This window comes from Diabrotica virgifera, chromosome 5, assembly GCF_917563875.1.
Source record: "Diabrotica virgifera virgifera chromosome 5, PGI_DIABVI_V3a".
In the NCBI taxonomy this organism is placed as follows: Eukaryota; Metazoa; Arthropoda; class Insecta; order Coleoptera; family Chrysomelidae; genus Diabrotica; species Diabrotica virgifera.
In genome coordinates, this window is record NC_065447.1 from 254903226 (window position 1) to 254960907 (window position 57682).

At 34.2% G+C, this 57682-nt stretch overlaps 1 protein-coding gene across 1 annotated transcript; it reads right to left on the reverse strand.

Moving 5' to 3' along the window:
* Window positions 1-3375: 3375 nt before the first annotated feature.
* On the reverse strand, window positions 3376-54375 carry LOC114328236 (major facilitator superfamily domain-containing protein 6). Its single transcript, XM_050651138.1, has 9 exons — window positions 53918-54375; window positions 35770-35857; window positions 33048-33337; window positions 20296-20641; window positions 19298-19476; window positions 11952-12088; window positions 11777-11889; window positions 7829-8074; window positions 3376-3765 (listed from the first exon to the last, which is right to left on the reverse strand). Exons 2-9 carry the CDS (start codon window positions 35828-35830, stop codon window positions 3548-3550), a joined length of 1590 nt encoding a protein of 529 aa, XP_050507095.1. The 5' UTR covers window positions 35831-35857; window positions 53918-54375; the 3' UTR covers window positions 3376-3547.
* Window positions 54376-57682: the final 3307 nt, after the last annotated feature.

Here is a 57682-nt window from a genome sequence, read left to right on the forward strand (position 1 = left end):
GTTTTTAGAAAAATATATTTAAAAACACTAATATATTCTTTCCACATTTCTTTCTTTTCTGGACTGAAACATACATAAATTAAAACATTTTGAAGTATAACTTCAAAAATATAATATAAAAACTATTTAAAAAGGCAGTATAACTATTAACTATCCTTTGTTGTTTCTCTTTCTACAAATTTTAAAACGCAACAACCATACATAACCAAACCGTCAACCGTCCAAACCACAGCTGCGCTACAGCTGCCATATTGGATAATTTTTGACATGTCATTTGAACATCCAATCAGAACAAAGTTATAATGCGCATGCGCCGGGATCGTAGGTTTTAACATATAAAAATTCACCCTCATATCGCGCGTAAAGAAGTATAACTTCAAAAACAATTCTTATATATTTATACTCGAAGAGAAATTTAAGTGTTTCTGTCCGAAGTTTAAAATTAAATTCGAATGTTTATAACAAACTACCGTTCAAATATGCGTGTTTTATTGACTATAATAAAGCATTCGACAAAGTACGACATGAACAATTAATGCATGTCCTGGAATCAAAGAAGTTGGACTACAATGACCGAATCTATACTATAAACAACGAGCAAAAGTACGTGTTAACGACCAGCTGTCAGAGTAAATTGAAATCAGACGTGGAGTGAGACAGGGATGCGTGTTGTCGCCAATTCTTTTTAATGCCCACTCGGAAGAGATCTTGAAAAAAGCTCTTGAGGGTGAAACAGCTGGAATAAAGGTAAATGGAGTTCCCATTAACAACATTAGATATGCGGATGACACTGTCATCTTAGCTGAAAATATTGGGGATCTTCAGAGGCTGGTGACCAGAATAGCAGAGTTTGGACAATAATACTGGCTAACAATGAATGTCAAGAAGACAAAGTTTATGAGAATATCGAAAACTCAAAGAAATAACGAAAATCTCTTCATAAACGGATCCAATATCGAACGAGTCGACCGATATGCATACCTTGGAGCAATGATCAACTCCACACGAGATTACTTACAGGAAATCAAAATCAGAATAGAAAAGGCTAATATAGGCCTTAATAGGCTAATATAGGCTAATATAGGCTTATAAAAGGCAGAATAGCCCGCACGACATTTTTAAAAATGAGGTCATTCTTCTGTAATGATACCTTGCAACTTCAACTTCGAAAGCGCATGATTAAATGCTACATTTGGTCAGCCTCTTGTATGGTGTCGAAGCATGGACATTAAAAATATCCATCATTAACCGTTTGGAGGCCTTTGAAATGTGGCTGCACAGACGTATTCTGAAAATACCATGGACGGCTATGCTGACAAATGTGGCAGTCCTTAAGAGAGCAAATGCTACCCGCGAGCTGCTTGATAACATCAAATATAGAAAGATGGCCTATTTTGGACACGTAGTAAGGGGAGACCGGTATAATATTCTTCAACTTATTATGATGGGTAAAATCGAAGGACGCAGAGGAATTGGTAGAAAGCAGGCCTCTTGGTTGAAGAATATCCGGGAGTGGACAGGAATAAAGAAAGCAGAACATCTATTTAGAATAGCTCGAGACAGAGACAGTTTCGCCATGTTAATCGCCAACGTCAAGGGGACTTGATAGGGCACGTTAAGAAGAAGAAGAAAAGGCTAGAGCAAATTTTAACAAAATGAGAATAGTGCTCTGCACAAGAGATTTGAAGTTGGAGGTAAGAGTTAGGTTGGCTAGGTGCTACATTTTCTCGTCTTTGTTTTATGGAATGGAAGCTTGGACCTTAAATGCTGCATCAATGAAAAAACTAGAATCATTCGAGCTGTGGGTGTACAGAAGAATTCTGAAAATATCGTGGACAGAACACGTCACAAACAAAGAGGTTCTGAGAAAGATGAATAAAAAAAAATGTGTGTGTACTTTGTACGCACGTAAGAATATATTCTTCTATTATATAATAGGTAATTTAAACGAAGTAAATATACTTAAAAGGTTATTTGTACTTATTTTATTTAAAAATCAAACTTTCTTATCTACCACTTTCAAAAAAGAAGAATATCTTCAAAAATTATATAATAATATACTTACAATCATAAAATCTATAATAAAAAATAAAAAAATAATAACCTGCTTGGGGCTTGAACCCACTTCACGTCTACCGCGCCGTACGAAAGTTGACGCCATTTCAAACGGCACTAAACTCTCGTATACGTCATGTGGGAATATACACAAACTAAACGTTTACACCATAAATTTATATGAATTTAATAAAATTATTAGTTTGATTTTTGTCGAAATAAAATACAACAAAATATAGAGTAAGAAAACGATATATGAGATGAAGATTTGTAGAAAGTTTGTTCGTAATCAGATTATGTAAATTAAAGCATTGCCTACTAATAGTTAACTACATTATTTTGTTTACATTTTCCAAATAGATAGGTATTGAAACTATTAGGTATTTCCAACTGAAACATTTAGAATTACGTACCTGCGGCTTTTCTAAACTATTTAAAAAGTCACTATAATTATAAATTTGATTCTATTTCTGTCCACACATCAATAAAAACTAATATTATACAATATTTTTGTTTACCGATAACCTCCATATTGAACAATTATTGACAGATCATTTCAAAATTTCAACACCCAATCAGAGCCCGTATAACAACTAATACCATACTGTCGGTGTGCGCATGCGCGCGGATCAATCGAATTTTACCCTCAATCGATTCGCCGCTAAAGAAGAATATCTTCAAAAATGGAAATTCTAAATACCATCAAAACAAGAAAATTGGAATATCTCGGACATATTACACGTGGAGAGAGATACAGCTTGCTCCAATTGATTATGCAGAGAAAGATTCAAGGAAAGAGAAGCATAGGGAGGAGCAGAATATCGTGGCTGCGCAACCTGAGAGAGTGGTACGGATGTACATCAAATGAACTTTTTAGAGCAGCCGTCTCTAAAATACGAATAGCTATGATGATTGCCGACCTCCGCCGCGGAGATGGCACTTAAAAAAGAAGAAGACCGTTCAAATATTTGTAAAGCGCATTTTAAAACCTTATACAGGGTAAAATAAAAATGCTACTTACTTACTTTTCTTCAAATGAATTTAAAGCCATACCCATGGCAGCATGGATTGAGTTTGTCGCATCATGTTGTCTAAATCGTTTTTGTTATCCATCATTTGGGCTATATTTTTCACAAAATGTTCTTATTTGTCAGATATACTGTCTAATAAAATATTAGAACGCTTCTCTCAATACTGCTTCACTATAGACATTGAAGAGTAGAGGTACACAACCCTGGCGGATCCTGCTTTGAATTTTGATGTCTCGGTTGCTTCTTTAAGCTATAGTATTATTATGATTTAAAAGTATTTAAAAAACAATAAAAACAAATATATTTATTAATATTCAAACAACCATATCTTTACAACTGCATATTCTTCATTTATACAAAGGTATAACTTAATTTATTTTATATTATTTATTTTACCCTATTATTTACAATTTAATGCCTATTCTATTATTACATATATACAATTTTAAAAACTAATTTATTCAGTCACTTTCTTTCTCTAACTTTATTTTAATTGCATCTTCTGGTGATTTGTACTCCACTGAAGAATCCGCAGACTCTCCATCTTTAAGAATGGTTTTGTGCAGAACCAAATGTAAAATACTGCAGATGACAGCGATGAAACTAAAAATTTGTATAGTTGGTTTTCCTCCAAAGTATTTGTATAGAGTTCCTCCCAAAAGACTACCAATAGCATAACCTGCAAACAGAATTATTAGAATTTTGGAATAACCACTTCTTTCAGAAGAGTTTAGACTGTCTCAGACAGCTTATGTGAAAATTAAGCGTTAAGTTAAGTTAGTAATCATTTCTCTCTCTCTCTCTCTCCCTCTAAATCTAATTCCATCCCCCGTGTGGAGTATTGGGAGCTTATGCGTTTCTTCTCCAAAAGTATAAGATTGCTGACTGGCCAAGTTTCTGCTTCATTGAGCGCATCTTCTTTATTTGTTTCTTCTTCTTCAGCCTTTAGTAATCCAACTTTGGACATAAGTCTCCCCCAATTCAATCCAGTGTTGTCTATTTTGCGCTACCTGTTTCCAGTTGTGTCCTACAAACTTCTTTATGTCATCGGCCCATCTAATTTGTGGCCTTCCTCTACTTCTTCTTCCTAACCACGGTCTCCATTGTTGTATTTCGTGATTCCATCTTTTATCCTTCAGTCGGGCATTGTGTCCTGCGAAGTTCTATTTTAATTTGGCAGCATGTTCTCCTGCGTCTTTTACTTTGGTTTTGCTTCTAATCCATGTATTTGTTTTTTTGTCTATGAGCCTCACCCCGAGCATTGATCTTTTTATCGATCTCTGTGCTTTTACTATTTTATCCATATTGGCCTTGGTGAGTGCCAACGTCTGTGAACCATACGTACGTATAGGAAGGATACACTGATCGTAGACTCTGGTTCTCAAATATTGTTCTATTTTAGTGTTTTTCAAGATCCAACTCAGTTTTCCAAATCCTGCCCACGCTAACCTTATTCTTCTAGTAATTTCGGCAGTTTGATTTTCTTTGTTAACTTTCATTAACTGTCCCAGGTAGATCTATTTGCTTACTGTTTCTAAATCTATGTCATTCAACGTTATTTTTGTAATGCTCGGTGTATTCGTCATTACTTTTGTCTTTTCCAAGTTCATCTTAAGACCTACTTTTTCCGAAGCTTGAAATAGTTGCGTCATCATGGTCTGTAATTCTTCGAAACTTGTAGCGAATATTACAATGTCGTCAGCATATCTCAAATGACTCAGTTTTCTTCCATTAACATTTATTCCTTTATCTACCCAGTTAATGTCTTTGAACACGTCTTCAAGTCCCAGTGTGAACAGCTTTGGTGAAATAACGTCTCCCTGGCGAACTCCTCTGTTGATTGGTATAGCTTTGGTTTTCTCATCTATTTGTATTTTCATTGTAGCTTTCTTATAAATATTATGTATGAGCATTCTGTATCGAGAATCTATCCTGCAGTTGTTCATGGCTCTCTCTATTGCCCAAAGTTCTATGGAGTCGAATGTCTTTTCATAATCAACGAAGCCAATGTATAAGTTCAAGTGATATTCATTGGCTTTCTCTATTAGCGTTCTGACTGTAAGAAGATTATCCGCTATACTGTAACCCTTTCGGAATCCTGCCTGCTCTACCGGTTGATAGCTATCAAGCTTCGACGATAGCCTATTAGTTATTACTCTCATAAACAGTTTGTACGTTTGGGACAACAGGGAAATTGGCCTATAGTTCTTCAGATCTCCCCTGTTTTCTTTTTTGAAGAGAATTATTGTCAAGCTTTCTTTCCAATCATCTGGGACTTCTCCTTTGTGAAGGCATTCGTTGAAAAGATTTTTCAAATCTTCGAGGATAATTTCACTCCCATCTAACATTTCGGCAAGTATTCCATCTGGGCCCGGAGCCATATTGTTCTTTAGTTGTGCATAGCTTGTTTTATTTCGAAGGATTCTATATTAGGGAGTACTGTTGACATTTATTATCTTTTTCTTAAGATTTTCCTTTGCTGTGTTATCTGGGTCTTTGTTTGAGGAATATAAATCACAATAAAATGTTTGTGTAACTTTTAGGATTTTGTTCTTTTCTCTTGTTTTTTATTTGTTATTCTCTGGATAAACTGTGTACTAATTCCTTTCACTGTCTTCTATTTGGTGTTCTGTTTTTGACTTCGATCTTAGTCAAATTATTTCATGTTTTCTCGTTGTAGTCCTTTTTCAGCTGTTATCTGGCCTTTTTCATTTTTCTTCTGCTTGGTATTCAACTGCTTATCTTATCGCTATGTCGTTGTCATCTTTCCTGAAAGATTACTACACATACATTCCTACCTATTTCCATGTTTTTCTTGGGTGTGTAGATATGTTAGTTTGCTTTGTTATTTTATATAGTTCTGTATTAGTTATTCTTTTAGACGAGTATATTTTCAGGATTTTTCTTGAAGATTTGTTTACAAAAGTTTGTATCTAGTTGTTTAGTTGCAGTTTCGTCCTTGTTTTCATGTTTCTGCTCCGTAAAGTAGTAGGTATACTTTTGATACTTACAGCTATTAAAGATTTTGTTTCTGATATTTCGTTTATTTGCCAAATTTTGTTTAAAGCGTTGAATGCATGTTGAGCCTTTATTATTCTCGTCTGTATATCCTTTTACACCCCCGTTCATTTCCATGATTGATCCCAAATAATAATAATAATGGAGTTTATTTGTAGCAAATAAATTGTACATATAAAATAAACTCAGTTCCTCACTGAAGTTGTATGTACAACTTGTGCGTGAGGGTTAAATTTTGATTATAAAACAACACTAAATAATTTTAAAATTTACAAAAAGGAATCAAAAATAGTCTTTTTGCTCATCTGTCTCCAAATTTGGGCTCCTCTTCTCACTGATTCAGTTACTGTTAAATTTTGTTTATCGGACCTACGAAAATCTCATAGAATTTTAAAAAAAGGATTGCGAATCATTTGTGGTGGGACTCCTCTGGCGGGACTTCGCTTTCTAAAGAATTACCATGACTTTTGATTGTGTTTTATCCATTTTTACAATCAATTTTACGATTTAACTACTTAAAAGTGACGTTTCAAATAAATCATTTTTGACATATTATATAGGTAAATCTGTCTACTCTACTTCCTTATAGTTTATCATTATTTTATTATTTGGGTGATTATTATTTACTAAGAGTTTGGTTTGAGCCCATTGCTTTTTAAATTAGTCATGGACAAAATCATAGAAAACATTAAAGGTACTGGAAAAGGGTATAGGATGGCGGAAAAACAAATAAAAATCCTCTGTTATGCTGACGACGCAATCTTAATCTCCGATAACGAGGATAACCTACAGAGAATGGCACAAACTTTCAATACAGTGGCGAAGAACTACAACATGAAAATATCAACAGCCAAAACAAAATCCCTGGTAGTATCAAGGGAACCCATAAGATGCAAATTAGTAATTAACAATGAACTAATTGAACAAGTCTCGAGATTCCAATATCTGGGAATCGAAATATGTAGTTATGGAGATGTTAAAGAGAGCGTCCGAAAGCAAGCAAATAAAGCCAATTACGTGTCAGGATGTCTGAGGTATGTCATCTGGAGAAACAAAGATATGAGGCTGGAAGGGAAAGTACGCATATACAAATCATGTGTAAGACCGATCATGACGTACGCGATAGAAACAAGATGTGACACATCAGAAACCAAATGGATACTGAGAACATCAGAACACCGAGGTCAATAACTGGGAAAACACTGAGAGACAGAATACCGAACGACAGAATAAGAGATCTCTGTAACATACAAGATATAGTACGGTGGGGAAGACAGAGATGACGAGAGTGGAATCAGCATGTGACGAGAATGGACAGCAAGAGAATAGCCCGTATAGCCAGGGATTCTAAGCCAACAGGCAAGAGACCAATAGGAAGGCCCTTTAAAAGGTGGCGAGATAGCTGGCAGTCAACATCACAGCTATGAATACAAGCTCAAAATCGGTAAGAAACAGGCCAAGAGGCCTATTATAAGAATAAGAAGAAGAAGAAGAAGACGGCGTACTGTGCCAACTTGTCAGTTTTTGTTTTCATGTGTTACTTCACCTGAATGTTCCAGTTTGGCTTCGTATCCTCTGTATTTTTAGTGGTATTCCATATACTAATCTTTTCCATACATGGGTATGGAAATGATTTTCCATACCTATGCCCTATTTACATGGTCGAAGGCCTTTCCAAAGTCGATAAAATCTAAGTAATTATAATGAAAAATAATTCCTCTTACCAAATCCATCGTCCATTCCAGCAGCTATTCCTTGCATGGTAGCAGAGGCTCCAGGTGGTGCTAATTCGTTGGCATACGCCACTATTGTTGTATAAGTAAGAGCATACGTTGGTCCTTGAAAAATGAACTCTATCGGAACCACCCACCATGGACTAGGAGCTACAGATAGTAATCCCAAGCGTAGAGCATAGTTAATGAAGCACATGCTGAAGCAGTGGACGTGTCCAAAACGTTCTAAGATGACACCTGAAAATTTTTTTTATCAATATTACCTTATCTCAAAACAGATTATACAATACATCCCTATCATAAATAAGATTGAAGGTAAAGAAAAATATGTACATACATTCCACAAGAAAAATACCCCTAGAAATCAACTAAGCTGATTACAATGTAAAAACAATCAAACAGTTCTTCTTCTTCTTCTTCCTCTTTATAAGCAATTCTGCTTGTTCATTGGCGGATTGATACCTCTATGGAAGGTTGTCACTCCATCTCTTGCGCGGTCGGCCGATACTTCTTCTACCGATTGGTGATTTATCTCGTGCTATTTTGACCACACGTGTCTCCCCCATTCTGGTTATGTGGTTGTTCCATTCTTTTTTTCTATTTAGTGTCCATTCGTTTATACATTATACGTTACATTGTCTTCTAAAATCTTCGCTCCTCTTTCGATCTCTCAGTATATTTCCTGTAATTCTTCTCAGTACTCTCATCTCTGCCGTTTCCAGTAGTCTTTGTATTATGGCTATATCGGGTCTTGTTTCTGATGCATATGTCATTATTGGTCTTACAGTGGCTTTATAAATTCTTGACTTCATCTCAATGTTAATATGTCGGTTTCGCCATATAGTGTTATTAAGGCATCCTGCCAATCTATTTGCTTTTTGTACTTGACTTCTCACTTCTTTGTCTAGGTCTCCGTAACTTGACAATGTAATTCCAAGGTATTTTACTTCCATTATTTGTTCAATACTGACACCATCAATTTCTATTTTGCATCTGATTGGTTCTTTACTGATTACTATTGTTTTGGTTTTCTGAGATGAAATTGTCATATTGAATTCGTTTGCTCTTATGTTAAATCTATGGACTAATCATTGCAGTCTATCTTCATCTTGGGCTATCAATATTGCGTCGTCTGCGTAGCAGAGTATTTTTACTTCTTTTTTCCCATTCTATATCCTATTTCCCTGTCTTATTCCGCTGCCTATATCTATAGGTTCTGTAAGTTGTCCATCTATTCTGACTTCCATTTTGTTGTTTTGGTAGATATTCTCAATAGTTTTTATGATATCTAGAAGGACTTCTCTATTATACAGAAGATGGATTACATCTTTGAGTCTTACTCTGTCAAATGCTTTCTTTAAGTCAATCAGACATAGAAATGCTGGTCTATTATACTCTAGTGATTTCTCAGTAATGTGCTTTATAACGAATATTGCATCTGTACACGATCTTCCAGTATGAAAACCCTATTGTTCTTCTGCTAAACTTATCCTCTGATTCATTACGTCTTGTAAGAGTTTAGTTGTAAGTTTTAGGGTAGTATTTAACAAGTTGATACCTCTGTAGTTTTCTGTCTGCTTTTTATCTCCTTTTTTGAATAGTAGAATTAGTTCGCTCGTTCTCCATTCTTCCGGTATTTTATTGTGTTTTATGATTTTGTTAGTTAATGTTGTTAATTGTTCTGTCATTGCTGTTCCACAATATTTCAGTAATTCGTTTGGTATTCCATCCTTACCTGCAGCTTTTCTGTTCGCCAGCTTTTCGAGTGTTTTTGGTACTTCCTGTGCACTTATATTAACATCTTCATCTGTGGTAATTTCTGGTGTTTCCGGTTCTAGCATCATTTATTCTTCCTCTGCATAGAGCTTTTTTAGATAGTCAATCCATGTATCTTTTTCTATGTGTTTTGGTTCTATTAGTTCCTTTACCTCCGTTCTTTGACCTCTTATAAAGCGCCATATTTCCTTTAGGAGACCATAAAAATCATGTTCCATTTCTTTCGAAAAACGTTCCCAGTGATCATTTTTTATTCTTCTTACATCAAACAGTTGTACTAGCAAAATATGAATTTGCCAGACGTACTGTACATAACTAGAAGATACTACATAAACCTGTCAGAGTCAAATAAGGCTGTTTTAAAATGATTTCAATAACGACAGTGTTGAATGCCGAGAAACTAGTATAGGTAATAAGACTGACCCATGAGAATACGGGCTCTAAGGTGATCCATGATGGAATGCTGAACTGCAGGACGTGCGCACTAAAATAAGAAGTGCCTTTAATAGGACACTATTTAGTAGTTTCTAGTTAGACTTGGAGGTTAATAAGAAATTCCAGAGATAGTAGAAAAAGAGTATCAGAAAGCAGTAAAATTCAATCCACTAATTTGTGGAACGCTGTGGGGATAACTAGTGTAACGTTACAAACGTCACATCTTTGATATTTTATTTTTAAATAATTATTTTACTTTATTTTCTTTAATATTTCATCAGTAATATTTTTCTTCTATTTGTTTTACCAGTTTTCTTCGTTAAAAACTCGTTGGCGCTGTCTTTTATTATCCTCTTTTATTATCTTCTATTTACTATATACCTTTTCATTTAAATCATCAATTGAACATACTGAACGTACTCTGTATATTCTTACTAAGTATCTGTTTTTCAATACGGAACATGTCCGCCACTGCCTATGTCGCACTGTCATGAAAGTGACACTTCATCCCTACTCGCTGTCATTTCAATTCTCCAAATGGCGGTGGTAATCTTATAAAAGGCATGTAATGTGAAAAATAAATCATTTTTATTCCAAATCAAATCTTCTCTTGGGGTGAGTTTTCATACAGTTTTTTTAATAATTTCTTACAGTCATTATTCATTATATTCCATCCATACCTAGCTTCTTATAACAATTTTTCTAATATTTTTTATATCTAACCTCCAATGTCAAACCATGTGTTCTGATATTTTAATTTTAAATATATCTTTTTAATTTACATATATGCACGTTTAATGATCAACATTTTAACTATTCTCCTCATCTAAATTGCATTTAATTTACCCTTGCCATCTACTATTTTTGGATACTATTTGGCAAAAGTACAATTTGGTTATTAACTTTTTGATTGTTGATATGTGTATTTTTATCTTATAGTTTTTGGGAATAGAATGAACCTTTCTCCCTCCGGGAGCCTCCAACATCAAGCCATCCACACCGGTGATGGAACTAGGGCTATACAACAACGATTGACCATGACATCCAGACTACAGCACCCAACATCTTCAGCTGCAAGGGCCTAGGGCCGAAGATCCGCCCAGGCCTACAAGAAGTCTACAGCAGTACCATACGACGAATCAAGAAGTTACCACCAGATACCAAAAGCCATAAGTATAATCTAGATTTGTTAGTTTTTGGCAAGAATTTGAATATATTTGTTAATGCAATTTTACAAGTTATATTTTTATTATATTTTTGTGAACAATAAATATGATTAGTTAAAATTATTGTTTTGTTTGCTTCCATTCCAAACTTTCATAGTTCATTTCGAAGATTAGGACAAGACGAACACACACCTGAGTGACTGAGCTAAGCTAAGGGTGTAGCGATGGCTATCTTGGATGATTGAGGTAATATTTTCGAATATTATTTCAATTAGCTGGTGTAGTCCATCGCTTATTTTGTTTCAGTAGAAATAGTCCAGTGGCCAAATGATGAGCTCACTGATTCCACGAAGATAGCCTAATGCTTATTTTGGAGGCTCACTCCAGTGGCTTCTGTTGTGACTTAGTAAACAGGAAATGAGAATTTTACACCAGGCTAGTAGATAATCGTGGGGACTATCCAATCAAACCTTCTCAGAAGATATGGATTTTGTAGTAATGCGTCTTAAGGGCATTACTGACCTTTAGATATGAGCCGGAAGAATGGATATGAATAATTTACCTGATATAGAGAAAAAAATAACTTCTCCACCTAACGTCTCAGCGGCGACTATTATCCCTTCCAATAGTTTAATATTTGTTGTCTGCGATGCTTCGGCAAGGTCCTCCAGATACCTTAAACATATAATTAGACATGCCAAACGTCCTTTCATTAAAAATAGATCAGTTGAACTTACCAAAATAAATAATAAATGTGAAAACTGTCCACAACTCCAGCAAATATAGTGAAGGCTAAGAAAACGACGACTTTCTTGTCTTTCATCAGTTCCCTAAGGTCCTTGAAAATGTTCTCGGGTGCTTCCATTATGGGCAACTAAAATATTTACTAGAAGAAAAGGATGTTTCTCTCAATACAACAAATATTTTGTTATAAATAAAGAAATAATTACACAGTGAGTAGTCTTAGCCACAAAATTAGAATCCCATAATCATTTCCCATAAAAAATACGTAATTCCCATAATCATCTTGTAAAACTTTATTTTTTTTTATTCTCTACTAACTCAATTAAAGGGTAACAAAGTAAATGCCATATTTATTAACAACATTAGGTATATCGATGACATAGCGATAGTAGCAGTAACACAGAAGATCTTCAATGCCTTTTAAATGATCTAACCCTTGCAAGTGAGACCTTGGGTTTGAAAATAAATATCAAGAAGACAAAAACAGTGAATGTAGGTGTAGTGGAGTCATTGAAGGCGAATATAAGCTATTACCTCCGATTTCGTTGAACCTCCATCGATTTCCATGAAAATTTGTGAGTGGCTAGAGGATATCTCAAGGAACAAAGGTGACATGGTGCCAACTTGCGCTTTTACCCTAGGGGTGGATGCCACCCCTTCTCGGGGGTGAAAATTATTTTATTAAAAATAACCCCATAATTCGATACAGGGACAAATTTCAAGCAAAATTTGTTATATAAAGTTATTAAAATAAATCAAAACTTTTTGAGTTATTAAAGATCAATGATTTTAATTTTTCTTGAGAAAAATGCATGTTTTTAACATATTTTTCATCAATAACTCAAAAAGTGTAAGATTTTACAAAAAAATTATTATTATCAAAATTGAAGCTAATAAAGAAATTAAATAAACACATTACTACAAAAACCTTTTAATGTTAAATAAAAGTGAGTTATAGGTAATTGAATATATATTTCTTTCGGCGAGTAAAAAACTCTAAGTATTCAAGTTGATATAACGGAAAATTGATGCATTTTATACCATAAACTTATTAAACATTTGTCAAAGTACTTAAAAATATCTATTAAATAAGCCCCTGAACATGCTGATAGCGTTAAAATTTATGCTCCAAAATTTTTTCAAAATTTATCTTTCAAAATTTTTTCCAAAAATGTTATGTTTTTTTTAATAACTTCGTTAGTATTTACGATACCAGGTTTATCTAAAAACTGTTTGAAAGATAATTCTAAGTACTATTTAAGCACGTTAAAACTAATCTTTTAAACTCCTTACTTTTTTAAAAATAAAAGCTTAAATGACCCCGGTTGCATGGTTCCCACAGCAAAATTTAAGATTTAAACGTTTCTATCTCGATTATTTTTTACCCTATAGAAATAGTTAAACAGTCTAAATATTTGGCACAGAAAAAACTAAAATTTGGTTATATATAATTTTACGTATATTGAGTATTTTTGAATTTATTATCAAAAGAATATGAGAATTACAATATTTTAAAAATTACGATTTTTTTTAAATTACATCTTTTTTCAAAAATATGCATTTTAAACCGGTCAAAATTATAGAACACATTAATTATGCTAATATAAAGAAGTTCTTGTAAGAATTACTATAAACTTTAATTTTTGTGGAAATGGTGTATGTTTTATTTTTCACTTTTTCCTAAAAAATTCGAAACCGTGCTTTTATTTTCATTATAACTTGCTTAATTTTGACGCTATTACCTTGTTCTGAAGCTCATTTGATAGGTATTCTGAGTACTTTGGCAAATGTTTAACAGGAATATTCTATACATTGCATCGTTTTCCCGTTATTTAAGCTTGAATACTTAGATTTAAGTATTCGTCGAAAAAAATACACATTCAATTGCCAATAACTCACTGTGAACTAACATTAGTTTAGTTATTTATACGAGAAATGTATTCAGTTTTTTATTATCTTCAATTTCAGTAATAATAACTTTTTTGTAAAAGCTTGAAGATTTTGATTTATACGTGAAAAACCGATTTAAAACATGCATTTTTTTTACGAAAAAATAAAATATTTGGTCTTTAATAACTCAAAAAGTGTTGATTTATTTTAATAACTTTATATAACAAATTTTGCTTAGAATTTGTCCCTCTATCGACTTATGGTATTATTTTTAATAAAATAATTTTCACCCCCGAGAAGGGGGTGAAAACCATCCCCAGGGTAAAAGCGCAAGTTGGCATCATGCCACCTTTGTTCCTTGAGGTATCCTCTAATTACTCACCAATTTTCATGAAAATCGATAGAGGTTCAACGAAATCGGAGGTGAAAACCTTTAGTGACTGCACTAGTGGAAATAGTGAACAAAATGCAAATATATAATATATACAGGGTGATCAACTTCTGTGACAAGGTCCAATATAACTGTTATTATAAAATATATGAAAAAAAGTTGTTAATAAAAGTTATAGACACCTTTAATGCACACATTTTAAAATTAGTGAGAAATATACAGTGTCCTCCATAACACAGTGCCAAACCAAAGTTATGTTTTTTTAATGGAACACCCTGTATTTTATTTAAAATCTGGTTTCTCTACATTTTTCTGATTAAAAAGAACACTTGTCTAGGGTTATACTGAGTGTTTCAAAGTTATGAGCACTTTTATCAAAAAATCATACTGAGTTGATCGCCCTGTATGATTCTAACAGTATAATATAAACTTATTTTTTTACTGCTGTTGACTGTCAATATTAAAGTAGTTTTGCAACAACGTACAGTTTTTTTATCACTACACAAATTGTATACAGGGTAAGTCAAAATGCAAATAAAAGATTTTCTTCATATTTTTAAATGGAACGCCCTGTATTTTATATTACTATCGAAAAGTTCTTTCATTATACTTGCATATCTTTTAAATATTCCCTATTGCTAAAGTTATTAGTTTTCGAGATATTTTAGTTTTAATGTTGATAACTCATAGATACGTTTATTACAGTAAATTAATTAGGTACCTACCTTTAATATTAGAAACCTCCAATGAGTTTGTTAATGATAATTAAAATTAGACTGCATTTCATTTTCTCTCCAAGTTTATGGTAAATTCTATACAATAACGACAATTTTATGTTTACTAACAAAATGATATCTATTAATTTTCCGCGAAGAAATGGGAACTATAAATTGCTGCAAGTTGTTTAAGAACTGTCAGATGTAAGATTTTAATTATCTGTACGTTTTTATTTTTGTTATTGATTATAATTGTTTGCCATATTGTTATAATTATTACTTATAACAATGAATTTTAGTCGTGAAGAAATGACAGACATGATATGGATTTTAGGAGAGTGTTTCAAAAACTCATTAGTTGCCATAAGAATTTATAAGGAACGGTGTCCAACTAAGATAGCATTTGACAACTTATTAGACAGGTTTAATTGTACTGGTTCTGTTTATGAAGCAAAGGAAAAAACAAAAATCATTATTACGGATGAAAATGAATTAAATGTTTTACTGCCTGTTACAGAAAATCCTCATACAAGTATTCAAAATATTACAAGAGAGCAAGATATTAGTTATGGATCTATCCAAAACATACTCAAGAAAAACAACAGGCACCCATATCATATACAATTACATCAGGAACTTGTTGGGGATGATTTCAAACGAAGAGTACACTGTTGTCAATGGTCACAACAACAAATAGTTATACAGAGAGATTTTTTTGAGTTTGTTCTTTTTTTTTGGAGACGAGGCAACATTCCATAAAAATGGTAGTGTAAACAGACACAATTTTCATTATTATTCCACAACCAATCCGTACTGTGCTCAGACACATAGTCAAACGAAATGGTCCTTAAATGTTTGGGGTGGAATCATAGCACTTACGTTATAGGTCCTTTTTTCTTTGAGGAATCGGTAAATGGTGAGGTTTATTTAAATTTTCTAGTGAATCATTTACCTATTCTACTTGAAAATGTACCATTAAACATCCGCCAACATATGTTGGAACTTCACGACGGAGCCCCTGCTCACCACAACGTACTTGTCAACGGTGAACTCCATGAACTATTTCCTGAAAGATGGATAGGAAGAGATGGGCCAGTTCACTGGCCACCCAGATCACCAGAATTAAACGAAGTTGACTTCCTTTCTCTGGGGTTATATTATAGAAGTAGTGTATATGACACCTCCAACAATAGTTGACGATATGAAAATAAGGATTCAAAACGCCTTTCAAAGTGTCACACAACAAATGCTTACAAACATCATTAGGTCTTTCGAAACTCGTCTCCAGGCTTGTGTAGACGTCATGGGAGGTCATTTTGAACACCTTTTATAACATAAGAAGTACGTTGAACATTTTTTTTTATTTAATTTAGTTTTTTTAATAAATTTTAATAAATTAAAGTATTGTTATTAATAACTAAGTGATATATGTTGTTATCAACAATAAAACTAAAATATCTCGAAAACTAATAATTTTAGGTATAGGGAATATTTCAAAGATATGTAAGTATAGTGATAGAACTTTTCGATAATAATATAAAATACAGGGTGTTCCATTTAAAATTATGAAGAAAATCTTGTATTTACATTTTGACTTACCCTGTATACAATTTGTATAGTTATAAAAAAATTGTACATTGTTACAAAACTAATTTAATATTGACAGTCAAAAGCATTAAACAAATAAGTTCATATTACACCGTTAGAAACATACAGGGCGATCAAATCAGTATGATTTTTTAATAAAAGTGCTCATAACTTTGAAACACTGAGTATAACCATAGACAAGTGTCATATCTCTAGAATCAGAAAAATGTAGGGAAACCAGATTTTCAATAAAATACAGGGTGTTCCATTTAAAAAAAACATAACTTTGGTTTGGCACCGTGTTATGGAGGACCTTGTATATTTCTCACTAATTTTAAAATGTGTACATTAAAGGTGTCTATAACTTTTATTAACAACTTTTTTTCATATATTGTATAATAATAGATATATTGGACTTTGTCACAGAAGTTGATCACCCTGTAGAGCTGGAGAAGAAATCGACCAAGATAGGCAGATTAATAAGTTATCTGCTAAACGACAGTTGAGATACATTAAAATAAAGCCCAGAATAGAACAAGCCCGAAATGCTTTCTTGAAACTTGGTAAATTTCTGACTGATCACAAGTTGGAATTCAAACTGAGGTACAAGATGCTAAAGTATTACGTTTGGCCTTATCTCTTGTAGGTAATGGAAGTATGGACGTTAAAGCCCAGATCAATTAACAAACTTAAAGTTTTTGAAATGTGGCGCCTGCGCTGAACGCTCAGAATATTATGGAAGGACAGAATCAGAAGTGAGGAAGTATTAAGGAGAGCGAGCCTCCAGGATAGGGAATTGTAAATTAGGTAAAAAGAAAATGATTGCATATTTAGGGTACATATATTAAGAGGAGGACAATACACTTTTCAGCAACTAGTACTAGAAGGAAAGATATAGAGTAGGAGAGGTCTACGTCGTAAAAATATATCATGAGTGAGTAATATTCGCCAATGGAAAATCCACAGTTACGAAAATGCTTTGTAATGTTGCTAATGATAGAATCATTTAATCCTGACTATCTAACAGCTCACTTGACAAGACAAAGGGTCTATTGAATAAAAAGAAGTATTTGCTTTTACTTACAAGTATTTAAGTAGTTACTTAATAGTAACTGAATAAAGTCATTTCTTTAATGCTTTATTTAATTGCTATTAAGTAAGTACTTAAATACCAGGAAGTAAAAGCAAATACTTCTTTTTATTCAATAGACCCATTGTACGGTGAATTGTTATGTCCACACTGTGTGCCTTTTTGCGTGCGCTAATCGCATGCCTTAGCGCATGTCGCAGCGCATACCTTGTCACCGAATAGTCCTCGACACGGTTTTTCATAAGATTTCACAGCCTTTCGAATTCTTTGCGCTTCAACGTGCCCTTTTATATTAATTTTTATTCACTTTTATGTATATTATCTATTATTTTATATTTATATAAATTAGAGATGCGACATCGGCAAAAAACATCGATGTTGAATATCGATGGTACCATCGAACCTGAACATCGATGTTCTAAAAACATTAAGTATTATAAAAAATGAATGGGTTGCATGTGTGAGTCCATACTATTGTAGTAAAGAAAAGAGACGTTCTCACAAACAATTTATTTTACAACTGACGACCGGTTTCGCTGTCTACAATATTCACAGCATCTTTAGGTCACGGTAAAAGTAAAATTAAATGCTACAAATAACAAAAAACCAGAGTTAGTTAAGTGGTCTGGTTGAAATCAAAGGGTAATGATCAAGCCAATATTAATATATATATATATATTTATGCATACATATAAATACTAACATGTACGTAAATATGGTTTACAACCCTCACACTCACATACATGCACGCATTCAAATGTAGTGGCAACAAAAGTATGTTAAGTATAAGTATAAAATATACACTTACTTTCCGGTATAAGGGAAGAATATAGTAGTATTCAATATCATACTTTTTCTCTATATTATGCTAAAGGGAGAGATGGTAGAGGGACAGATTTGAATGTAATGCATTAACAAAACAAAATAATTGGCAGGATCTTGAGGGGATTAGTAAGGAAACACGACATTAAACCGTGAAACCAAAAAATTGTTAGTTATATATAAAGTGATGTTATTTTTATATTTTTAATTAATAGTGTATATTTTAATTTTAGTTGGGATTATTAGATGTTGTTGTGGATGTTCAAGAACTAATAGATGTAAGATTGGTTGTGCAATTTTCCTAAACCAGAATTTGGTCAGTTGTGTATTAGTTGTGGTGTGATTGTGAAAATGTTTTAATTGGATTTGTTGGAGGTATTGAAATTAAATTGAACAATAGTAATTAGGTAAAAATTTGCTAAAATTTTTTTTAATATTAAAAGTGTCAAACAATATAATCATTAATAAATAATTCAGAATTAAAGTCAAGTGTAAAGGTAACTGTACATGAAATTAAATTTATAGTAATATAAAGTTATGATTATTTGTGCAGCAATGAGATTTTATGAGATATTACTAAAAAAGTTAGAAAAAGGTAGAAAGGTTCTACCTTTTTCTTAAAAAAAAGGAGAAAAGGCATGCGTCTTAGCGCTTACGCGAAGGCGTGCGTTGACGCATATTGATTGAATGTTGAAAGGAACGTTTAAACGCGTGTTGAAAGTGGAAGCGCACCAGTGTGGACATAGCTAAACGCAGAAATCCACGGCCCTTTAGAAGAATAAACAATCAACCCTAACAGATTCTGTTTTCCTGTTTTGTCTATCTTGATATTATTTAACTTACCTTTAATTTAGTGCAAGCCAAAAGATCAACCACGGAGCAAATAATCATCACAATTAAAGCTGGGGTGTAAGATATTGAAGTACCAGAAAAATAATCTACTGCATATCCAGCTATGAGAGCGGAAATTCCAAAGCCTATTGTACCCCATACTCTCTGCTTTCCGTAATCATATTCGTCGCCTAAAAATAAAATAACAAAGCAAATATTATTACTATTAGCAAATACAACCTTTATTTGATTGAAAAATGGCCAATACAGCCTTAATTGAAGGGACAGGAGAATAAATAAGGCGCCCTAATGCTGAATTGGTGACTCTGTATGGTACTGAAAACATCGCCAGACATATAAAAGCTAACGGGATAAGATGAACAGGTCATATATGGTAAGATCAGAGAAAGACACAGTGTTAAAGACAGTAGTTTTTGAGAAACCAGACAGTAGAAGATCAGTAGGCCATCCCAGAAAAATATGGAATGATGATGTTGAAGCAGATTTATCTAGGGTTGGGGTACAACAATGGGAAATGAAAGCGCAAGAACTGATAAACAATGAATACCAAAGAAAACACTAAAATGGCAACCAGAAGGTAAGAGAAAACCAGGTGACCGGGAACAAATTGAAGGGAAGGAATAGACAAAAAGGTGAGAGAAGGAATAGACAAAGAGGTGAGAGAAAGAGACGTAGAAGATGGCCTATGGGACGACCGAAAAATTTGGCGATTGAAAAGTGACGAAAAACGTAATAAATTAACATGTAGCAGGAGTACAAGGCTTGACAATATTACTTGCTGATGATCAGTTTTAACATCGTAAAGGTGAGTTCAATATGGTAATATTTCGATATCATCATCACTCTCTGATGATGATATCGAAATGATGATCATGCATGATCATGAATCTGATTAAATGAATCCAATGAGGAGGAGTACAAGGCTTGATAATATTACTTGCTGATGATCAGTTTTAACATCGTAAAGGTAAATTTCGATATATACTTACCAATTACATCAAAGCATATGGCGTCACTGATAGAATTGACCACGTTGAATCCAACGGACCCAACACACATGAAAATAATGTACAACCAAAAGGTGACCGTCTTATAAAGACAGTCGTGTCCATTTTCAAAGTCTTGGTGGCACTTGAGATGACACGAATTGTCGGTACTGTTTTCAATATTCGGCTCACTAAAGACGGTTAGGGTGTCCAAAGGGCACAACTGTTCTTGCTTGAATGACGAAGAGTTTGAAGTTTCTACCAAAAATGGTTGTGGATATTCGTAACAATTAGAAGTGCAGGTCACACGTTTGGTGACATTGCTACATTTTGCTTCAGTATTAATTTTCTAAAACATAAGATAATATATGATTAAAAGAAGAAGTTTATAGTATATCCTCAAAATAATACTAAACAGTGTATTAAAATGCGAAAACTAGATGAAAAAGAGAATATAAATGCTAATACGAAACTCTTTTATTGAAGTTATACTTTTAGGCACGATTGGGAGTAAATGTGCGCGAATTCATCAAAAATGTTTAGCGCTACGCGCAGATGAAACGTTATACTCTGGGCTAATTAGCAAAATTAATGGAAAAATTATTTACCAGCAATTTTATTGCTGGAATCGAATTATAAGATCCTATATATTAATAATATAGGTATGCAAAGTCCGCAGATAGTGTGCTACTTTTTTTTTTATAAACAAAATGGCGCCGACAAATCGTATTTTTTTCAATTATTGCTCTATAACTCCGAATATGTTAACTTTACAACAAAAACACTCAAATAAAAATTCACCGCAATTAAATTCTGCATAGAGATATGTTTTTCACGATTTGCTCCGACGAAAATTTTCCTCGGAAAATGCGGGTTTTCCTAAAAAAAACTATAAATTTCAAATAAAGTTTTAGGTCAGTAATTATTAATAAATAATTAAATATCTTAGTGACATCAAAGATTTCTTGGTATAGATTGTAATTCCAGAAGCCGGTGAAAATTAAACGAATGTTGTAGCAACAATTCAATTGTTAATTAACAATTTACGATCGTAATAATAACCAAAATAATCATGATACATTGATCAAACTTATAAAGATTATAAAGATGAGATGCTTGTTTAATATTTTATCGACAAAATATAAATTTTTCTTTTTTTGCATAATCTTTAAATTTTGAAAAAAAAATAGTTATAATACGTTGGTCTAATTAGTAAAGTACAAAGAAAGGTTATTTACCAGTAATTTTATTGCTTTAATCGAATTATAAGATCCTATATATTTTTAATATAGGTATGAAAAGTCCACAGATAGTGTGCTACTTTTTTTATAAACAAAATGGCGCCGACAAATCGTATTTTTTTCAATTATTGCTCTATAACTCCGAAGATTTCAACTTTAAACCAAAAATACTCAAACAAAAATTCACCCCAATTTAATTCTACATAGAGGCATGTTTTTCCCGATTTGCTCCGACGAAAATTTTCCTCGGAAAATGTGGGTTTTCCCAACAAAATCTCGAATTTTCAAATATATTTTTTGGGCCAGTAATTATTTATCAATAATTATATAGCTTGGTGAAATAAAAGCTTTCTTGGTATAGATTATAAATTCAGAAGCCGGTTAAAATGAAACGAATATTTTAGCAACAATTCAATTATTAATTAACAATTTACAGTCGCAATAACAACCAAAATATACATGAGACATTGATCAAACTTAGAAAGATTATAAAGGTGTGATGCCTATTTAATATTTTGTCGACAAAATATAAATTTTTCATTTTTTTGCATAATCTTTAAATGTTTAAAAAAAATTGTTATAAACAAATTAACATTTCTTAGAAATTGTTTAATATATTGTAGCGGAAGAGAAATCTTGGCCGATCCCCGTATAACAGTAAACACCTCGAGAATGACGTAATCGGATGTGCTAGGCCTCGCCGGAGAATTCTGGAAGGTACGTCACGTAGGCGGAACAAGCCGATAGCTCGAGATGGGAGTCGATTGTTCCAGAATAACAACTGTGTATAAATACGGGCATATTTTGTGAATAAGTTTAGTGTATAAGATAAATTCGTCTGTAACTTATATAAATAAAGTCGTATATAAATTACGAACCGCTAGTTTTATTGTAATTAGAAGTAATTACACTAATCACGCTACAGTTGGTGTCAGGTGTGGGGTTAACTTAGTGCGATATAAATAAGTGAATTACAGAGAGACTTTAAAAGACTTTTGAACTTTATTCGTCGGGAATAACCGGAGTGCGTTAATTGTTCGGTATTCGGAAAGACTTTAAAATACTTTTGGACTTTATTCGTCGGGAATAGTTAAAGTGCGTTGATTGTTCGGTATTCGGAAAGACTGTTAAAAGACATTTTGGAAAGTACGTGTGTGCCGACCAAAGATGTTGCTACAAGAACTTACAGTAAAACAGCTCCGTGAACAGCTCGAGGAACGGGATCTGGACAGCAGTGGGCTCAAGATAGTCCTACAAGCACGACTCGAGGATGTCCTCACGAAGAACGGAGAAGACCCAAAGACGTTCCACTTCCAGTCAGCAGAACAAGTAATCTTATCGAAATTAAAAACTGTTTCTGAAACGATCGATGAAACTTCTAGAAGAAGCGACGAGAAACTTGAAGAAGTTAGTAGAAAAAGCGACGAGAAATTCGAAAATGTTGCTAAAAGATTCGATGAGACTTCTCAAATAATTAAAGAGGTCTGTAGGCAAAACAACGAAAAACTAGAAGAAGTTTGTAAACAGAACAATGAGAAATTTGAAGAAGTTTCTAGAACATTCGATAAGATGCAGAAAAGTGTAGAGACCGTAGAAGAAAAGATCAAACAGCTAGAGAGCAGGATAACCGATACAAAAGTACAACCATCAGTTAATGCAGCAGCGTTAGATCCTTTAGTGAAAGATGAACTACCGAGAGACGAAACGTCGCATAATATGAGATTCAAATTACCACCATTTGATGGAAAGTCCTCTTGGTCCATATATCTTAGACAGTTTGAAGCTATTGCGACCGCCAATCATTGGACCGAACAAGAAAAGGCTGTTTCCTTGACTGCTGCTTTACGAGGTGATGCTGCAGATATATTAAGGTCAATTCCCAAGGGTCAAGAAAATTGTTACCAGACCTTGTTCACTCGTCTAGAAAAACGCTATGGAGATGCCCATCTACAACAAGTATACAAAGCACAACTGCGAAGTAGAAGTCAACGAGCAAGTGAGAATCTGCAAGAATTTGAAGCAGATGTGGCTCGTGTGGTGCGGTTGGCTTATCCAGAGGTGCCAGACAGCGTTTTAGAAGAAATTGCAGTAGATACCTTCGTCAATGGGCTGAAAGATAATGAACTACAGAAAGCTTTACGACCAGCAAGACCGAAAGTTTTAGATGAAGCACTTGCTATTGCATTGGAACACGAAACGGCTAGTCAAACTTCACGAGGCCATAGAGTAAGAACCATTGAAGAAAGTGACGAACACAACGATGAACGTCTGGAGGAAATGATACGGAGAGTATTAAGTAATCAGATGCCAAAGAGACGCGAGCCTAGATGTTGGAATTGTGGAGACGTAGGCCACATTCGTCGTAATTGTAAGAAGATCGTACAGCCGTCGGAAAACTAGAGCGGGTCGACACCAAGGGGCAACTGCCGACCTCGAGAACTAGAGCCCCCATAGTAACTGTCAACCTTACGTCCTCCGGTGGAATCCACAACTTATACATCGAAGGTCGTATCAGTAATAGATGTAGATCATTTTTGGTGGATACAGGTGCAACGAGAACTATCGCACGTCCAGATGTAGTACGAGACCATAATAAATTATCACCTGCAACAGTAAAGCTTAGAACAGCGACTGGTGAGCTAATTAATACATATGGCGAGGCTAATATGTCAGTATCCATTGGCCAGACCACAGTTGAACATCAAGTATTAATTGCCGAGATCTCCGACGAGTTCATATTGGGGATGGACGTACTACGAAAAGTGGGGGCAATATTGGATGTTCAAAATGGAGTTCTCAGGATCAACGGTGAAGAGTTGCCCTTTCACGACGACAAATAAGATGTCATCCGCTTACTAACTACATGCGACGTAACCATACCCGGTAATAGTGAGAAAATTCTGATGACCATGCTTGATGGACACTGCCGAGAGGGAAGTTTAAGGATGGTCGAAGATGTAGAAAATGTCGAGTTCCTAACGGCGAAAACTTTGGTAAAAGTTCGAGATGTCATCCCTGTAAGAGTTATGAATTTAAGGGAAACTGCTATTAAGTTAAGTAGAGGAGCTTTGATCGGACAGTGTGTTCCCGTGGCTTCAATTTGCTCTATGAATACCAATGAGAAATCATCAAAGTCAAAGTATCCAAAAGACCTTGTCGAGATGATCATTGAAAGATGCCAAGACCTTGACTATGAACGAACGGAAAAAGTAAGGTCTATGCTGATAGAGTATCAAGATGTTTTTGCTATTGATAAGAAGGATAAGGGCAAAACAAGCATAGTAACGCATAAAATAAATACCGGAGACGCTTAGCCAATCAGACAACGGCCTAGACGACTTCCATTTGCGAAAAGAGATGAAGCCGAAGAGATTATCAAGGATATGGACAAACAAGGGGTAATTGAACCATCGAACAGTCCATGGACATCACCAGTAGTTCTGGTAAAGAAGAAAGATGGTTCAACGCGTTTTTGTATCGACTACCGCCAGCTCAATGCGGTAACAAAAAAAGATAGTTATCCTTTGCCCAGAATAGACGATACATTGGATACTCTCTCCGGTACTCGTTGGTTTTCCACACTCGATTTAAAAAGTGGATATTGGCAAGTAGACATGGAGCCAGCCGATCGGGAGAAAACCGCATTTTCGATAGGATCAGGGCTTTGGCAGTTTACGGCTATGCCGTTTGGTTTATGTAATGCCCCTGCCACATTTGAAAGATTAATGGAGGCAGTTTTAAGAGGTCTAACATGGAAAACATGCCTGGTTTACTTGGATGATGTAATTGTGGTTGGAAGGTCCTTTGATGAACATGCCAAGAATCTAATAGAAGTCTTTCAACGATTGAGGGCAGCGAACTTGAAGTTAAGTCCGAAGAAATGTCACATGTTTCGACGAGAAGTTAAGTATTTGGGACATATTGTATCGAGTAATGGTGTAACAGCTGATCCTGAAAAGATTGAAACAATTAAAGATTGGCCAGTACCAAAAGATAAACATGAAATTAGAAGTTTCCTTGGCCTATGTACATATTACCGACGATTTGTCAAAGGATTTGCCAATATCTCCAAGCCCCTAACAAAGTTGACGGAGGAGGGCAAAGAATATACATGGAGTGAAGAGTGCCAAAAAGCTTTCGAACAACTACAAATGGCTCTGATCAGTGCACCGATATTAAGCTACCCGGGACAGGCAGGAAAATTTGTTTTGGATACCGATGCTAGCAACAGTGCTATAGGAGCTGTTCTCTCCCAAATCCAGGACGGACAGGAAAAAGTCATCGCTTATTTCAGCAAAGTCCTGTCGAAACCGGAAAGAAACTATTGCGTTACCAGAAGAGAACTGCTGGGTGTAGTGAAGGCTTGCGAACATTTCCATAAATACTTGTATGGCAGAAAGTTCCTTCTTCGCACCGATCACGCTGCTCTAAAATGGCTCATACAATTCCGTAATCCAGAGGGCCAGATGGCAAGATGGTTAGAACGATTACAAGAATATGATTACGAGATAGAACACAGGGCCGGAAGAGTTCACTCAAATGCTGATGCCCTTTCGAGACGACCATGCAGTGCGAATTGTAATCACTGTGCCAAATTAGAGGAACGATTTTGCCCCGTGAGACGAACCACCGTAATTAATGAGCAATGGCAGCCCCAACAGTTACAAGACGCCCAAGAAAATGATCCATGTATAAAAAGAGTATTGGATTGGATGCGGCAAGGTGAGAGACCTAGTTGGCAGAACATTAGTGCATGTAGTCCAGAAGTCAAGGCCTACTGGAGCCAATGGAATTGCCTGGTACTAAAAGATGATCTTCTGTACAGAACCTTTGAGAACGATGATGGTACCGAATCTAAGCTTCAGTTAATTGTACCTAAAAGTAAAGTGTCAGAAGTATTGCGTCAGTTGCATGACGGTACATCAGGTGGACACTTTGGTATTACGAAGACTCTGCAAAAGGTTCGAGAACGGTTCTATTGGGTGAACTGTAAAGATGATGTAAGAAGATGGTGCCGAAAATGTGAACCGTGTGCGTCCGGTAATGGTCCGGTTGGTAAAAAGAGAGCACCCATGAGACAGTACAATGTTGGAAGTCCTATGAAAAGAGTAGCTATCGACATTGCAGGTCCATTTCCAGAAACCGATGCTGGAAATAAATACATCCTGGTAGCCATGGATTATTTTACAAAATGGACTGAGGCCTATGCATTACCAAATCAAGAAGCTGCTACCGTTGCAGAGGTACTTGTTAAAGAATTCTTTAGCCGATTTGGTGTTCCCTTGGAGATCCACTCCGACCAAGGGCGAAACTTTGAGTCAGCTCTTTTCCAAAACGTTTGTAAATTGATTGGTGCCAATAAGACCAGAACAACACCCCTGCATCCTCAATCAGATGGGATGGTCGAGAGGATGAACCGAACGATGGGTAAACACTTGTCCAAAGTTGTATCTGAACATCAGCGAGATTGGGACCAACACATTCATTTATTCCTGATGGCCTACCGCTCGGCCGTAAATGAAACTACAGGTCAAACACCAACCTGCCTGATGTTGGGTCGTGAAGTTCGGTTGCCCTGCGACCTAGAGTTTGGCTGCGGACCTTCCGAGAAACATGTTGCAGGCGAAGACTACGTTGACCGCCTGAAATTACGAATGAACAACATTCATGAACTTGCCCGACAACACATCCAGATAGCCAGTGACAGAATGAAAGATCAATATGATTCTCGATGCAAGAATGAAAGCTTCGAAGTAGGTGATCTTGTCTGGCTTTATAATCCGCAACGTCGTCGAGGCTTATGTCCTAAACTGCAAAGACAATGGGAAGGTCCATATGAAGTTAAGAAGAAAATAAATGACGTAATATATAGAATTAAGAAGTTGCCAAACGGTAAACCAAAAGTTATTCACATAAATCGTCTTGCACCATATGCTGGCTCAAATGAAACAGAAGAAGCACGAGTCCTCCAACAGGAGATGAAAGATGTCGCACAGCCAAGTTTTAATCAATTTATGTCAAATTACGCAGCGAGAAAGAGTGCTAGATTCGGCGTGACCACAGAAGTTCAGCAAGATCTGTTTGGTGTTCCAGAAAACGTCTCTCTGGCCCACTGTGTTGCCCAAGACCTCGAGATGACTAAAGGAATATCGTCCGTATTCAATAGAAAGTTCGGCCGCCTGGACGAGTTAAGAAATCAGCAGCCTAAAATTGGAAGAGTACTGCGATTGGAAGATGGTCCTCGATCTTTGCTGTATATGGTGACCAGAAAGTCTTATACAGACACGCCAAGCTACGAGAACATATGGCGTGTTCTAACTAATTTGAAGAAAATCGTGTGTAATTATGACATCAAAAATTTGGCTTTACCAAAAATAGGCCATGCAGTAGAAAATCTGGATTGGAAGATTGTGAGAAGCATGCTTGAAGTGGTCTTCAGAGGAACTGGTGTACAAATCACTGTGTGTTGCATGAACCCGAAGATGTCGTACCCTTCAAAGACAGTAGACTGTTATTTCTTCTTGAAGGGTGTATGCAGAGCTGGAGAGTCGTGTAGATTCCGCCATCCTGGGCCTTCATTTAGAGTTGCTGATCGAGACGCTCAGATCTTAAGAGGGGAGCAGTGTAGCGGAAGAGAAATCTTGGCCGATCCCCGTATAACAGTAAACACCTCGAGAATGACGTAATCGGATGTGCTAGGCCTCGCCGGAGAATTCTGGAAGGTACGTCACGTAGGCGGAACAAGCCGATAGCTCGAGATGGGAGTCGATTGTTCCAGAATAACAACTGGGTATAAATACGGGCATATTTTGTGAATAAGTTTAGTGTATAAGATAAATTCGTCTGTAACTTATATAAATAAAGTCGTATATAAATTACGAACCGCTAGTTTTATTGTAATTAGAAGTAATTACACTAATCACGCTACAATATTCTAATTTTAAAAAATACTTAAAATGCGTATTTCATAGGTATTGAAAATGAATGCTTTAAAAAAAATTTCCAACCATTTGCAAAAAAGTTAGGAAACAGCAAAATAAATATACGATATCTCCATTGTTTATAATTTGTTTTAATTGTTTCAAAGCTTAAAAGTGAGTCTATGGTACAATCTAATTACTCACAAAGAATGTCAAAAATTAGTGCAATGGTTATATTTTAATCAAAGATTAAAAATACTTTTTTTTGTAATTTTTAGCGCGATAGTAGGCTTGATACAGAGCCGCAGAGATAAAATGTTCACTCGAAGCGACTGGCACGCTTAACCTCGCGCGAGTTGTGTATGTGGGCGGGTAGCTACGGTACTGTATTATTCTACTTTCGCGCGTGTAAATTACAAAAAAATATATTTATAATCTTTAATTAAAATATAACCATTAAGCTGATAATCGATATTGTTTTACAAATAATTAGCTTGTACTTTAAACTCACTTCTACGCTTTGAAAGAAGTAAAAAAAATTATTAACACCGTAGTAATCGTATGTTTACTTTGCTGTTTCATAACTTTTTTGCAAATGGTTGCAAAAAAGTTTTAAAGCATTCATTTTCAAGATATTAGAAATGCGCATTTTAGCTATTTTTTAAAATTATAATATAATAAAACTTTCTGAGAAACGTTAATTTGTTTATAACTATTTTTTTTAAACATTTAAAGATTATGCAAAAAAATAAAAAATTTATATTTTGTCGACAAAATGTTAAATAGGCATCTCATCTTTATAAGATTTCAAAGTTTGATCAGTGTATAATAATTATTTTGGTTATTATTGCGACCGTAAATTATTAATTAAAAATTGAATTGTTGCTAAAATATTCGTTTAATTTTCACCAGCTTCTGAAACTATAATCTAAGCCAAGAAGGCTTTTAAGTCACCAAATTATTTAATTATTGGTAGATAATTACTTATCTAAAACTTTATTTGAAAATTAAAGATTTTGTTGGGAAAACCCGCATTTTCCGAGGAAAATTTTCGTCGGAGCAGATCGGGAAAAACACTTCTCTATGCAGAATTTAATCACGGTGAATTTTTATTCGAGTGTTTTTGTTGTAAAGTTAAAATCTTCGGAGTTCTAGAGCAATAAATGAAAAAAACACGATTTTCGAGCGCCATTTTGTTTATAAAAAAAGTAGCACACTATCTGAGGACTTTGCATACCTATATTATTAATATATAGGATCTTATAATTCGATTCCGGCAATAAAATTGCTGGTAAATAACTTTTCCCAAAAATGGCCTATTCTCCGATAATCAGCCCAGACTATTATACGTTTGCTCTGATTGGGGATTGCAATGACCTGTCATGTGGGTAAACAAAATAATTGTTGTGTTTTTATTGTTGTGAGAACAGAGACAAAAGTAAGTTTATAATATTGTAGTGACTTTTCAAATAGTTTTTAAAAGCAACAAGTAAACTGTAAATGTTTTAGTATTGTAATAAAAAACTACAAACCTATTTGGAAAATGTAAAATATAGTATGTAGTTCTTCGATTTACACAATTTGATTTCCAACAAAATTTCTACCAATCTTCATCTAATATATTGTTTTCTAACTATATATTTTGTTGGATTTTAATATTTTAATTCCAAAAAAATCAAACTAATTTGATTAATTCACACAATAAGCAAATATAACCAACTGTCAAAATGTTTAAATCATTCAGTTGGAGTGTCTAATTGGGTGCATTTTAACGTGCTTGATTCACAACCTAATGACACGGGTTCGATCCCCAATGCAAAGTTTTATTATATAATTTTTATTATATATATATATATATAAATATATATATATATATATATATATATATATATATAATTTTTTTTTCAGAAAATACGTATTTAGTCAAAATTTTTGCCAACAATTGTTTAGAAATCATTTCTTTGTGGCATTTTTCAATGTGTTTGTGTGTGTTTTATGCTTTTAGTTTTTATTTAAACCAAGATTTGTGAGCAATACATTTCGTACACAAACTAAATAAATATGATAATATAAATTTTTGCTTGCAAAAAAAATTGAATTTTCATTTATAAAATAGAAAAACTTATACAGTGAATGACATTAAACTAAGTATCACATTTTTAAAGACTTCTTTAAAAATAAAATTTATTGATTTACGATGAAGCACGAGAAAACCTGTTGTAACGTACGTAAAATATAATAATTACGTATATAGATAGTTAAAAGTATATATAATTATATCTATTTTTAGAAACTTACACCATTTTATTTTATCTGGAAAATATGCAATGTACCTACTCGCGAAAACCATTTTTATTGATTGTGGAATAAGTTCAATAAAAATATGATTAAATTAATAGTCCAGCAAATGGAAGCATTTTGGCTCGCAATTTTTTCGTCCAGCATGGATATACTTGAAATTTTCACATAAGGTAGGGAATAGTCTAAAGATCATTTTCTATATCATGCCGCCGCTGTACGCTAAAACCTTGGGGGTGGTTGCCACCCCATCTCGGGGAGGGAATTTTTTATTACATTTTAACCATGTAAATCGATGTAAAAAGTAATTCTAAGAAGAAAATGTTTTTTACATTTTCTTCGCCAAACTAATAATTTTCTAGTTATTCGCGGTTGAAAGTAGCAGTTTTTCGACGAAAAAATCGACTTTTTTAGAAGGTTTTTTGAGAATACATAACTCGAAAAATATGTATTTACTCAAAAAAAACTGTAGATATCAAAATCATTTCTTTTAGTAACACAAACCAAATTCTTTTTCTATAATATTTTTGCGACCAATACAAACCGAGATACGGCATGTTAAAGGTTAGCTTTTTTCGTCAAATGCCTAATTTAAAATATTCAAAGCCAAATAACGGAAAAACTTTGCATTTTTCGAGGAAAACTTAGATAATCTTTTTTCAAGTATGCAATTGAAACTTTAAAAAAATAATAAAAAGTTTCTAGCATAAAAATTGAGCGACTTATGATCAAAAAAAGGTCGGTACCTGCTTTTCTCTACGAAAAAATCAGTGAAAACAACCCCATAACTACCCTCCTAATTAAAAGTTGGTCATTAACTTTCTGTAATTACTTTTATATTTATATTATCCAAGAAGTTTGACCTATTTAAAAGGCGTAATTTTAGAAAAATTGGAGTTTAAAGAAAAATAGATTTTTTTGCAATTTCGTATTTTGCAACTTTTTCTTTAAAATATCTCCGAAAATACTGGAGGTACAAAAAAATGATATGTTACTAAATTGTAGCATTTTTAATAACTAAAATTTCTTGTGCATTTTCACTACAGTTAATAGTTAGCGAAATATAGCTGTTTAAAACCTCTATTTACGAGCAAACACCCCCTTATTCGAGCCCTTTAAACGCACCCCAATTAAAATCTAAGTGATCTTACGGAATTTAATTTACACAGTCTTATAGCTCTTCAAAAATCCTACAAAATTATTTTTGAAAAAAATTTTATCGCTAAAAATAAAGGAGCTATGTTTATAAAACGAATTTTTTTTCGAAAAATTCGAATAGTCCCCTTTCAGAGAATTTTCAATGTATATTATACCACAGAACCGGTTCGTATACTGGAAGATGACTACAAAACTATTTGTTTTTGTATTTGTACATATTTGTAAATTCGTATTTTTGTGTAAATAAATGTTTTTGTAATTCTTTAATTCTAGTTTTTTTCTGTATAGATCTATAAAATTATCTACTTATAAAAATTGCAATGTTATTAAGGGTGGTTTTTAAGGGTTGAAATATTATTATATTATATCCTAAAGCGTAAAACAATCACTATTTAACCAATCAAAACCAAATTTTATCCATATTAAAGTTTACAATGTTTTTATATAATTTTTGAATTTAAGGGGTAGTTTACACCCCTACAAATAATCAACGCCCTTGAGCATGATATAGAATATGAAGTACAGGGTGAGATGATCCTAATCCCAAATTTTTATGTAAATTGATGCAAGCCGAAATTATTCTTTTAGGATAAGTAAATTTTGTATATATAGCTCCAACAAGGGTGGTTTTAAGGGTTGAAATATTATGATATTATATCTTAAAGCATAAAACAATAATTATGTAACTAATAAGAACCAAATGTTGACAATATTAAAGTTTAAAATGTTATTTTATAATTTTTTACAATTAGGGATAATTTTCACACTTAAAAACCAAAAGCGTACAACGGCTCAGTATAGAAAATGAACTAGAGGGTAAAATGAGCCTAATTCCAAAATTTAGTACAAATCGATGCTGGACGAAAAAATTTAAAGGTTTTGCCATTTTTTCACTTTCATTTCCTCGACTAAATATTATATAAATTTTTGCTACACTTTATACTAGTTTGTATAGAAGATCAAAGAGGAGCCACTCATTAATTTTTTGACTAAAATGACGTTGCAAATGTGTTAATGATATTACCAAATAATAACAATATTATAATGTATAAATAAATATTTAAAAAATATTTGTCCTTCTAGGTGTTGCATTTTTTTGGCCATCAATATATTTTTGCTAAGGTCAAACTATACTTACGCTAATATCACATTTTTTAAAATGTTGAATGTCGGTTCCATTTAACACTATTTGCAGTCCAGGTTGTTGGGGAACGTAATCCAGGAGCCAGAAGCTAACTGTGGTTGCAACGATTAATGCGATAAAAATTGATTTCCTGTAGTCCCTAAATATATCCACGATCAGCCCGAATACTGGTTTAGCCAGGAGAAACAACACTGGAAGAATACCCGTTATTATACCCATCACAAAGGAAGATACTCCCAATTCTTTACCGATGACGTTGAGCTGTGGAAGGATTGGGCCCATTGCTGGAAAAGATATTACTATCATTATCTACTACTACTGGAGGAAGGTTCACTCGTATGGTATACGGATGGATCTAAGATAGATGAAAGAGCGGGAGTGGGAGTTACTGGGCCGAATTTCAGGCTATCCAAATCTCTTGGAAACGCCCCAACTATCTTTCAGGCAGAAATACATGCTACAGATATTAGTGCCCAAGAATGTCTCAACCGAGACACTCGTAAATCTTCATTTATCAGACAGCCAAGTTGCCTTAAAGGCTCTAAGGTCATTTACTTGTGAGTCAAATATGGTTTGGGACTGTAAACAATCCCTTAAGAAACTGGTGGAACGCAGAAAAGTAACTTTGATGTGGTGCCAGGTCACAAGGGAATTGCAGGAAATGAGGAAGCTGATAGACTCGCAAAAGAAGGAGCCAATACCCCTTTCCAAGGTCCAGAACCCTTCTGTGGACTACCAAAAAGCCACATCAGAGAGGAACTCCGGACCTGGGAACTCAATCAACTACAACTATACTGGTCTAACACACCAGGAAAAAGGCAAGGAAAAAGGCTCAAAAGTGTCGCCTACTGAAATAAACCGCCTTCTTGAAATGAGCAAAAAAGATATAAAAATGGTCACTGGCCTTCTCACTGGTCACTGCCCTCTGAGATACCATCTCAAAAAAATGGGCAAATCAGATAGTGAGAACTGTCGTTTCTGTGACAACGAAAAAGAAACGGCAAAACACATTCTATGCAATTGCGTGGCACTATTCTGTAAACGACTAAAATTCCTAGAACAGGTCACCCTAACGCCCTCTGAGATAGGAAACAAGTCACCTAGAATGCCAATCAGTTTTATCAGAAGTATTGGAATCCTAGACTTTAACCAGAATAAGGTATGCACAAAAGATCTTTATATGTCGAAGTGGGGAGAGACTCCATAGCCTTAACGACCTCACATAATCTAATCTAATCGTTACTACTTACTTTCATTAGTAAACATTTAATTTAATAAAAAATGTATTTAAACTCACAACAAAAATACTAATGGAGAAAATAATGGCGTGCATAAATATATCGGATGAACAACAAGGTTTTAAAAGTGGAAGGTCATGTACCGATGCAGTTTTTGTGATAAGGCAAATAGCGGAGAAATCATTAGAAAACATTAATAATCCTGCCTTTTTCTGTTTCATAGACCTAGAGGAAGCGTTTGATAGAATACAATTAAAAGATGTGATACACCTACTATATGACAAAAATTTGACAAAAATTTACCAGTGGATATCATAAAATTAATAGAAAACATATAATTATGTAAGAAACAAAATAGAAATGAAAGTCGATGGAATAATAACAGAATCCATAGAAGCAAACACAGAAATCAGGCAAGGAGATTCATTAAGTCCTCTACTGTTTAACATAATGTTGAAGGCAGTAATAAAACAAGTGAAGAAAAAAAGAGGGTACAAAATAAGCGATAGAGAGATAAAAATACTCTGTTACGTTACGCTGATGACACCGTGTTAGTAGCAGAGTGCGAACATGATCTACAATTACTGAACGAATTCAACATTAACGCAAAAGAAATGAATATGAAAATATCAGCAAAAAAAGCTTAGTAATAGCCAAAGAACCAATAAGATGCCAATTGGAGTTAGACAATCAAATTATACAACAAGTAACGACTTTCAAATACCTGCGAATTAATCTATCAGACGACAACAATATCGAAGAAGAGGTAAAATATCAAATAATTAAACCCAGTAGAACGGCCGGATGACTAAATGACACAAGTTGGAAAAACAAACACCTAAGAGTGTTAAGCCAGTTATGACTTACACAGCTGAAACAAGACCAGACACAAGCAAAACAAAGACATCTGGAAACCAACGAAATGAAGATCTTAAGAAGGATTGCTTGAAAAGAACTACGGGACACGGTAAGAAGTGAGGAAATCAGACGCATATGTGGGGTAGACAATATAAATACCTCGGTAAAGAACAGAAAAGAAGAGTAGAATCAACACATCAGCAGGATTTTTAAATAAAGGATAGTAAGAATAGCCAGGGACAAGTCACCGTTAGGCAAAAGAAGTATAGGACGCCCAAGGAAAAGATGGAACGATAATTTAGGGGCAGAATAAAAGGCACCGTTGAAGGAAAACAGGCAGTACTGCCTATATAAAAGAAAAAGAAGAAGAAGAAAAAAGGTATTTACTGCTTTTCTTTAAAAATTGGCATTTTGCTCTGCTAGATCAGATATGTGCTCTAGCGCCATATATTTGGCTTTTAAATGAATTAGCGATGGCAAACAAAGCTTTTGACGAAATCCTCCACAAAAAATTTACTCTAGAAGTTTTTTACTTTACGTAAGCTTTTAAAATATTTCTTGATTAACTTTGTTTGCCTAACTTATTTCTAAATACATATAATAAACTTTCTAAACATTACCTGCCATAAAAAAGAAGTAATGGGCCTTAATGGGAAGCAGCTTCCTGTTGATCTGCATCATTTTTTTCTTTTGTATTATTTTCACATACTGCAACAAATAACTGTTTCAATAATATGTATATGCTAACGTTGTTTAGTTTAATACAAACTTATCTTTATTATATCTTATCGTCGATAATGGCCTTTATCAAGCAAGGGGGTATAGCACTTTAGTTTTATTGTGAATACTTTGTTAGATTAAATTAGTAACAAGAAAATACACAAGATTTGACGGTTGAGAGAAGTATAGTATATACGAATATATACAGAGTGGACCAAAAGTTTGGGAACATCTAATTATCTCTTGGGATACACCAATTTTGTAGTATGGAGATTTGAAAGCTGCTTTAGTTTTATAAATTTTACTTGTCAAGTATTCTCAATAAAAATAATCTTTAAGATTTAAATCTGGTGAACGAGGAGGCTATTCGATACTATCTAAACGACCAATCCATCGTCCAGGAAATGTTTGATTTAAATAACGCCGAACGTTGACACCATAATGAACTAGAGCACCTAGGTGCTGGAACCATATTATCTCATTAAAATTGGCTTGTATTGGCCAAACTTGTATTTGGGGGCACGTACAATTTCATATCTGAGTAGTATTTCATAATTATCGTTTTCTAAATTTTCTTATAGGTATAAAAAACGGCCCAATTAATGGAGTACCCACTATATTCAACCATACATTTAGATTTTGTTATCTTTGAGGATGGTTTTCAGTTATCCGGTGTGTATTTAACTCACTCCAATACCTTAAATTTTGGCGATTTACATTCCCACACCCTGTAAATATGTATTGAATCGTCGGAAAAACTTATCTTGTTAACGAAGTTATAGTCAGTTACAATTTTATTCATCACTACCACACTAAATCTGAGAATGCAAAAAGAAAAAGAGCTGTTAATCACAATAAAAACAGCCAAAATCGAATATCTCAGTCACATCATGAGGAATAGTGAAAGATATGGACTGCTGCAACTAATCTTACAAGGAAAAATAGAAGGAGAACGAGGACCAGGAAAGTAAAAGATTTTCTGGCCGAAAAATGTACATGGTTCAACACAACAACCACAAATCTTTTTGTAGCAGCAGTGTGCAAAATAAAAATTGCCATGATGTTCGCCAACATCCGAAATGGATAGGCACTGCAAGAAGAAGACCTCACTAAACTGTAATTTATGGTCGTAGTCAGGGCCGGACTGGCTCCTAAAAAAGGCGCCAACCCAAATTCTAAAAAAGGCGCTAACCCAATCTCTAAACAAAGGCGCCAGACCCCCTTCTAAGCTTTTGCATCAAACTTTTTTGAAATCCTAGTGCATTAGGCCTGGATCCCGCGTACCAAAAAAAGTTGTATAATAGCAAGCTGAAAATTTGTTAATAGGTTAACGATGTCTAGTCGGATAAACTTGGATGTATGGGAACACTGGAATATGTGAAGTTTTAATTGTGGTAACAGGTTAAACATTTGAAACGTCAGACTACGAAAACTGTCACATGTATTTTGTCGGACAGAACTTCCAATTTATTTTTTACTCACTCATTAAACTCCCATGGAAAAATCAGACTGGTACCAACTGAGCATTTTAATAAGTCAGACACGTAGAACATGTTAAATGACAGAAATTATGTTGGTGATAAATAGCAGTCTGATTTTTGCATAAGAGTTGAATGAAAGGGAAACAAATTAATTGGAAGTTCTGTCCGACAAAATACATGGGACGTTTTCGTAGTCTGACGTTCCAAATTTTTAACCTGTTGTACAATTAAAACTTCCCCTGTTCCAGTGTTTCCAAACACAAGTACATCAAAGTTTGTCCGATTAGACACTGTTAACTTATTAACAAATTTTCAGCTTGCTATTATACAACTTTTTTTGGTACGCAAGATCCAGGCCTACATGTAAAGTAAATTAATATTACTTGTGAATTTTTTTAAGTTTAATATTAATTTAAAACAATAAAGTAATTTACCATTTTTCAACTGCTTCTACAGAAGAATCTACTGGTTCAAAAACATTGATCAACAATCATGATCATTGGTGTTCAACAGAAGGTACTTTTAAAATTATTTCGAATTCTTAGAGCGCTCTAAAATAGCAGAGTAAACCTCGATAAAAAAGCCGCAATCACACTGTTTCAGGTGATCCGTAAATGAGCAGTGAATGGCCTAATGTCAGTCGCTCGCAAACGGAGCCCTCGGAGAACTGGCGAAAGTCCTTTGTAATTCAAGCCTTAGCGTGGGCAAGGGCTCACTGCCTCACCGGACAGTATAATTCTCTCCTAATCGCGGGAACTATATGGATAAGTATTTAATCACTTAGGAAAAAATAAAACAAAACGAAGTGATAATGGAGCGTGTCACCGGTGGTGGTGCAGCTTTAACAAGGTATGAATGAGATGATAAGGTGTTCATTCTAGTAAAGGGAACAAAGGAGAAATTCTAAGCGAAGAGGGAAAGAGGAAGAAAGAGACTATGATCTTCGGAAGAATGGGATCTGTTCGAAGATCTCCGGTCAGTGGTAGGGACCTGACCAAGACGGATCTCCCAGGGGAGACAACCTTGCAAAGGAGCTCCTCACTAATGGTAAGAACAATGGATAAACTTACCAGAGTTTCAAATAATTTAGTGAAACTAATGTCCGACCATACAAACACGAAGGTCGAGATCAAGAATGAGGTAAAAAACTTAAAGATAGTCACCAAAGACATGAAGAGCAATCTCAGACAAGTCGCCCTCGGCAGCATTGAGAAACGAAATAGAATAGTAGAGCACACCGGTGAGGAAGGAACGACTAAGGAAACGGCAGGAGTGTCCACACAGGTCGGTTTCGAGGAGTTCTTTCCCGAAAAACTTAGTGAAGAAGAGATAGAAATGATCGCAACGGTTCTGAACTCAGGAAAAAGAGGCTTTAAAAAATAAAGGACATCATAAAGATGGGAAGAAGCTCACTATAGGGTCGCCAAACCGGGAAGATAGGATAAACCTACATGCGACTTAGTAGTGGTCATGGAATCAGTGAGGGGGAAAGGTTTCACGACCTGACAAGGAAAAACAGGAACTGGGAGTATGTGCAGGAGGTACATACAGACCAGGAAAGGTGGAGTACTTCCAACTTAGTACTATAAGCACGATGACAAGGACGGGTCAGAAGGAAGAGAACCGGGAAAACCGTCAGAATATTTTCATGGTCCCTGTAGAGAAAAGGGTGACGGAAATCGACAGGGACAAGAGACTACTGGCAATTATTTCTAAATTGAGGAAAGACATGGAGATACTGGGGACCAGAGAGGCGTCCCTAAGAGTAGTAGGGGCTACAAAGGTAGGAACTTCAGGAAGCTCCTGGAAGTTACATTTATGGGTATGGACTTTCACCTCGCGCAGGTGGAGTATGAATGCGGGGAAAGTAGGATGTAGACGCAGAAGGTGATCATGAAGGAAGGTAGAAAATCCCATGCCGAATTGCTCAAGCAAATCAAGGGTAGCCTAGACACAAAGAAGGAGGCGATTAGCATCACAAGCGCTAAGAATACTACGGACGGGACTTCACCCTCAAAGTGGCAGGGAAAGAAAAGGCCAAGCGCCTGAAGAAGAATATCGTGGCCCGCACGGAGGAAGGGAAAATAGAGAAGGGAACACAAACGTCATGGTCGGACTGACACACATCACAGCCAAGAAGCCTCTGGAAAGAAAACATATACCAATTGACTGGAACTCGTGCAAGATTCGAGAGAGACTGCATGCCCAGCGCTGCTTTAGATGCCTGCAGTTCGGGCATAGTAAAACCGACTGCAAGGGAGAAAACATGACGGACTCCTACTACATATGTGGCAAAGGGGGCACCAGGCACGATAGTGTAGTAGTAAGGCGACTTTTTGCCTCACTTGTAAAGAATCCGGTCACAGAGCCGACAGCTTACAGTGCCCGCAGTATAAAAAACTCATCCTCGAAAAGCGGGGGCTTAAGAGACACCTGGCCACAAGGGATGAGGAAAGGGTGGATGAAAGCACCTAGGACCAGAACTCAGACAGCCTATAGGTATGTTAGAGAGATAAGAACCATCTAATTCGAAGTTCCTTTAAATAAATATGGGAAGGGCGAGGGCCGCTCACGACGTTGCAGAGGTACTCACACGAAGGGAATGTTATCACATTTAGTCTCTCAACAAAGAATCATTAAAGATAAGAGATCTAACGTGACCATATACGTGATGAATCGAGGAGTTGGCATCACCAGACACTTTGTTAAGAATCGGTATGTTGAAGTACAAGTTTGATACCTGATGGTGTGCAATTGCTATGTTTCACCAAATGTCCCGCTTTGAGTATATGAAGAGTATATTGACTGATTATCCAAGAGGCTGGGACGGAGAGTGTACCGGTCTCCGGTTACCGATGGTAAAACCCATCATCTATTTGTTGACTTCAAAGCCGCGTACGACAATGCTAAGAGAACAGTACTATACCAATCAATACATGAGTTTGTTACACCAGAATAACTCGAATGACCAACTCCGACCAACTAGAATGACAATGTCTGACTTAAAAGAGTGCGTAAGTATAGAGAAATATAATTCTAGAACTTTTGAAATAAAGGATGGACAAGGGGAGGCGCCGGTAACCTGAATGTGAACGATCGTCCATGGAACCAAAAAGTTCAAGATGGGAGAGGGAAATACCTATGATAATGGATCCATGCACCTCCGTTCGTAGGTAATAGTAAATACTTTCCGGACATCTCGCTGGTTTCAACGTTACTTCTAAACAGGGTCGTAAGCTGAACTGTTTTAAAAGAAGAATCACTCAGCTTACATAAATATGTGAGTTTTGAACTAGCGAGCAAAAGGAAGAAACGGAAAGATGAAGATATCGATCTAAAGAGATTTTTAAATGAGTAAGTCTTTGTGGGTGCTTTTAGCTTGATTGGTCTGAGATGCGAGGATGTGAGTGAGTTGATCGAGGATCTGAGTGGGGCACCGGAGTTGGCTTGTGTTAGGTCAAATGGATGGTATGAAAGAAAATAACCGTACTGGTAGAATGAGGGGCTTGAATATCAGAGAACGAATTGTATGAGAGTAAGAATGGAGTGGAAGAGGTTATTAAAATTTCAAGCAGGAAAAAGATAATCAATGAATTAAAGCGAATGCAGAACCAGTACAGAAATGAGATTACATGATTGAAGAGAGAAAAGTGGAGTAACCTGCTTCAGGATCTCAAAAGAGGTATCTGGGGACAGTGTTTCAAGATGGTGTGTATCTAACAGAAGGGGAAAAGACACACTATCCCCTGCCCGAGGAGAAGAGACTGTCTAATACGGGAGTGCTTTCCTCAAGTGGAGAACAGACGTTTAAGTGTTACTTGTTTCATAGAGGCGGTACCCTTTACTGAGTTGGAACTCGGCGAGGCCGTTGGATGGATAAAGATCCGAAAGGTACATGGCATAGACGGAGTCATACCGGAGAAGCTAAGGCTCGCCGCACAACTGAACCATAAGAGGTCAGAAAAACCTTTGTGCCATTTTCGAGCTATGTGTGTTGGCCTTTGATTACCTGATACGAGTTGAATTTTGATGTACCTACTGGCTTCATTATGATGTATGATTCTAGGGTGCAAAAATCCTGTATGTATGATTTAGTTATGGCGCGCAGAAAACTGCACTCATTAGGCCAATTGTGGGATGTAACACTATTGTAATATAATATAAACAGATGACATTGATATCTACGAAAGGCTCCTGAATCGTAAAATAGCCGCGCGACTCATCTAAGCTATTTATTATAACAGAAACCGTGAATACGAAAGGCGCCCGAATCTTAAAAATGGTCTTCGAGGGCGCCGCGCGTCCTCGGAGCAGATATTGATACCAACAAAAGGTCTTCGAGGGCGCCGCGCGTTGCATCTAAGCTTTTTATTATAATAGAAACAGCGGAAATTGATACCCACGAAAGGCGCTCAAATCGTAGAAATAGTCTTCGAGGGCGCCGTGCGTTGCATACAAGCAATTTATTATAATAGAAACAGTGGATGTTGATACCTACGAAAGGCGCCCGAATCGTAAAAATTGTCTTCGAGGGCGCGCGCGTCCTCGGAGCAGATATTGATACACACAAAGGCGTTTGAATCGTAAAAATGGTCTTCGAGGGCGCCGTTCGTCGCATCTAAGCAATTTATTATAACAGGAACAGCGGACATTAATACCTACAAAAGGCGCCCGAATCGTAAAAATGGTCTTCGAGGGCGCTGCGCGTTCTCGGAGCGGATATTGATATCCATGAAAGGCGCCCGAATAGCCTACGATATTTGATTATCTGATATCTGGTATTGTGTTGTACCCACTGGCTTCATTATGTAGGTTTCTGGTGCCAAACGGCGAAATCACAAGCAAGTAGAGACATTTTTTAGGGGAATGGTAGCTGCATCATATTTGTGTAACAGTTCAAAAAAAAAAATTTTTCAGCGTTTAATTTTTTTAATGGATAGATAGTAACCAAGGCAAAAGGCGCACCGGCCCGATGGCCGGTGGGCCGGCGGGCCAGTCCGGGCCTGGTCGTAGTCATCTTCGATTAATTCTGGCAAAAACTGGATGTTGTAGGTTTTAAATGAATTATGTAATACACATAACACTGAAGAATGACCTACTCATGTATTTGTGCAGCTCTTTTTTATTTAACATGCTCTACAGGCCTTGGAGGCCTAGGGCTTTACAACTTAACAATAACAATTTTACATAATACAAATGACAGTATATACTAATGTCTTATATTTATTATATAATTTGATTTAATGTCTATGTAAAAATTGCTGCACTATGTTTCTCCACTGTATCCTGTTTTTCGCTTTCTCTTTCCAGTCTGTAATTTCCATCGATCCTATATCTTCTTGAAACTTTTCGTGCCATCTTTTTCTTGGTCTACCTCGTCTCCTTGTCCCAACTGGTTTTCTTAATAGTACCTTCTTTGGCATTCTTGACCTATCCATCCTCTCGACATGACCTGCCCACCTGATTCTTTGTGCCTTTGTGTATCTTGTTATAGTTGGTTCCTTGTAAAGCATCCTTAATTCTTGATTAGTTCTTCTTTGCCAACCATCTGCCGTATTTTTTCCCCCGAAAATAGTCCTCAGTACCTTGCGTTCCCATCTCTCTATCATTTCTTCTTCTGTTTTATTTAGTACCCATGTTTCACATCCGTAGGTGACTGTTGCTCTTATTACAGTTTGGTATATTCTAATTTTCGTCTTTCTTGATACGTAATTTGACTTTAATTATTTTTTTAAACTGCCGACCTTTCGGTTACCTTTAGCTATCCTGTGCTTTAGTTCGTTTTGCTCGTGTCCTTTTTCATCTATAATGGCACCTAGATATGTAAAGTGATTTACTCATTTAAATTTATATTCTTTTCCATCGAACGCTGTTAACTTTAGCTTATCTACAGGTTCTCTTTCTGTGTTGCCTAGCACCATATACTTCGTCTTTTCTTCATTTATTTCTAGGCCGAATTTTTTTGCCTCTCTGACTAATCTTCTCATGATTTTCTTTAATTCGGTATTAGTTTTTGCTAGCAGTGTAAGGTCGTCGGCGTAGGCCATGCATTGATGTTCGTTACGGTAGATCGTTTCTTGTGTTTCTATTCTGCTGTTCCTTACAATTGTTTCCAAAACTAGGTTAAATAACACAGTTGATAGAGGGTCACCTTGTCTAAGTCCTTTTTTGACTATAAACTCTTCCGATTTGTGACTGATCCACACTATTTCGTTAGATGTCATATTTAAGGTAATTCTTATTAACTTGATTAGTTTTTCTGGTATTTCCATTTGCCGTAGGGCTTCATACATTTTTTTTCTATTAATTTTATCATAGGCCTGCTTAAAATCTATGAATAGTGCATATAAAACCATTTTATGTTCGTAGCAGCTTGTTTGGATTTCTTTTATGTTAAATATTTGCTCTGTCGTCGATCTATTGTTTCTAAAGCCTGCTTGGTATTCTCCTATTAGTTTCTCTGCGTATACCTCTAATCTTTCTCTTACAATCCTAGCAAATATCTTATAGCACACGTCCAGCAAAGCAATACCCCTGTAATTCTGCAACATCGTTGCATCCCCTTTTTTATGTAATGGGATTATCCAGACTCTGGCCCACTCTTCAGGCATCTTTTCTTCTTTCCATGTAAGTTCTATCAGTTCATACACCTTTTCCAGTCGTTTTCTTCCCCCTGCTTTCAGCATTTCTGCACTTATTTCATTTGGACCTGGACTTTTATTGTTTTTCAATTTGCTTACAACTCTTTGAACTTCGTCTTTGGTTGGTTCGGCTATTCTTATATCTGCACCCTCTGTTCTGTCTTCGTACTCTCCCTGATCTTCATCATCACTGTTTAGTAACGTTTCGAAATACATTTTCCATTCTTTCATAACTTTTCCCGGCTCACTTACTAGTTCTCCTTCTATGGTCTTTATGTAGCTTGTTTTGCTTTGGTAACCTTTTTCTACTTTTTTTACCTCTTGATAAAATGATCTTATTTCATTGTTTTTAAATTTTTCTTCTATCTCCTGCAACTTTTTTTCATTGAATTCTCTCTTTTTCTTCCTGCAACTTTTCTTTAACTGTTTTCGTACGTGGTTATACTCTTCTCTGTTTTTGTCGTTAGGGTTGGTCAACATACGTATTCTTAACTTTTTCTTCTCTTCTGACAGCTCTACACACTCCCTATCAAACCACTCCTTAGTTCTTGTCTGTTTTTTAACTTGTCTGTCTTGTCTTAGTGCAGCTCTGCGTGAGGATATAATATGTGGATCTTCAACGAAACTGTACATTAAATCTAAAATTTTATTGTCATATATAATAGTTTTTCGTCTGCCTGTTGGAATTCTTTCGTTTACTCGTCCAATTTCCTCAAAGCGCTTTACAATAATAATTGTTTGTACTGTCGCCTTATGGATCATTGAACAAGTTGACTACTTCACTATAAGATCTTTTCCTATCGTCCGTAGCCCGTCATCACAGTAATTCGCTATTTTTCATTAACAACCATATTTATTGTACAGCTTTTAAAAACACATAAAACAACTGTCAGCTTTAGTTATTAATACAATAGGGAAATAGGGAAATTGTAAATTCGAAAAAAATGTTATGAATCACAACAGAACATAATTTAACATGTATCAAAGATAAAAAAGTTTTGTTTGTCTTTCGTTTGGCCCCTAAAGACGATTAAAAATTCAAATTATACCAGCCAGCCCAAAACGCATCGTGACGTCATCGGGTTGTGTTTACATTCTACACCAACAAAGTAAACAAAATTATATATAATTTTAAATTAGACATTATAAACGTCAGTAGAAAATACAGTTATGTGACGTTACAAGTGTTTTTGATCGTTTGAACTATTCATAGACAATTTGTACTTTTACAAAATGGTTTAATTTTCCATAGTAAACCTTCTTTCCTTTCCTTCAATAACTATATCAAACTCCAATCTCAACAAACTGGTATATATTATTACAATGCCATACGATAAATGTCATTAGAATATAAATATTTTTCCTTTATTCCGCGACGACGAGCTGGCCAAATACCCAAGTGGGTGGAGGCCAATAAACTAAAGAAGAAGAAGAAGAACATACCTAAATATAACCATAAACGGAACCATATAGTTAAACTATGCGACGTCACGGGTCGTTTGAACTATTTTAAAATGCAGAAGACTTTAAATTTGTACGTATAAGTTATTATGAGTTTTTGAAGCGTGAAATTTTGGAAATCTCATTTTTATACAAAACTGAACTAGTATAGTATAGTTGATCCAAAAGATGGCATAACCCAGACATCCAAAGTGAAAGTTATCCTTTAACACCAAATTGTTCTATATGGTCCACACAATGTCCAGAAAAAAGTCACACCATTTTGAGCGTCGGGTTTGGGGGGGAGAGGGGGGAGAAATCGGTAAATTCGTAGTTTTTTAAGTTTTTCGCCAATATTTCTAAAACTATGCGGTTTAGCATGAACAACCCTCTATACAAAATTGTTCTACATTAAATTTGAAATACAAAAGGTCCTATGCATAATCTTTCTAAAATGAATGGTTCCAAAGTTACGGAGGTAGTATAGTATAACTGGTCCAAAAAAAGGCCTAACCAAAAAAACCTCCAAAGTAAAAGTTTTCCTCCAACACCAAAATGTTCGATATGGTCCACATATTGTTCAATAAAAAGCTACACCATTTTGAGCGTCCGGTTTGGGAGAGAGATGGGAGAGAAGCCGGCAAATTAGTAGTTTTTTTACGTTTTTCGTCAATATTTCTAAAACTATGCTTTATCGTAAACAATGTTATATACAAAAATGTTCTACATGAAATTCAAAACAAAATATGTTCGTTACATAATTGTTATAAAATCAATGGTTCCAGAGTTACAGATTGTGAAAAGTTGAAGTTTTCGATACTTTTTATATTTTTTGGGCAATATTTATGATATAGCTATACCAAAAACCCAGACATCCAAAGTGAAAGTTATCCTCCAACACCAAATTGTTTTATATGGTCCACATAATGTTCAGAAAAAAGTCACACCATTTTGAGCGTCGGGTTTGGGGGGGGGAGAGGGGAGAGAAATCGGTAAATATAAAAAGTAACCACCTATAAAAACTATAAAAAACCTATAAAAAAAACCTCCACTTTTCACCCTTCGTAACTCTGGAACCGTTGATTTTATAACAATTATGTATAGAACCTTTTTTGTTTTAAATTTTATGTAGAATATTTTTCTATAGAACATTCCTTACGCTAAAGCATAGTTTTAGATATATTGACGAAAAACTTAAAAAAACTACTAATTTACCGACTTCTCCCCCATCTCCCCCCCAAACCTGACGCTCAAAATGGTGTAACTTTTTACTGAACAATATGTGGACCATATAGAACAATTTGGTGTTGAAGGAAAACTTTTACTTTGGATGTATGGGTTAGGCCTTTTTTTGGACCAATTATACTATACTACCTCCGTAACTTTGGAACTGTTCATTTTAGAAGGGTTATGCATAGGGCCTTTTTTATTTCAAATTTAATGTAGAACAATTTTGTGTAGAGGGTTGTTCATGCTAAATAGCATAGTTTTAGAAATATTGACGAAAAACTTAAAAAACTACGAATTTGCAGATTTCTCCCCCCTCTTCCCCCCAAAGCCGACGCTCAAAATGGTGTGACTTTTTTCTGAACATTATGTGGACCATATAGAACAATTTGGTGTTGGAGGATAACTTTCACTTTGGATGTCTGGGTTTGGGTCTAACTATACCATACTAAACATTATTAGGTAATAAAAAAATGTACAAGTTCCCTATTATTTATCTTACAAAGGTTTTCAATGAGTTAATCTATTGTTAGCTTTATGAATTAAAGTCATAATCCCAGCATTCTACATTACTTCAAACTATTTTGCACTAAATAAGTTTTATTTATTTAAACCTTCGGGACGGACTAGATAAAATAAGAAGTGGTACATATGTTTGAACTCGTATTGAAGTGAGGATTCCAATAATAATACAACATACAGAGTACAGAGTATTGTATTTAAAAGGCCAAAATGACTAATGACATCAAAAAAATTGTAAATTTCGTAACATTGCAAGAATTAAATTTGAAATCTCCATATTACAAGGTGTATCCCGGTTTTTGTACAGTTATCCATTTAAGAGATAATTAGACGTTTGCAGACTTTTGGTCCACTCTGTATATCATCATCATCAACCTATAGGCGTCCCCTGCTGGTCATAGGTCTCCCTCAGCTCTTTCCATCTGTCTGTTTGTGCGGCTTGCATCCAGATACACTTGCATCCGCTCTGTATATATTATGAATAAATCTAATCTTTATTACTTAATTTTAATGTTAATATGTGTATATATCTTTAAAAACAATTGTTAAATTTGTTACATTGTAGATAACTTTATTACATTAGTTATGATCTTAATCATGTTACATAAGAATAAACCCGTTCAAACAATTTAATTTTTAAACGCTTTTATTTAGTTCAATCGTTTGGGTCAAATTTTTTAGACGTTAATTTGACTGCCTTTTCTTCAATGGAAATGAATAAAATTTTGCAGACGTATGGATTCGCGGGAACAATACACGAATAGTCGATCAAATTTTTTTTTGATGTTTATGAATTGTTTAAATAAAAAAAAAACGATTTTAATGGAAAATGCTTAAATTCTCTTGTTTTTTACAATGTAGAAACTTGAAAATTTTACAGATTGTAGCTAATTATATGAACTATACATAACTTCACTTTTTACGTTATTTGTTTACGTTATGCTTCATATATAAACAATAGAGTTTCAAAATTTATCCAGTTTCTGTCCGATTTATACCCAGTTTTCAGCGAAAAAAAGTTATGGCACCACAGAGGGACGAATGTTCCCCTTAGTATTGTCGTGGGCTTCGACTGTCCATAAAACGCAAGGTTCGACTGTTGACTACACTGCGCTGTCGTGAACTTGGGCCCGAAAGTGTTTGCGTAAGGACAGGCTTAAAAGCCTGCATTGAGCCTGCAAAGCTTACGTTTCATTGAGCCGAGTGCGATCATTAAGGTACGTATCCATACAAGGGTGAACCCCGCTCGGTGTAGCTGCTCAAATGGATACAGCATGCGCTCCCTTACATATAAACCGCAAACCGGTTGAAACGAAGAGTGTACGCGCCAAGTGGCGATCACCGACGTATCCACTAAATGGAGCTACTACACCGAGCGAGGTTTACACTTGTATGGATACGTATCTTTAGACGGCTTGCGCATCGAAGAACTGCATTGCGAGAAATTAACAGCGTCTACACCGTGCAATAGTAAAGTATTACAAGAGATGGAAATACTGCGAAAACTGTAATAGTCGTAAATAATGATTTTGATTTAAGAAATGTATGAAGAAATTACAGAAAATGTACAAAGTATGTATCAAAAGTTAAAATAAATGCAAAAAAGGTATCTGTCATATACCTACATCCTTTTTTTTAAACATGACGATATATTTTAATGTTTGAAAAGTGTAAGACTAAAAAGTAAAAATAAAACAATATGAAAAATTTTTTTTAAGAAACGCTTTTATTTAGTTATGAGTGACTAAAAGTTAAAATATAAAAAAATCAACTAAAAAGCAAAAAATAAAAAAAATCAAACTCGACGGATTATTCGAAAAATACGTTCGTTAAAAAAATAAAAGAATCTAACACATTCGTTAAAGAAAAGCGTGGGGCGCGTGTTCATCGAATAAACGGTTTTCGCCCCACGCTTTTCTTTAACGAATGTGTTGGTTTTTTTCATTTTTTTAACGAACGTTTTTTTCGAATAATCCGTCGAGTTTGATTTTTTTTTATTTTTTGCTTTTTAGTTGATTTTTTTAAATTTTAACTTTTAGTCACTCATAAACTCATAACTAAATAAAAGCGATTCTTCAAAAAAATTTTTCATATTGTTTTATTTTACATCTATATTGTTGTACGTATATCTTTTGAATAACTGTATAATAATAGATAACATTAGAATACAGCTTCAACTCTATCTTAATATTGAGAAACATGGGAAGAACAATCATTTTCAAAAGACATATGCCAATAGGGCTTTTCATGCACAGTCATTTGTTTCGAGCTTTAATACATATGATAGAAGCATATCGAGTTACAACATATTATGACAGAAGCTCGAAACAAATAACAATCTATGAAAAGCCCTATACCTACCTGTTTCTTGTATCAATTTTTTAGGGCTGTATTGGCAATACCTCCTTTATGGTTAACCAAATTTAATAAAAATAATTAAAATCAACAGATTAACATGAGTGAGGATGCATTGATGATGTGGAAGAATATTCTAGGGGTCAGAAGATGGAGGGAAGTTGCCAGGAGTGGCGACTTATTTGCGAATAGGCAAAGATCCACAACGGATTGTCGAGCAACTTAGGATGATGAACATAGGTGGGACAGGTTTTATAATTTTAAATGAATGGAATGATGAGAAATATGATGATACTTAGTCCAGGAACCAAAGCTTTTTTTCCACCTCGCAATTTTTACAGAATGGATCAATTTGCTTGAATTTGAGAATAAGTAGTGGATAGTCCATGGATCAAAATCTATATGATGCTGACAGGCGCTTTTAGCATGGGGGTGGCTGCCACCCCATCTAGGGGGTGGAAATTTTTTAATATATTTTGACCGCAAAAGTTAATAAAAACATTAATTCTAAGCAAAAAATGTTCTATACATTTTTTTGATAAAATTAATAGTTTTTGAGTTATTCGCTATCGAAAGTGTTAGTTTTATATCTGAAAAATCAATGTTTTTCGATGGTATACTCATTTACGATTCACTCAATTTTTGCCGTAGAACAAATTTTATCAAACCAAGTTCTTGGGAATTAAATTACCTACAATTTCATATTTAAACATTTTTTCGTATCTCTGATGCTAATATTTCTATTCTGAAGAAAATGGCATTTTTTACCAAATTGCAAAGCCGTTATTCGCTTTAAACTTCAGTTTAAAAAAAAATAATAATTCTAAGCCAGTCAAACTTCTAGAATCTATTAATAATACATAAAAATAAAGAAGAATAAATAAGGCCAATGACTAAAAACATCGCTAACTTACGTTATTATGCTTCCAATTGGATTTCTCTTTTTTTTTTCAAAAAAATATATTGATTTTTTAACCGTAACTTTTTTATTTTTTATCTTAGAAACTTCGTTAAAAAAGAATTTTGTTTCTTACACGATATATAAGGCTATTAATATTAAATCCTTTTAAAATTCTCAGTCACAAAAAGAGGTGGCATTGAAAGGGTTGATAAAGGTGGTTTTTGCATGATATTACAAGTTTTAATTGTCAATAGCAGCTCACTCAATTTTTGCCGTAAAAAAATTTTTTGCAAACCAATTTCTTGGGAATTAAATAAGCTACAATTAAATATTTTTTCGTATCTCTGATGCTAATCTTTCTATTCTGAAGAAAAGGGCATTTTTTACCAAACTACAAAAACTCGTTATTCGCTTTTAACTCCATTTTCTTAAAAACTAATCATTCTAAGCCGATAAAACTTCTAGAACTTATTAACAATACATAAATCAAGAAAACCAAATCAGGTCAATGACAAATTTTAATTTGGGTGGTGATTAGGGGGTTGTTTACGATCACTTTTTTGCTGAAAAAGATAGGGGCTGACATTCTTTTCATTATATCACTTAATTTTTTAGCTAGAGATTTTTTTTATTTCTGGAGATACATATTTTTAATACTTTAATTTAGTTTCAACAAGTTATCCTCGAAAAATGCAGTTTTCCGTTTTTTGACTTTGAAACTACAATATTTAGCATTTGACGAACAAGAGCTAACATACATATTATAATAAAGTATAGTTCGATTACTATTGACCTTAAAGAAAATAAAAAAAAAAACCGGTTTTGTTTATTTTTTCAAAAGGTACATTTTTGTTAAGTAAAGTTGTTTTGATAAAACAAAAACTTTTTGAGTTATTAGCAGAAAACTGATTAAAAACATTCATTTTTCGATATAAAACTAACACTTTCGATAGCGAATAAATTTAAAACTATTAATTTATAGAACGTTTTTTGCTTATAATGAATGTTTTTACCAACTCTTGCGGTCAAAATATAATAATAATTTCCACCCCCGAGATGGGGTTGCAATCCCATTACTTGGCCAAGCCAGAAACGCTTTTTTGAAATTTTGTAAATTTTTGACTGATGGCAAGTTGGGTTTGAACCTGAGATACAAGATGCTAAAGCGTTATGTTTGGCCTGTTCTCTACGGCATGAAAGCATGAACTTAAAAGTGAGATTTATTAATAAACTTGAAATTTTTGAAATGTGGTGCCTGTGCCGAATGCTTAGAATATCATGAAAGGGCAGAGCCAGAAATGATGAAGTATTAAGAAGAGTGGTCCTCCAAGCCTCCAAACAAATGGAATTATGATATTTTCCAGAACGATTAAAGACGTTGATTAAAATGATTGCAATTACATACATTCCTATTTGAATTAACATACGTGTAGTGTACATATTACTTTAAATTATTAGTCCAGGGCGGATCTGTTTTGAGATGGACGTTGAGAGGTGACTCAAATTATTTTGCAGAAATTGCTTGAAAATAGCTCAAATAATAATATTTAAGTTATCCTCCCACTCAAAATGGTCCGGAACATTGTTTAAATAATCAAAATGTCAAAATATGAAAGGAAAAATTCGATTTTTTTATTGGTTTTTTGATTATAACTTTAAAACTATTCATTTCTGAGAAAAGTTGTACTGACATAAAAGTTGGGTAATTAAATTTTCTACAATATAGAATTGGTTGAAAATTTAAAAAATAGTCACCCTTGTTGCAAAATAGCAATAATTGCGAAAAAAAAACATACAAAAACGAGTATTCGCATTTTACGTTTTTTAACCATTTATGCTACACTTAGGACCTTCATATTTTACCCAGAAAAACTCTATGATATAGTAAAACAGCACTGTAAATTTCATTAAGATCGGTTTAATAGATTTTGCAAAATAAATTTTACAATCCAGCTTCCGCAAAAAAATTCATTTTTTTAAAATGTTGCAGGACTGAAAATAAAGCAGATAAGCAAGTTGAATTTTTTTTTGCTTATAGAACTTTACTGTAACTTTCCTTTGCAATTTGCAAAATTAAACTCGATTAATTACCACGGCGTCAGGAAATTTTTTAAATAAACATTAATTTTTGGTGCTACGCGAAGGACAGCGGTGTAGAATTCACACAAGTTGATTTCCACCAAAATTTCTTCCAATCTTTATCTAATATATTATATTCTTACTCTATATTTTGTTGTATTTTAATATTTTAATTCCGCAAAAATCAAACTAATTTTATTATTGCTTGTGAAATATTGTTTAAACAATTGCATATGTTTAAAAATAATAAACTTTTATTCTCAAAGTTAAAATATATCAACAAAGAAAGTTTTTGCTAAAAAAAGTGTTATTTCAAAGGATAGAGTATGTGTTTTTATTTTGCAATAAACAAATTTATTTATTTATATCGAAATATAATAAAAATTAAAATGTATCAATCATTATCAAAGGTCATTGGAATGCCCAATCAGAGCAAACTATCCGCTGTCCTGCGCGTAGCACCAATAATTAATGTTTATTTAAAAAAATTCCTGACGCCGTGGTAGTTAATCGATTTTAGTTTTGCAAATTGCAAATGAAAGGTACAGTATACTTCTATAAGCAAAAAAAATTTAAACTTGCTATCTGCTTTATTTTCAGTCCTGTAACATTTTGAAAGAATGATTTTTTTTTGCGAAAGCTGAATTGCAAAATTTATTTTGCAAAATCTATTTAACCAATCTTAATTAAATTTACAGTATGGTTTTACTGTATCATAAAGTTTCTGGGAATGAAATAGGAAGGTCCTGAGTGTAGTATAAATGGTTGAAAAACGTAAAATGCGAATACTTGTTTTTGTATGTTTTTTCGCAATAATTGCTATTTTGCAACAAGGGTGACTATTTTTTAAATTTTTAACCAATTCTATATTGTTGTAAATTTAATTACGCAACTTTTATGTCAGTACAAGTCTTCTCGGAAATGAATACTTTTAAAGTTATAATCAAAAAACGAAGAAAACAATCGAAATTTTCCTTCATTTTTTGACATTTTGATTATTTAAACAATGTTCCGGACCTTTTTGAGAGAGAGGATAACTCAAATATTATGATTTGAGTTATGTTCAAGCAATTTCTGCAAAAAAATTTGAGTCACCTCTCAACGTCCAAATGTACTAATATTTTTACAGATGCGCCCTGGTCTATATGTAAAGATGTAAATATGAATGACTTAAATAAATAAAACAAGACAATGACATTCAAATTTTTAAATGCTACAAATGCTTACGTTTAATTTATTTTGACGTTGACAATGTCATTGCAACATTGTTTGCTTTATTCGGTTGTTCGTTGTGTCGTTACAAACTTTTAAACGGTTTGTATACAGTAGGCGGTTAACAATCTCACAAGTTATTTATACCAAGCACTTTCTTTTGTGTGTTAAGAATTTTTGATGTACTTACCTCAACAACGATTTGTCACAAACAAAATGACTAAATGAAATAATTTATACAAAGTCATATTATCATCACGTACAGATATGATAATAAAACAACACTGATTCCCTTACACATCTGTGTTTGCTTCTATTCAATTGCATTGAATATTTATTCAGTTATGTACAACATTTACTCAACAACCTGTTTGAGACGCGCCAAGCCCCACTTAGTCGATTAGACTGACTTAAGTAGCTTGGTGTCGGGAAATAATAAATTCAGTCTTTAATTTTTCCGTTTTCAAAAGTTGAACTTGAACTATTATCACTGCGGCATTATATTTTTAAACGTGCCCCCCTGTGGTATGTCTTAGGGGGGCCAATGACCTCGCACTTCGTTTAAAACTTTTTAATCGTATGGTGGGTGGCAACAGAAACGTTATCTACTGATAACTACATATATTGAAACTTTCTGATTTTATTTATTGACTGGTTAAAAAATATCACGGCAGGTTATTAAAGAGAGGTATAGAGACGACACAGCAGTGATAAGATAATGTCATTAGTTTCTAAAATGTGCAGTGGTAGGGCAAAAGTCAGCATTAATCATTAGTAATCATTACAGATATTTTATTTTAGCAAATTATAGAAAATGTACTTATTCTACAGGGTGTCCCGAAAAGATTGGTCATAAATTATACCACACATTCTGGGGTCAAAAATAGTTCGATTAAACCTAACTTACCTTAGTACAAATTTGCTCATAAAAAAGTTACAGCCCTTTGAAGTTACAAAATGAAAATCGATTTTTTTCAATACATCGAAAACTATTAGAGATTTTTTGTTGAAAATGGATATGTATCATTATAATGGCAGGAACATCTTAAAACAAAATTATAGTGAAATTTTTCAACCCCATAAAAATTTTATGGGGGTTTGTTCCCTTAAACCCCCCACACTTTGGTGTACGTTCCAATTAATTCATTATTGTGGTACCATTAGTTAAACACAACGTTTTTAAAACTTTTTTGCCTCTTAGTATTTTGTCGATAAGCCAGTTTTTATCGAGATGCGGCTTCTTTTTTAATATGTTTACATATAAATTTTAAGCGAGTTTTGTTACTTTAAACCCCCCAAAAATTTATGTACATTCTAAATAAACTATTATTGTAGTACCATTAGTTAAATACAGTATTTTTAAAACTTTTTTGCCTCTTAGTCTTTTTTTGATAAGTCACCTTTTATCGAGATGTGGCTTCTTTTTCAAAATATACCTAAAAATGTAAATTATAAATAAATTTTCAGATTAACAGGTCGCTACAATCGTACCTACTTAACCATATACAAATATGTGGTGTATTCGAAAAATATTCAAAATATCTTGATAAACACTGGCTTCTCGAAAAAGTAGTAAGAGGCAAAAAAGTTTTAAAAATATTGTGTTTAACTAATGGTGCCACAATAATAATTTAATTAGAACGTACTCAAAAGTTTGGGGGGGTTTAAGGGAACAAAACCCCCATAAAATTTTTATGGGGTGCACAAATTTAACTTTAATTTTCTTTAAGATGTTGCTACCATAAGAGTGCCACATGTCCATTTTCAATAAAAAGTCTCTAAGAGTTTTCGATATATGAAAAAAAAAATCGATTTTCATTTTGTAACTTTTTTTGTGTGCACTATTGTATATAGGTAAGTGAGGTTCAATCAACCTAGTTTTGACCCCAGAATCTGTGGTATAATTTATGACCAATCTTTTCGGGACACCCTGTATACTCTGGGCTAATTAGCAAAATACAAGGAAAAGTTATTTACCAGCAATTTTATTGCTGAAATCGACTCTTATTATTGTATGTATTAATAATATAGGTATGCAAAGTCCGCAGATAGTGTGCTACTTTTTTATAAACAAAATGGCGCCCGAAAACCGTGTTTTTTTCAATTTTTGCTCTATAACTCAAAAGATTTTAAATTTACACCAAAAACACCCAAATAAAAATTCACCGCAATTAAATTCTGCATGGAGACGTGTTTTTCCCGATTCACTTCGATGAAAACTTTCCCCGGAAAAAGCGGGTTTTTCCAACAAAATCATTAATTTTCAACTAAAATTTTGGATAAGTAATTGTTAATCAATAATTAAATAACTTGGTAATATAAAAGCCCTTTTTGGATAGATTATAATTCCAGAGGTCGATGAAAATTGAATGAACAGTTTAGCAACAATTGAATTGTTAATTAAAAATTTTCGGTCGCTATAATAACGACAATAATTATGATGCATAAAAATAACTGTAATTTTTTCATAAAAAGACACTATACATATCTAATGTACTTTACAGAATTGAAATTGGACTATTTAAGCGGCCCCAGGAATATTGTAAAATTATAAACAATTTTTTGGCTTATAAACAAATAGAATATCTCGGGAAATATTAAACTAAATTAAATTGTGAAAACGGTTTTCGAAAAACAGCGGTAAGACTCTTCTTTTAAGAGAAAAACGTTTAATTATGACAAGTGGTTCCTGAGATACAACTAGTCAAAATTGACCTGAATTTACGGCAAAGATATAAACAATAGGATCATAATTTTCAAACCATCACCTTTTTACGAGGAATTACAAGGAAAACGAAAAGCCCTAGATACAAAGTTTACTACTTTTTAAACAATTAGAATAATTGAAATAAAAATATAATAAACAATATTTTAAATCCAAGACTTTTCGTTAATAAACTGCTTTCTGGCTGCATCCCATATCTCCGGATTTTACAATATATAATCACATAGAGACGACGAAATAGGAGAAAGCAAATAGAGGACACTTAGGCCACGCATTTACCTTCTCTTCGTCTAGGAAAAGGACCGAAAGACAGTTCCTAAATACTCACAAATTGAGTAAAAATGAAAAAGATAAAAAAGGGTTCAAGGCAGGTTTTGTTTATATTCGATTCAGAGTTGGACTACCATCTCCATATAGTAACTATTTCAGCATCCTTATGCATCATCAGTGAAGATTATGCAGTCGTGGGTTCATCGCATCGCGATGGTTTGCTTTAAAAGAGGCAGAATGTTTGTATTCCCTTCAGAGTTGTGACTGCATAATCTTCACTGATGATGCATAAGGATGCTGAAATAGTTACTATATGGAGATGGTAGTCCAACTCTGAATCGAATATAAACAAAACCTGCCTTGAACCCTTTTTTATCTTTTTCATTTTTACTCAATTTGTGAGTATTTAGAAACTGTCTTTCGGTCCTTTTCCTAGACGAAGAGAAGGTAAATGCGTGGCCTAAGTGTCCTCTATTTGCTTTCTCCTATTTCGTCGTCTCTATGTGATTATATATTGTAAAATCCGGAGATATGGGATGCAGCCAGAAAGCAGTTTATTAACGAAAAGTCTTGGATTTAAAATATTGTTTATTATATTTTTATTTCAATTATTCTAATTGTTTAAAAAGTAGTAAACTTTGTATCTAGGGCTTTTCGTTTTCCTCGTAATACGAGAGATGTCGCTGTATTGCGTCTCAAAAGGCGGGTTCATCGCATCGCGATGGTTTGCTTTAAAAGAGGCAGAATGTTTGTATTCCCTTCAGAGTTGTGACTGCATAATCTTCACTGATGATGCATAAGGATGCTGAAATAGTTACTATATGGAGATGGTAGTCCAACTCTGAATCGAATATAAACAAAACCTGCCTTGAACCCTTTTTTATCATCACCTTTTTATTTTTGTCCTCTTTCTCCACACCAATTTTCATATCTTTAAAATACTCATAACATATATTATTA

Bases quoted from the DNA above. Each gene is read 5' to 3' on its own strand.
- LOC114328236 (XM_050651138.1), bottom strand. From the start codon at position 35,830: ATGATGCAGATCAACAGGAAGCTGCTTCCCATTAAGGCCCATTACTTC. The intron at 12,089-19,297 runs GTAAGTTAAATA...TAAATATTTTAG, and splicing joins TGGCTTGCACTAAATTAAAG to TTGCCCATAATGGAAGCACC. The intron at 3,766-7,828 runs GTAAGAGGAATT...TTCTGTTTGCAG, and splicing joins TGGAATGGACGATGGATTTG to GTTATGCTATTGGTAGTCTT.